This window comes from Helianthus annuus, chromosome 15 (genome assembly GCF_002127325.2).
Source record: "Helianthus annuus cultivar XRQ/B chromosome 15, HanXRQr2.0-SUNRISE, whole genome shotgun sequence".
NCBI lineage: Eukaryota > Viridiplantae > Streptophyta > Magnoliopsida > Asterales > Asteraceae > Helianthus > Helianthus annuus.
This window is the reverse complement of record NC_035447.2, coordinates 28,291,830-28,363,918: the sequence shown is the minus strand read 5'-3', so window position 1 is coordinate 28,363,918 and position 72,089 is coordinate 28,291,830. Positions and strand designations below refer to the sequence as shown.

At 36.1% G+C, this 72,089-nt stretch overlaps 1 protein-coding gene across 1 annotated transcript; it reads right to left on the bottom strand.

Moving 5' to 3' along the window:
* Nucleotides 1-26,933: 26,933 nt before the first annotated feature.
* Nucleotides 26,934-28,005, bottom strand: LOC110909524 (transcription factor PRE6). The gene is made up of 2 exons (XM_022154433.2): nt 27,762-28,005; nt 26,934-27,173 (listed from the first exon to the last, which is right to left on the bottom strand). Exons 1-2 carry the CDS (start codon nt 27,885-27,887, stop codon nt 27,021-27,023), a joined length of 279 nt encoding a protein of 92 aa, XP_022010125.1. The 5' UTR covers nt 27,888-28,005; the 3' UTR covers nt 26,934-27,020.
* Between the last annotated feature and the right edge of the window lie 44,084 nt (nt 28,006-72,089).

The window sequence follows — 72,089 nt, the reverse complement described above, 5'->3', positions numbered from 1 at the left end:
TAATTTTAACGTTATTTTACTAATTTCGTGAAAATAACGAAAAAAAGCGGGGAAGGTTAATCATGCATCATGTGGTGGCGTTGATAGCCGAAATACTAGGGGGTACATGCACTAATCGGCCTTTGTTCCAATTGTAGAGTGTTATGTGCCTTATGTCCAAGGCTTGATGCAAAACTATTATCGAGCCGGAGGTCTCACGAGAAGCACCCTCTCTATTCCTAGCTACGAGGTAGAGGTAAGGCTGTTTACATCTTACTCTTCTCAAACCCTACCTTAGCCTTGCTATTTGTGAGATTTATTGAGTATGGATAAGGATCATTACAGAACATTAATTATTGCGAGAACAAAAAGAACAACTTTAAATCACTAAATTTTGGGATTTAAGGTTCATATTTCTTAAATTTTATGTTTCTTACATTCATATATGTATTATATATACATAAAAAATCATATATTTTTCCTTACACATAGTCTACATACATATAGGTAATTTAGCCTATACATAACCTACATGTGTGTAGGTTATTTAAAAACTGTAGATTTTTCATATTTTTTTTTAAATTCTAGTGTGAGAAATAATAAATCTTTCATTTATAACATTTTCATTTATTTTTTATGTTTTTAGGATTGAAAAAAATGAGTGATTCATTTTATTCTGCGTATTCTCACAATATTTAGTGTTCTGCATAGAACCTTCCCCTATCGAGTATAATGATGATGATGATAAAATAATGTCTAGCATCAAATTTTGGTTGTTTTGATCGGCTATAAGCTAATCTCTTTGAGAATTCAGGAATTTACTTACATATACAAATAACATGGCGGCAATAGTTATGCCACCCTATTGGTGAAAAATGGGCGGCTGCCCTATCTTTTTTTTTTTCATTTTTAATATGATTTTGACTCGGTTCAAAGTACACTTATGCTTTTACCCTCAATTTAAAATTACGAATTTGCCCTCGGTTTAAAATTATGAGTTTGCTCTCATTTAAAAAATGACAATTTTGCCTCAGTTAAAATTTGTAGTCTTTCCATCGTTTTAGTTTTTTCCCTAGCTCAAAATTACGATTTCGCTCTCAGTTGAAAAATATGATTTTGCCCCCTTTTCAAAAATTACGATTTAGCCATGAGTTTAAAATTACGCTTTTGCCCTTAGTTCAAAATAAAATTATGCTTTTGTCCCCAGCAAAAAATTACGATTTTGCCCTTCGTTCAAAACTATGATTTTGCCCTACTTCAAAACAAAATTTTGGTTTTGTCCTTTTTTAAAAACTTCTGATTTTGCCCTTAGTTAAAATCTGTATTCTTGCCATAGTTTTAGGTTTCTTTTTTTCTTTTTTTTTTTGCAAAATTATAGTAGTTTTTATTTTACTTGGTTGACTCAATCTAACTTTTTTGTCAACCAGGTGTCAAACACTCGCTCATTGTTTCGAACAATTTACTATTTTGCCCCCAGCTCAGGCTTGCCATCTTTTTTTTAGCAAAACTATGGCAGTGTTTTGGTTTAATTGGTTGACTCGATATAATTTTTTTGAGATCGTGTTATGAGTAATATGCACAAATAACTAAAATACATGCGTACATGTTATGAAACTAAGAAATATTCGGCTTAACGCCCCGCAACGCGGGCGGGGCATCTAACTAGTTTATAGTACAAAACTAAAGACATTTCCATTAAAAATACCACCCTTATTTTTTTATATATGGCATATACCCGTTAAATATGTGATATTCTTTTATTACTAAATATACCTATTATCCATCCATATGTAAATGAATCAACATACCCCAACATTACACAAGAACAAGATCATGTTTCAACTTTCTAGCACTTTGACCATAGCAATAAACAATACATGTGTGTTCTAAAGCTAGTGATAAATATTGAACATATCCGTTGTACTGACTCTACGATTATAGTAACTTCTTGTGATCGCAAACGGGTCCAACGCGATAAGATAAATTGCTAGAAAACACATTAATAACATAATACAATCATTGTGTGCCAAAATATGTGGGAGCCTCATTTATGTACCTGCTCTCACTTGGCATCAAGTGTATCGTATGTATTCATGATGTTATGACTTATGACACCTAAGCATTATGAATGATAGTAGGTTGGTTATACAAGAAAACTAGCCAAAGTTACTTTCTAAAAATAATATTGCTAATGAGACTACTTCTTTTGTTTGTGATATGTTGTGGAATAAACTTTATAACCCACCCGTGCATACTTCGGATTTTCAAAAGAACGTTTCAAGACAGATTTTTGTAAAAAGATTAAAGAGGTCATAATAAAACATGGATTCAAAACACCGCACTTCGTATTTTCAAAAGAACGTTTCAAGACAAAACCTTGTATAATGATTAATAAAAGATTAAAGAAAAGAAGTCGTAATAAAACATGGATTCCAAAAACACTGCAAAAATTTATAATCAAGTTAGTAGAATATCCAAATACCCTTATAATCTCATAATATTACACCTTATAAAAATTCGTTGTTGTTATTAATATTGTTGTTGCTGCTGCTATTGTTAAATAGTAACTATAATTTTTTTATTACAACTTTTATTATAAGATAAGTTTAATATATTTTTATGAATGTCTTAGAGTTTGAGATGTCACGGCCCAATGTTAATCGAGATTAGTAGGACAACTTGATGGGTCTTGTATCAAGCATCTTTCTTTAATTGGGCCTAATCAAACTATACGTTTTCGTTTGGCCCACCCAACTATAGCTACATATAGAAAAATTTTGAAAAAAAAAAATTACATATAATTATAATAAAAAATTTATTAGCCATGATAAAGATGTTTCTTAAAATCGACTATATGACATGTTTTAATTGTTGACTGAGCTGTTTGAGTATGTATAGATCGATCAAGTAATATTCTATTTATTTCGAAGGTATTCGTGACTTTTATAAACATGTTGTTAAGGATATGTGAATACTGAGGAAAAATAATAAAGAAAGAAAAATGTCATTACTATATATAAAAAAACAATGTCACGGTTTTCTTTTGTTTTTTTTTTTTTTTTTACAAATGTAATTTTAATATAATTAATGTACAAGTTAACAAATCACAAGCGTACATATTGTGAAATCTAGCTCCATAATTATCCCATAATTAACGAAGGACCTATGATATTCTATCACTCCCCCTCAAGTTGTGTAGTGGGATCCCCAATATCCAACTTGCACAATACATCCTCAAACGCTTTTACTGCAATGGCCTTTGTAAGAATATCTGTCAATTGGTCTTCAGATTTTATACACGAAAGTTTTACTGTGCCATCTTCAATTTTTTCTTTTATAAAATGCTTGTCGATCTCAACATGTTTTGTTCTATCATGTTGAATTGGATTTTCTGAAATTTTAATTGCAGCATCATTGTCACACATCAACTGAGTCGGACGCTTTAGTGGAAAACCAATTTCCTGCCATTAGTTTCTTCAGCTAGAGAATCTCTGTGATACCTTTCACAATGCCTCTGAATTCTGATTCAGCACTTGACAAAGATACAACCTTGTGTTTCTTGCTGCTCCAGGTGACCAAGTTTCCTCCAACTAAGGTAAAAAATCCCACAGTAGACCGTCTATCATTTGGATTCCCACCCCAATCTGCATCAGTAAAAATTTTAACATCCAAGTGCCCATTTTTTTGAACACTATACCTCTTCCCGAAGTACCCTTAAGGTATCTTATAATTCTCATGGCTGTTTACATATGTTCTTCCTGAGGTCGGTGCATAAATTGACATACAATTCCAACAGCATAGGCAATGTCAGGTCTAGTATGTGCCAAGTAGATTAACTTTCCTACCAGCCTTTGGTACTGTCACACCCCCAAAATACCACATGCGGAAACTCCGCGGGACGTGTGACGTACCAGGATCTAGCCACCAATCACATTGAACCCATAACAATATTTTAAATAAAAACTTTCATTCAATAACATAAAGTATTACAAAACGTTAAACTTAATTCATTGTATACAGCAGAAGCATAAATCACTTGTTAAGCGTTTCATAAACCACGTGTTCAAAAACCATTAGACTTGTGTTGCAATTCCATGTATCTCGACCCATGACCACTCCAGCCTTCCAGACAGCAAGTTCCCAATGTTATAACCCCATAGACCTGCAAGCATGCAGACAAGTGTGTCAGACAACGCTGGTAAGTTCACAGTTTTTCGAAAACGTTAGTTACCAAGTGTTTAATCCAGTTTGTTAACAAATCCGAAAGTAATGTTGATAATATCTCGTTACTGAACAAGACGGCTCCTGATGTATGTTTTGCCCGTTCCCCAGTGCTCCTATCAAAGCACTGGGCATGACTGGGTCATTAGTTCACACCCGTCCTCTCCGGTATGGGGTGAGGGTGCCAAACCTAAGTAGCGCTACCAACTAATACCCCGCTACCTCTCCGGTAACAAAAAGATGGGACTTAAGAGTGATAGAGTGAGAATATTATCCAACATCCCAGTTTTACCCAAAAGACTTATCCCTCCCCCGGATACCCACTGACTGTCCCAACCACCGGGACGCATGCTCAAGAGTAGTGAACTCACCTTAGATTTGCTCGGTATTTAACAAGATACTTTACCCGTTCCAAGTCGGTCAACCAACCCTACCGTGGTTACCAAAGGCAATCAGTATTGTGTTCACACATATCACGTATCTAACATACACGTTGCACAAGTAGCAGACAGGTAAGATACATGTTCTCATACAAGTCATAACCGTTAAACATGCAACCCATTGTTCTATAACGTTTATCGTAAAATCACATAACGAGTGTTTTGTTCCTAAACCAGTCCACGCCCCATGTTTATGACACATATCAACATTCACAGATATATTGTTTGTTCATACAGGTTAAGTCCAGATTAATACTATTACCATGTAACAGATAGGTTTTTCTAATCCAACTACCCTATTCAACACAGTTTCATTCTACCTTTCACAGTTTCATTTAACATAATACACATTATATGGTTTCATTAACTAATCTGACCAAGCATCCTTGACAGAAAATCACAAGTGACGAGACAGAAAATCATACACATCCTATATGTTTCGTCGGGGCCAGGTTATGACGAAACTCATATGTTTCGTTGGCATGTTTCGTCGAGCTCACTTATGACGAAACACTACTAGTTTCGTCGAGGTCTCCTGCGGCGAAACACCACTAAGTTTTGTCGCCCTCATCAGTTGCTGAAACAGTTACAATTTTACCATGAATTAAGGGAATCCATTTACTTACTCAAACAGTTTCCGTTTATGCATTTATTCGATCAAATCATGAGGTTATTCAATGATTCTTATGAACCCTAATCAACTTCCAACCATAAACAACAACCTATTCTATCATCGAATCATCTATTAAGTTGCACCAGATCATTCAGCCCCCTATTAACATGCAATCATCATGTACCGGAGAGGTTAGGTTTTTATAGGCCATGTGTCTAAATTAGGTTAGGTTTTATGGACCATGTGTCTAAATTAGGTTAGGTTTTATGGACCATTTTTTGCACATCAGTAACAGCTCAATTCCTGTTGCTCTAGTATTGACAATCGGTATAGCAATAAAAAGAGAAAATCAAAAATGAAAAAGTCTTAATATACCCAAAGATTTAAAAAAATACCATAAGTATTTAAAATAATAAATTTAGTGTTACAAAATCTATCTACTATAATAAAAGAAACCAACTTTTGGACACGTGTCATTTATTGAAGGTATTCTCAAATTTATACTTATTTTATATTAACTAAATAAATAATAAATTAATATTAAATCTTATCATACTTTAATAAAATATTATCCTGGAATCTAAATTGTTAATTTAATATATTTTTAAAACAAATACCTCTCTTTCCTATTTATCTTATATTGAATATATAAATAATAAATTAATATTAAATGTTACCATAATTTATTAAAAATATAACTTTTTTTTATTATTTGGTATGCAAAATTATATTTATTCAACTCGTGTAAAACGCGAGGTTTTAAAAATATAACTTTTTTTATTATTTACTATACAAAGTTACATTTATATTACCCGTGTAATACACGAAGTTTTTAAAAATATAACTTTTTATTATAAAATTAGATTTATTCAACACGTGTAATATACGGGGTTTTTAAGGATATAATTTTTTATTATTTGGTAGATTTTTCAACCCCACTATACACGGGTTTTTTTTAAGATACCAAGTTTTTAGTATTTAATATACAAAATTACATTTATTTAATTTGTGTAAAACACATGGTTTTTAAAGATATAACTTCTTTTTAGATCTATTCAACACGTGTAATGTACAGGGTTTTTAAGGATGTAATTTTTTTTTTATTATTTGGTAGATTTATTCAACCCAATTATACACGAGTTTTTTAAAGATACGACATTTTTATTATTTAGTATACAAAATTACATTTATTTAATCTGTGTAATACACATGGTTCTTAAAGATATAATTTTTTTATTATTTGGTATAGGGTTTTTTAAGGATGTAATTTTTTGATTATTTGGTAGATTTATTCAACCCGATTATACACGGGTTTTTTTAAAGATACGGCGTTTTTAGTATTTAGTATACAAAATTACATTTATTTAATTTATTTAATCTGTGTAATAGACAAATATATAACTTTTTTATTATTTGATATATAAAATTACATTTATTTAGCAGGTACAATATACGGAGTTCATAAAGATATAACTTTTTATTATTTAACATATAAAATTACTTTTATTAAACTCGTGTAATACACGGGGTTTTAACCTAGTTCTTTAATAAAAAAACAAAAGGGGGAAAAATATATTGGTTCGCTACAATACCTACACGTTCGAAACATAGATTAAAAAGGCTTTTGTTAAATAATAAAATATTTAAAATTGTAAAATTAATTTATCATATTTAACATTTCAAAAATACGATATAATTAATTAAAACTAGAAATCGTTTTTTTTTACCTTTATTATTTAATTATTATAAAATATAAATTAGCAACAAAATGTTGCTTTATAGAGCTCTACCCCATGCATGGGGAGATTTTAGAAAAAAAAAAGTTGATTTTTCATTTCTAACCCAATTTTTTTTCTTCTTTTGCAATTTTTAACCCTAATACCTTTTTATTTTCATCTTTGGCCCCTTATAAATTACATCTTTCACAAATTATTCGTTTTACGTTTCATTCTAAATTTTACAAGTTAACACGCCGCAACATGTGTGTGGGTTTCACCGTTTTATGGTATTTTTTTTTCCATTTGACAGGTTCGTCGCAACACGTTTATTTTCCCCGTTCGGCTTAGTTATTCTTTTCTACGTTTTACGTTTCGGTCTAATTTGTTCGCATTAACACACAACAACGGGCGTGCGTGGTTCAACGACTTTACTTCTATTTTTCGTTCGCTGATATTTTTTTCCTTTTTATTTATTTTATTTTACGAAATTTTCCAATGTTGGGGTCGCCGACAATTGTGTTGCATTGGTGCTACTTGGTACAGTTTTACGAACCTTTTTAACCTATTGTCACGGCCCCCGGCCCGGTTTGACCCGTTCCAGGAGCCGCGGGACAGAAATCCTGCGGTACTTTGTTTATTGTGAGTTTAGCAGCGGAAATTTTATTTACAGGATCGTTTAAGCTAAAAACTTTTCCCGATTATTTTATTTCACAATTCGGGATAAAACCCTGATAATTTACAATAGTAAGATTTTCTAGATAAAACACATTTCTTTATTTTATACTGAGCCACTATCTTAAGCTTGAAATGCTTCCCCTGCATTTTTCCTGAATTACAGCAGATTACCTGAAACATGTTTGGAAAAGATTTTGTCAGCGGGGAAATACTGAGTGAATTATTCTAGTTGCTGAAAATGACACATCTGTTATAATTCACAGTGTTAAGATCTTTTACAATGTTTCTGATATCAACCAACTACCCACAGTACTTTACCACTCGACCCATTGGCCCACCTGTCCAATGGTGTCTGTGATTATGGTCATATCACCCAATGGCTGCCCCAATGGTGACGATTATCAAGTAAAGTGCACAATACCCCATATACCGGCTGTATCTTGGTGGTTACATAAACTTAATCACTGTAATTTATAATTCTGGAAATAATTTGGAGTATTGTAAAAGAGTTGATAAAAAGAGAATAACTCACATTGCAGATTTAGTACTGACAGAATATGATTTTAGCCCTGTTAACCTAATTTCAATAATAATGCACACAAAACAGGGTTAGTGATCAATACAACAGTCACGATATCTTACGAGATCAAATTCTCACAATGAACGACAAAGTGCGATACTTAAACTCATTTATCGAATTAACGACAAACGACAAAGTATAATACTTAAACTCATTCATCGAACTAACGATAAACGACAAAGTATGACCCAATGTGGGCGGCACTTAAACATTCTTTGGATATATTGATCTCGGAAACTGAATCGTAATAGCGATCGAGTAATTACCCTGTTCCGCGGCAGCACTTCGTGATCGTGTGTGTTTAATTTGTGATATAACAGCCTAACATCGATGTACAGAACGAATTCGATCGACGTTTTAACACCAATAGTCGAATGCCAAGGTCGGCTATTTATAGCCCAAATTTCATGTTGCTTACGGACCGTATGACCTAACCCTTACGGTCCGTAAGGCAAGCTGGTAGGCTTACGGTCCGTAAGGACTAACCCTTACGGTCCGTAAAGGTGCGGCCTAGCTTGTAGATTAGCCTAGTCAGTGGCATAGACTTCGTGAATCAACAACATTCGAAATTCAGTATATACAACGCATAATTTAAGATAATTATCGAATAGGGTTTAACCCCCCTGAGTTTTAGGGGCCCTGATCCTGATTTCGATTTTTCTGGAAATTTCAGGGTTAGTGCGGAATTACTTGGGTGTCTCAATTAAGGTTTCCTTATTGACTAATTATTATTCTAATTACTAATTTTAATGATAGTTGTTACATCCTCCCCACCTTAGGAAAAATCTCGTCCTCGAGATTCATTGAAACAGATGAGGGTACTTGCGCTTCATTTCTGATTCCAGTTCCCAAGTATATTCCGGTCCTCTCTTTGAATTCCATCTGACTTTCACCAGTACTAGTCGCTTGTGTTTGAGAAACTTGATCTTTCGGTCTTCTATTTGTAAAGGTTTTTCTATGAATTTCAGTTTTTCATTTACCTCTATGTCTTGAAGAGGTACTACTAGAGATTCGTCTGATAGACATTTCTTAAGATTGGATACATGAAATACATCATGTACTCCAGCTAGTGCCTCTGGTAATTGTAAACGATAAGCGACTGGTCCGATTCGTTGAATCACTGGAAATGGTCCAACATATCTGGGACTCAGTTTTCCTTTCTTACCGAATCTTACAACTCCTTTCCAAGGAGATACTTCAGCAGTACTTTGTCTCCTATTTGGAATTCAAGTGGTTTGCGACGATTGTCTGCATAGCTCTTTTGGCGATCTCTAGCTGTTTTCAATCGTTCCTTGATTCGAGTTATCTTGTCTGTGGTTTCTTGCACAATTTCCGGACCTGATAATTGACTTTCTCCTATTTCTGCCCAATATACAGGTGTTCTGCACTTGCGTCCATATAGTGCCTCGAATGGAGCGGCTTCAATACTTGAATGATAACTATTGTTATAGGAGAATTCAATTAATGGTAAATGGTTATCCCAATTACCCCCAAAATCAATTACACATGCTCGGAGCATGTCCTCTAAAGTTTGGATCGTCCTTTCACTTTGTCCATCGGTCTGTGGATGATATGCAGTACTTAGATTAAGTCGGGTTCCCATTGATTCTTGGAAACTTGTCCAGAAACGGGAAGTGAAACGACTATCTCTATCCGATACAATGGAGAGCGGGACTCCATGTAAGGATACTATCTCATCTACATACAATTTGGCTAACCTTTCCATACTAAAGGTTTCCTTTATTGGTAGAAAATGAGCTGATTTGGTCAATCGATCCACGATTACCCAAATGGCATCATTACCTTTTCGAGTCTTGGGTAACTTAATAACAAAATCCATTGTTATAAGTTCCCATTTCCATACAGGCATTTCTAACTGTTGTAGTAAACCTGAGGGTTTCTGGTGTTCGGCTTTAACTTGTGAACAGGTTAAACACTTAGATACATATTCGGCTATATCCTTTTTCATTCCTATCCACCAGAAATTCTTTCTTAAATCTTGATACATCTTATTGTTTCCTGGGTGTATGGTATACCTAGATTTATGAGCTTCCTCTAAAATCTTTGATCTTAAATTTCCTTGTTCCAATTCTTTTAGGTAACCTTTCATTCCTTCGGCATCGTCCTTGATTGCTGTTTTCTGGATTTCCTTCACTTGTTCCATTAAATCTATTTGTAGATTTATTCTAAGGGCACGAACTCGCCTTTGCTTTTCATGATACTTACGACTTAAAGCATCTGCTACTACGTTTGCCTTTCCTTTGTGATATTGAATATCACAGTCGTAATCACTTAAAATCTCCATCCATCTTCTTTGCCTCATGTTTAACTCTTTTTGCCCAAATATATATCTTAAACTTTTATGATCTGTATAAATAGTAAATTTACTTCCATACAGATAATGTCTCCAAATTTTAAGGGTAAAAACTATGGCTCCTAGTTCTAAATCATGAGTTGTATATTTTTCTTCGTGCTTTTTCAATTGTCTGGAGGCATACGCAATTACCTTCTTGCGTTGCATTAACACACATCCGTATCCTAGTTTTGAAGCATCGCAATATACTTCAAAATCTTCTGTTCCTTCTGGTAAAGCTAAGATTGGCGCATTGGTTAATTTCTGTTTTAAAATTCTAAAGGCTTCTTCTTGTTTTGGTCCCCATTCAAACTTAGTAGCTTTACAGGTTAGCTTAGTTAATGGTACAGCTATCTTGGAAAAATCCTTAATAAACCGTCTATAATAACCAGCTAAACCTATAAAACTTCTAATTTCCATTGCAGTTTGCGGAACCTTCCAGTTGGTAATTGCTTCTATCTTAGCAGGATCTACGTGAATACCTTCGTGATTCACCATGTGTCCTAAGAATTGCACTTCTTGTAGCCAAAATTCACACTTCGAGAATTTAGCGTACAACTTTTCTTTTCTTAACAAAGTTAAGAGTGCATACAAGTGCTGACAATGCTCGACTTGACTTTTGGAATAAATGAGTATATCGTCAATGAACACGATCACAAATTTATCCAAATATGGTTTACAATCCTGTTCATCATATCCATGAATGCAGCTGGGGCATTTGTTAGTCTAAAGGGCATGACTGTAAATTCGTAATGACCATACCTAGTTCTAAAAGCAGTTTTAGGTATGTCTTCCTCTTGAACCTTTAATTGATGATATCCGGAGCGCAAGTCTATCTTAGAAAAATATTTAGCGCCTTGTAATTGATCAAAGAGATCATCAATCCTAGGTAATGGGTATCCATTCTTAATTGTAACCTTATTCAATTCTCTATAATCAATACACATTCTCATTGATCCATCTTTCTTTTTCACAAACAATACTGGTGCACCCCAAGGGGATGAACTAGGTTGTATAAATCCTTTGCTTAGTAATTCATCTAATTGCTTCTTTAATTCTAGCATTTCGGTAGGAGCTAATCGATAAGGTGCCTTGGCTATCGGTATAGTTCCTGGAATTAGATGAATCCTAAATTCTACCTCTCTATCTGGTGGTAACCCAGGCAAATCTTCTGGAAAAACATCTGGGTATTCTGAGACTACAGGAATTTTCTTAAGTTCTTTTCCTTTAGTACAAATGATTACTGAAATCATATATACTATTCCTTGTTTCCGTTCATAATTAGCAACTTTCATTATTGATATGAACTTCAGTGGCCTCCGAGGTTTATCTCCTGCAATCTTAATTACCTCTCCCGTAGGTGCTTGAATTTCTATAGAGTTCTTATCACAAATGATTTGAGCATGGTTGGCTATTAACCAATCCATTCCTAAGACAACATCAAACTCGGCTAGTTTCATAGGTAATAAGTTTGCAACAAATTTATGACCTGAGAGTTCTATTTCTACTTTTTGCAAAACCTGATTAATTTCTACTGAATTCCCATCTGCAGTTTCGACTGTAAAAATCTGCCTAACGGTAGTCAACGGTAACTTAAGAGCTTGACAAAATGAAGTATTTATAAAACTTTGGTTTGCACCAGAGTCAAATAATACTTTTGCATAAACGTTGTGAACTAAAAACGTACCGGCTATCACATCCGGAATGAGCTCTGCTTCTTGAGTGGTTAGCTGGAAAGCTCTGGCATTTTTCTTAACAGTTCCTTCAACTGGTTTGCCCTTGTTATCGGTGATTTTGTTCAGTTTGGGGCATTCGGTTTTGTAATGTCCTGTTTCCCCACAGTGAAAACAGATTACAGTTTTCTTCTTACAGTTTTCTTCACTATGGCCTACAGATTTGCAGAAATTACAAATTGCATTGCATTTTCCAAAATGTTTCCTTCTGCAATTTCTGCAAAATGGCGGGGTTGAAGATTGTCTTGCTCCTTTCTTCTTGAAATTACTACTATTACCCACCCTAAATCCCTGGGTAATCTTTTGAGCCAATTCTTTCTTCCTATCTTCATCTCTTGTGCGTATTAGTTCGTCGGTTAGGGTGTTAGCTAATTCTACTGCATCGTCAATAGTATGAGGTCTCGCAGCCTTAACGATATTGCGAATTTCGCTAATTAATCCCCAAATATATCGGGAAATGAGTACCGGTCCTGGCGAAGCCAGATTGGGTACCACTCTCGCATATTCGAAGAATGTCGAAGTATAACCACGACAATCTACCCCTGTCATTCGATGATTTAGGAACTTATTTGCCATCTGTTCCTTCTCATACTCAGGACAGAATTTTCTTTCGACAAGATTCATAAATTCTTCCCAAGTCATAGCATAAGCCACCCGTCTTCCTTTTGCTTGTAGTACTGTGTTCCACCATTCTAGTGCTTCTTCTTTAAACAAATTTGAGGCATACATGACTTGATCTTCTTCAGCACATTTACTTATTGCAATCACTGCTTCGGTTTTCTCTAACCATCGCAGTGTTGCAGTGGCTCCTTCGTTGCCTGCAAATTCAGCGGGTTTACAAGCAAGGAATTCTTTGAAAGTGCAACCAGGTGTTGCAGCCTTTCGTTTCTTAGGGCGCGGCGTGTGCTGAGATTCATTATCATGATTAATATGATCATTGCCCCCGTTTATACTATTACTGAAATTATCCTCAATAGTATGTTTACTAGGAATGATATGTTGCGGCTCGTTTGGACTTTTTATAGTAGCAACGAATATTGGAATTGCGTTGGCTATTCCTTGAGCAACAATATTTTCAATATCTTGTTTGGTCATATATTGATCTTCTGGGTGATGCTCTGACTGATTAACTTCATTTACTGGTTCGTTATCATTATTTGCCATCTGATAATAATTTATTATGAGTAATTAGTAATTAGCAATTTATACAAATAATCAGACAATTCATAACACATAAAGTCAAAACTTATCGATTTCTCGATTCTATTTTATATCAGTATAGTATGCATCAATACACACCGATATTTTACAACGTTTTATTCGTTATGTTACAACTGGTTTCACTATTTACTTTTACTATTACACAACGATCGTTTTATCATCTTCTTATCTCTCGTTACTTGATATCCTAAAAACGAAGTTCCCTTTCATCATACTTCCAGGCAATCTGTCCCCCTATCTCCCTAATTTTATTCCCTGCATCCATCAATTCTTCACCGAAATGGCGAAGTTCAGCCACATTCTCATTGCTCATTGGTGGATTAGGTAGGGGTTCTGGATCGAATTGTGGAAGAAAGGAATAAGGGTCGTTGACAATATTTTGGAATTGCCAATCATTTGTCCACCATTCCTCCATTTCTACAGGTTGGAAGTGTACTATTGGATCTGGGATTGCTGGTCCATAGTTCATAGGAAGTGGATTTTCAATAGGATAGGTAAAAATATTTGTATTGACAGGCTGAAAAGTATCACAGTTTGCCAATAGAATATCTATCTGCTCCTGAAAAGTTAGCCTTTGGTTTTGGTTAGAACTCTCCCCAATTTCTACCTGAGTTGGTCTAGAATCTTGCCCTATTTCTGTTTCTATTTCTTGAGAATATTCCTCAAACTGTTTCTCCATTTGCCTAAACTCTTTATTGGCTTCAGTTTCCCTTTCTTGCTGATTAGGGTTTTCATGGATTATAATTGCCTTTCCTTTTCCTAAAGGGTCGTTAATTCTAGGAGGTTTTGTAACTGGCTTTTTCCTACGTATACGACTTCCCCACACATAATTTTTCTTTTTCTTTCTTTTTGGTTTGGTCAATGATGGAGTAGGAAATTTTACAGGTTGGTCCACATCAGCAAAATATCCAGTAAATTCATGAGAAACTTCTATATTCACCGGGTAAAGATTGAGGTTCTGAAAAGCTTCAGATATCTCGTTCATGCTGTGTAGCATATATGCAAAATACATAAGCATATTAATTTAAAACTTTGGAACAAAGTTTAACAAATAAACATGGAAGTTTTATTGCACACTATTTGTACAAAATACAGGAAAACACATTCAGATTTATTTTACTAAATTTTATTTATTTACTTATTGGGAAGTGCTGTTTGCTAGATGTAGGGCATCTAAAGATTTGCATGTTCTGCCACACTGGCTAACATATACAAATTTGCCCATTTTTCATCGAGTTTATCTTCCCAAGGTGATTTCTTAATTAACTCCTGGGTTTCCTTTTTAATCTTCTTTTCTCTGATTTGCTCCTTACTTTTCTTAATAATCATATTCCTTTTTCTAGGAGAAAGCGGATATTCATAATTCGCTTTTTGCACAAATATTCCTTCTTCAGGAATTGTAGGGAGCTTTGAAAATTTAGTTTTAGACGAACTTCCTTCTTCGTAGACTGACCTATCTAGTTTAAGATAGATATCTTGTAACTTTTTCTTACCTATACTGTAATTAACAAATAATCAGTTTAAAAGCACATAAACACATAATCACGTAATAGTAATCAGGAAAAATTAAGTATCTTTTAAATACTTAATTAGCTTAACTTAGTGGCTCTGATACCACCTTGTTTCTGTCACGGCCCCCGGCCCGGTTTGACTCGTTCCAGGAGCCGCGAGACAGAAATCCTGCGGTACTTTGTTTATTGTGAGTTTAGCAGCGGAAATTTTATTTACAGGATCGTTTAAGCTAAAAACTTTTCCCGATTATTTTATTTCACAATTCGGGATAAAACCCTGTTAATTTACAATAGTAAGATTTTCTAGATAAAACACATTTCTTTATTTTATACTGAGCCACTATCTTAAGCTTGAAATGCTTCCCCTGCATTTTTCCTGAATTACAGCAGATTACCTGAAACATGTTTGGAAAAGATTTTGTCAGCGGGGAAATACTGAGTGAATTATTCTAGTTGCTGAAAATGACACATCTGTTATAATTCACAGTGTTAAGATCTTTTACAATGTTTCTGATATCAACCAACTACCCACAGTACTTTACCACTCGACCCATTGGCCCACCTGTCAAATGGTGTCTGTGATTATGGTCATATCACCCAATGGCCGCCCCAATGGTGACGATTATCAAGTAAAGTGCACAATACCCCATATACCGTCTGTATCTTGGTGATTACATAAACTTAATCACTGTAATTTATAATTCTGGAAATAATTTGGAGTATTGTAAAACAGTTGATAAAAAGAGAATAACTCACATTGCAGATTTAGTACTGACAGAATATGATTTTAGCCCTGTTAACCTAATTTCAATAATAATGCACACAAAACAGGGTTAGTGATCAATACAACAGTCACGATATCTTACGAGATCAAATTCTCACAATTAACGACAAAGTGCGATACTTAAACTCATTTATCGAATTAACGACAAACGACAAAGTATAATACTTAAACTCATTCATCGAACTAACGATAAACGACAAAGTATGACCCAATGTGGGCGGCACTTAAACATTCTTTGGATATATTGATCTCGGAAACTGAATCGTAATAGCGATCGAGTAATTACCCTGTTCCGCGGCAGCACTTCGTGATCGTGTGTGTTTAATTTGTGATATAACAGCCTAACATCGATGTACAGAACGAATTCGATCGACGTTTTAACACCAATAGTCGAATGCCAAGGTCGGCTATTTATAGCCCAAATTTCATGTTGCTTACGGACCGTATGACCTAACCCTTACGGTCCGTAAGGCAAGCTGGTAGGCTTACGGTCCGTAAGGACTAACCCTTACGGTCCGTAAAGGTGCGGCCTAGCTTGTAGATTAGCCTAGTCAGTGGCATAGACTTCGTGAATCAACAACATTCGAAATTCAGTATATACAACGCATAATTTAAGATAATTATCGAATAGGGTTTAACCCCCCTGAGTTTTAGGGGCCCTGATCCTGATTTCGATTATTCCGGAAATTTTAGGGTTAGTGCGGAATTACTTGGGTGTCTCAATTAAGGTTTCCTTATTGACTAATTATTATTCTAATTACTAATTTTAATGATAGTTGTTACACCTATTAAGTTTTTTTTACCGATAATTTGTTTCGAGTTTACCTCTTTACTTCCTTTATTTAAAAAAAACTAATTTTACGTGCATATATGATTTGCTCTATGTTTCGACGTAAACTTTTTCTAGAAAACGATTTAGGTCAAATATAATACTTTTTCATTAAAAAAATTACGTGCATATTTTTATGTACTATAAATTTGAGATGGTCTACGTTTCAATTTGGAAGATGAGTCAGGACAAATATAATACGTATCCGTGCGTATTTTATATATGTTTCGTAAATTTTGTTCCGAACGTGTGGAGTCAAATTGTAGTTCTTTTCTATGTATGAGTCGGGTCACATATAAATTTGATTTACTTTACGTTTTGATTCAATCGCAACTCTTATATAGGTTACCTCGGGTTCAATTCGATACGTCAAAATGCGTGTTTCCATACAGTTAACGCATCACACGACGTTTGAACTAATCCATTCGATGTTTGTGATGTTCTCACGCCGCAACGCGCACGGATGTTATTACTAGTTATTATTTATTCACATTATATTCAGGCCAGCCACTACAACAAAGGCCGAAAGTAAGCCCCATTAAAGGATGGGCCTGGATTTTGATGAGAGTGTGTGCTTATACAACTTTCAAGAACAAAATTCTTGAAACTTTTTGAATGCGATTTCATTTTAGTAATTTTTCTCAGCAAAATTAAGTTATACTAGTATTAAGCACTCTCACGTTGTAGCCCAGGCATAAAACTGTGCCAAACAACATCAATGCCACATTATCACAGGGATCACCAATACTGAAGTTGAGGCGTGTTTATGTGAAGAAATTAGACCGAAACGCTAAACATGGAAATTAATAACTAAATCGACCTAGGACCCGCACGTCACGTTATGTCGAACCTGTCAAACGGGGAAAAAATAGACAATGTAAAAACATTGAACCACACAAGCACGTTGTGTTGTGTTAACTCGCAAAATTTAGAACGAAACGTAAAAACGTTAAACCATACACGCACGTTGCGATGTGTTAACCCACAAAATTTAGAAAATAAGCATAAAACAAAAACGTTGCGAAAAGTGAAAACTATAAAGAACCAAAGTTGAAAGTAAAAAAAGGTTGTGAGAATATATTGCAAAAGATAAAAGTTTTGGGTAAAAGTAAAAAAAAAAAAGTTTTGGGTTAAAAGTAATTTATCAAATACTTTTGGGTGAAAAGTAAAAAAATGATTTTTTTTGAAAATCTCCCAAAGCATTGCGTACAAGACATATATGCATAAATAAGTTGCTTATTTATAATGTTTTAATTTAATTTTAATTTAATTTTAACTAGAATTACGACCCGCCGCAATGCGGCGGGAATTCTTTAGTTATAACTAAGTCAATTTAGGACCTGCACGTTATGTTGAACATGTCAAACGGGAAAAAATAGACGATGAAAAAACGTTCACCCACACACGCACGTTGCGTGTTAACTAGCAAAATTTAGAACGAAACGTAAAAACTTTAAACCAAAGACGCACGTTGCGATGTGTTAAGTCACAAAATTTAGAACGAAGCAAAAAGCGAAAAAGTTGCGGAAAATGAAAAATATAAAGGACCAAAGTTGAAAGTAAAAAAAATTGTGAGGATAAATTGCAAGTTTTATGTTAAAAGTAGTTTATGAAATACTTTTGGGTGAAAAGTAAAAAAATCAATATTTTTTTTTTTGAAAAACCCCTAAAGCCAAGGTTACAACAACTATATGTATACCCATTTTTTCTTTGAAAAACCCTCAAAGTCAAGATTACAATACATATATGCATAAACATGTTGCTTCTTTATAGTATTTTAATTTTAATTTTAATTTAATAGTGTTTTAATAAATTGCTTATTTATAATGTTTTAATATTAAATTTATTGTTTCAAAATATATGTAGTAAAAGAAGTAGGAAGGGGAAAAAAGGAAAATCAAATAGAAAAAAAAAAAAAAAAGAAGTTATGGAACAATCCAGGAAGCAACTGGCATAAGGGGAGTGGAGGTGGTCACTAGTGATAGAATTCTATTACTCCCAATATCCAATCAACTCATGCTATGTCATCATTCACTATTCTATCACTAGTGATAGAAATGTAGTGGGGGTGGTCACTAGTGAGAGAATTCCATCACTTACAAATTTTTTTAATTTTTTATTTTAAATTAGAAATTAACAATAAAACACTAAAATTATAAATTTCATTAAAATTAAAACATACTACTTCGATTTATCATACTAGAAATATTTTAGACTACAATTTAACAAAAAAAACCTACTCCTCGTCCGACTCATGAAACTCCAAACCTAGAGAACCTACTAGTTCTATTAAATCGTATCTCAACCGAAAGTGAGTTTCTTCATTACGCAATTCTTGTTGGATATTTTGTGGAACTTGAACTTGTGTAGGAGGATCCGGCACCGAATCCGGGGATATTTCACGTCCGTCTTCTTTGATCATCATATTGTGCAATATGATACATGCATACACTATGCTATGTATTGTTTTCTCGTTCATCGCACGAACCGGTCGGTGTAGTATACCCTATCTACCCTTTAAAACACCAAATGCCCTCTTAACATCTTTTCTTGCCGATTCTTGCAATTTTTTGAACACGACTTCTTTAGCCTCGACAGGAAATGAGGGAGCTTTCACAAAAACAGACCATGACGGGTAGATACTGATCGGAGTGTCGCGCTCCGGTCAAAGATAATATTTATATACCCTAATTACCTTAACAATAGCTAGTGGTAGTGAGGGGTCGAACCACGAAGAGTATGTGGTTTGTGTACGGATTTGATTGAATTATGAAGTTGTCACAATTATGAAGATTGCTAAGATATATTTTTGTGATTTTTGTTTGATTGGAAGATGTGAAATAGAATTACTAAAATGATTAATTAGATTAACTACTAGAGATTACTAAATGCAAGAATTTAAATGATTGTTTGAACAATAATGAAAAAACAAGGTTCACACCCGGTTTCAACAATTGCAAGACTTAGGGTTACTATGTATTTTAATTAGTTTTACTTGAAATAGTTCATTAACGGGTCGCAATCACAAAGCTTAGGTGTCAATCGCTATCAACGACGTAAACAACGGACCATGATACACTTCGTTACTTTGGACTAGAAAATCCTATCGAAGACAAGGCATAAATACGTGTATTCATTTCACAAAGTCAAATTTAATCATTCACTAGACAGTTTGCAAATTTAATACCAACGTAGGACAATTGTCTAAGATTCAAATGCAATTCAAGTTGTCACAAAACAATTAACAAACATAATAGACCCTAAACCTTACAAAAGTCTACACCGGGGTGAAACCTCCAAGGAATTAGCCGAGCATGATCGAAGAAACTTGATCACCGGATGTTGAAAGCTTGACTTGGATCATCGTGAAGCGTGAAGATGGATTGATGGATGAAGGTTAGGGTTTTAATTGAATGATGACGGTGAATGGATGCGTGGATTGGTGAATTGGGGGATTGGTGAAGCTAGGGTTTTGAAAATCAAGAAGATGATGATGAATTGTTCTTGATTCGGGATTGTAGGAAGGATGGTTGGTGGAATGGTGGGTGATAGCTGGATGAATATGGCTCCCAGATTCGTTTTCAAACTCCAACCCAAGTGTAACCCCCAAATTGAATGGTCAAAATCCCCTTTAATTCGTCAAAATCACCCAAGATCAACAAAATTCGCGTCTGCAACATAGGAGGACCGTCGCCGACGGCCTGATGCCCCGTCGGCGACGGTGCGTGGATTTTCACTTGATGCCGACGTGCTATCTCGCTGCTTACGAACTATTTGGGCGACGGAGAATTGTACCAACCGTCGGCGACGGCCCATATGGGCGTCGGCGACGGTGCCTAAATGTCTGATTTTCCGTTTCGTCCATTTCTTGAGTCCGGTTGACCCGTTTCGTATCCCGGTGGTTCCGTTTTCGCTCCGGTAACTCGCAAAGCTCCCGAAAAGCTCCTTAAACTCTGCTAGACCTGCAAAACAAGTATCTACTCAAAAGTAGGCTATTTGAAATTAAAACTTGTGTAAAAACATCAAATTAAACAATTACAAGCACCGGTTTTCGACCACGTATCAGATACCATCCACAAGAAAAAAGCCTCGTTTGTAATGTCGACCGTTAACATAGAAAGGAGTGGAAGATGCGGTACCATCCGTTATGGTTTGAAACAACGGCGACGTGTGCAACACATTGATGTCATTGTTTGAACCTGGAACATCGAAATACGGATGCCAAATCCATAAATCATTCGACGCCACCGCTTCTAGTATGATGGTTGGTCTTTTGATGTCTCCCCTAACATACGCCCCTCGCAACTCTCTTGGACAATTTTTCCACTCGATATGTGTACAATCGACGCTACCGAGCATCCCAGGAAATGCCATCTAGCCTCATGTGCGGCGTAAATACGTGAGATGTCGTGGCTCGTCGGTTCACGTAAAAACTCTTTACCATACAACTTAATGACCGCGTTGCAAAAAAATTGCAAACATTCACGTGAAGTTCTGGCCGACATAGCTAGGTATTCATCATATTGATCGGGAGGGTTACCTGTCGCTAGTTGGCGAATTGCGGACGTGCATTTTTGTATCGGCGTGAAACTTGGTTTGCCCCTCGCATCGTAACGTTCTTGAAACCATTCCTCGCTTGCTTCGATGTCTCCAACAATCTTTAAAAATAATTCTTTTGGTAAACGAATCCGATCTCTAAATGTTTCGGCATTGTAGAGCGGATTTTTCACAAAATAATCGTTCATTAACACTTCGTTGGCACGTATACGATCATGGTCTACCATCTTCTTCTTTGGGCGGGACGACTCGGCATCAAGTTCGTTATACACCGACACAAAATATTTTAGCGTCTCATTGTCGGAAGACGACTCGGTATCGCTATCGCTAGACATCGGAAACGTCGAATCCGTAGGGAACTCCATTTGAGAAAGATGTTGATTGTGTGTAATGGGTTTAAAATGGTTTAAAGATGTAGATTGTTGTGTGTAAAATGGTTTAAATGGAGATATAAATAGATAAAGGGTTTAAAGGTTTTTTTTATTCAACTTTACCGTTATTCAACAGTCTTAACCAAGCCAACGTTCGAATTTTTCAAACTTTCAACACGTGATATTCTCCACTCATTGAAAACTTCACGCGTGATAACACATGTGGCGGCGGTGTGTGTGATAAAATAACGTGTGACAGGGGTTCCATCACGGACCGCCCTGCCTCCCCTAAGCAAAAAAATTGCCTAACCTATTTGATTACACCTTTTGTTTAAAATAAGAAGATGGTTCGATTCTCACAGTGACTAGGTTTTTGTTTTGCGAAAAGAAAAAAAAAACATAAGGATCGGGATTTGAACCGACATGAGGCAAGTTGAAGTAGGGATGAGTATTTGGTATCGGGTACCGCTATCAAACCGATACCGTACTATACCGGTTATATTCGGTACCGGTATTTTTGTTTGTTTGCCAATAAATTCTGGTATCGTACCAGTACTGGTACCCATTTTCCCCGTTTTTTGATACCAGTACTTTCGGTACCGATCCGGTATCAGTCTCATCCCTAAGTTGAGAGCCTAAGCACTATCCACCAGATCACTTTGCTATGTTGGTTTATTATCCGCATGCACCCCTCATTGTTGTTACCATCCTTCTCAACTAATGAAAGGAAAGTAACCTAGACAAGGAATGAGCAAATGAAATCGGGTATCAGTACAGAATTTTGAGATTTCTGCTACCGGTTTGTTACGGTATTGGTTTTTACCTTTAAATACCGATACCGAGTCGTACCGTATCGGTACTCATTTTTTAGGATTTTCGCTATCGGTATTTTTGGTATCGACACCGATTCTGTACCGGTTGGTACCGAACTCGTGCCTACTGTAGACTAAGATAGTGTTGTATGTTTATTAAAAGGAAAGTACTATAGACTAGGATTGTGTTGCATGTTTATTAATCTGTTATGAAACAATGTTTTGAGGCCGAGCATTTCTCGAGTAATCGTTACACGGTAGGTTGCCAAGGCCCGAATACTCTCTGTCTATGCCAAATACTAAGATGGTGTTGTATGTTTATTAAAAGGAAAGTACTATAGACTAGGATTGTGTTGCATGTTTATTAATCTGTTATGAAACACTGTTTTGAGGCCGAGTATTCCTCGAGTAATCATTACACGGTAAGCTGCCAAGGCCCAAATACTCTCTGCCTATGCCAAGTACTCTCCGGCTAAACCGAGTACTCTATACTCCGACTAAGAAGCACCTAACGAATTTTACAACCATGGCTTATATAAGATAACTTTAAAGTATCTAAGGTTGTGTACAGTCAAACCTTAATGAAATAGCTAAAATAAAATAAAATAAACATATATTTTTGGATTTTTACCTTATGACGAGTAAATTATATTCAACTAGAATTACGACCCGCCGCAATGCGGCGGGGATTCTTTAGTTATAACTAAGTCGATTTAGGACGCGCACGTTATGTTGAACCTTTCAAACGGGAAAAAAATAGACGATGTAAAAACGTTCACCCACACGCGTACGTTGCGTCGTGTTAACTCGCAAAATTTAGAACGAAACGTAAAAACGTTAAACCAAAGACGCACGTTTCGATGTGTTTAGTCACAAAATTTAGAACGAAGCATGAAGCGAAAATTTGCGGAAAATGAAAATTATAAAGGGCCAATGTTGAAAGTAAAAAAAGTTGTGAGCATAGATTGCAAAAGATAAAAAGTTTTATGTTAAAAGTAACAAAACAAATAGTTTTGCGTTAAAGGTAATTTATGAAATACATTTGAGTGAAAAGTAAAAAAAAACAAATTTTTTTTTTTAAAAACCCTCAAAGCCAAGGTTACAACAACCATATGCACAACCATTTTTTCTTTGAAAAACTCCCAAAGCCAAGATTACAACATGTATAAGATGAAAACTTTTGAATTAGAAGTGAAAAATCAAATTAATCAAAGGGGTTAAATTGTATAAGATGAAAACTTTTGAATTTGAAGTGAAAAATCAAATTAATGAAAGGGGTTAAATTAACAAAGATTAAAACTAGAAATTTAAATTGTCAAAGATTAAAACTTTAAGGTTAAAAATGAAACAAAGATTAAAACTTTAAACTTAAATTATCAAAGTTTAAAACTTTAGGGTCAAAAAGGAAAATTCCATTTTTTTAAAGCTCCCAAAGCCAATTGTACAACTCTCATATGCATAATTAGTTGCTTTTTAATAAGGTTATAATATCAACAAAACCCATATGCGGCAATAGTGTTTGCCTTCCATTGGGTTAAATGAGCGGCAGGGGGAACAGTGCTAGGCAGCTGCATGACACTTCCATATTGGCCCAACAAATTTATAATTTTATCCTATTTAAATTTACGATTTTGCCATCAGTTCAAAATGTTTTTGCCTCTACTTAAAAATAAATTTACGCTTTACTCCAGCTAAAAATTTCAATTCCCCCCCCCCCACCCGGTTAAAAATTACGACTTTGCCTCGTTTCAATTTACAGTTTTGCCATTAGTTTTTTTCTCTTATAATTACGATTTTGCCATCAGTTCAAAGTTATGTTTTTACCCCCACTTAAAAATAAATTAACGCTTTTGCTCCCAGCTAAAAATTTCTATTTTGCCCTCGGTTCAAAATTACGATTTTGCCCCGTGTAAATTTATAGTTTTACCATTAGTTTTTTTCTCAAAGCCAAGTTACGATTTTGCCCTTAACTTATATTTACATTATCTCCATCATTTTTGTTTGTTTTCCTGGCGAAACTACAATTTTGCCCCCAATGTAAAATTAGAGTTATGCCGGCAGATTCTCTGGCACTCCCCCATTGGTCCATTTAATTTACGATTTTATCCCTGAATAAAAATTATGATTTCACCCTCAGTTAAAAATTACGTTTTCCCAATCGTTTTAGTTTTTTAGCAAACGTAGAAAACATTTTTTTAATTGGTTTACTTGATTTAATTTTTTCCCGTGTTAAGGAGCCGCCTAACACTCGCTCATTAGTTCTGAAAAATTACAGTTTTGCCCTGATCCGAAAAATATCGTTTTAGTTTTTTATTCCTAGCAAAATTATAGTAGTGTTCTTTTAATTGAATGAGAATTATTCGGTTATCGCCCCGCAACGCGAGCGGGGCATCAACTAGTTATACCTACTATAACAAGATTTGTCAATAAGAGTCTCAATAGATTGGTTGATATGGCCTGTGGAACAAGTAAGTGGGTGTCACATGGCATCCACTCACTTGTTTTTTTATTTTTTTTTTAATTTTGTCCGTGCGTTTTTTATATATAAATTACCTCTATAACATTTATGATTTATGAAGTATAACATTTATGAAGTATGGTGAACAGTAGTTCACTTGCTTCGGGCCCAATTAATTTACGATTTTGTCCCCGTTTTAAAATTACTATTTTACCATTAGTTTAAAATTATGTTTTTACCCCCAGTTCAAAATAAAATTATGTTTTTGCACCCAGTTAAAAATTACAATTTTGTTCTCGCTTCAAAATTACGCTTTTGCCCCGTTTACATTTACAGTTTCGCCATTAGTTTTGTTTTGTTCCTCCTAACTAAATTACGATTTTGCCCTCAATTTAAATTTGCACTTTTGTCATCGTTTTTGTTTGCTTTCTTAGTAAAATTACGATTTTGCCTCCAATGTATAATTACAGACACTAGATGGGGGAATAGTGTCAGGAAGCTGCCTGACACTCCCCCCAACCAATTTACGATTTTATCCCCGCTTTAAAATTACGATTTTGCAATCATTTCAAAATTACGTTATTACTTCCAGTTCAAAATAAAATTATGCTTTTGCTCCCATCTAAAAATTACGTTATTACGATTTTGACCCCTTTAAATTTACAGTTTTGCCATTAGTTTTGTTTTTTCCCCACCCAGCCAAATTATGATTTTGCCCTCAATTTAAATTTACATTTTTTTTTGCATCGTTTTCCTTTGCTTTCCCAGTTAAATTACGATTTTGCCCCAATGTAAAATTACAGTCATGCCGTCGTTTTAGTTTTTTTTTTACAAAATTATAGAAGTGCTTTGTTTTAATTGTTTGACTCGGTGTAATTTTTATTCGTGCCAGGCGGCTGCCTGGAACACGCTCATTTATCGTGAAAAATTACAATTTTGCCCCCTGTTTAAAATTATTGTTTTTCTATCGTTTTTGTTTTCCTTAAGCAAACGTATGATAGTGTTTTAATTTAGTTGGTTGACTTAATGTAATTTTTTTTGAGAACGTGTTATGAGTAGTATATACGAGTAACCGAAACACACACAAACATGTTATGAGAGAAATATTCGGTTTAGAGACCAGCAACGTAGGCGGGCAAAATCTAGTTGTAAACCAAAGGAGAAGCAAGTTGGCTATAGCGCATGACACATGTCTGGACAAATTGGGTTCGAGTCTCGTTTCTATTTTTATGAAACCGTTCTCTTTTAATTTATTCATTGTTTCATTTTATTAGTTCAAAAAATTTAGTTAAATTACTTATTAAAACAACTATTATTACTTTTTTAAACTGTATCTTTTTAATTACTTTTCCTCTTATAAAAATTATAATTTTTTTTTTCTAATTAGTATTTTGAATATGACTTTTTAGTTAGTTTTTTTGTCTAAATTATAAACTATTTTTTATTAATTGAAGATCGGTTTGATAGTGTGATAGTTGTTGTATTGCTCTCTAAACCAAAGCACTAGAAATAGCCACATCTCGTCGGATTGGTGTAAGTTGTAACTTTATTTTTATGTAGTTCTCTGTTTGGGTTGGTTTCCTCTTCTCGGTTTTCGAGTTAGGGGGTGTGTTAATGAAGTTTACATTTCAAAAAAAAACCATAGCACTGTTTTTTTCCTTTCTTTAAATGGTTTAATTATATGAGGTTTATTTTACTTAAAGCCGATTTGTGCTTAATGTTGTACAGGTGATGCAGGTACAATCACATTATTTTATTAATACATTCACTTATTTTTATTTTGTTTATTTTAGTACATGACGTAAATTCCTGATTTTTTTTTTGTTTTGTTTTTAAACTATCTTTATTTAAGCTTTTAATTTCGTTAGAGTAGATCGCTAAATTTATTTTAAATTTTCGTTTTGGTTCCAAACATATCCTTGCAACATGCTATTATTATTATTATTATTATTATTATTATTATTATTATTATTATTATTATTATTATTATTATTATTATTATTATTATTATTATTACAGAAAACTAAACTATTTATAAGTATAAACTAATATTAGTATTATTATTTAATAATAATACATGTAACAACGGGTTTTTTTTATTATTAAACTACACCTTGGAGAGACGATTAACAAATGTTAATATGTAGAGATGGATGGGGTTGCATTTATATAATTAAGCTTCGAACAATGGAAGCTTCAGGGCTATTGGCATCAATGGTGGATAATAACTGTGAAAGTCGATCACTAAGGTCATCAACCTCCTGATGCAAGCTTCGAACATAGCTGCAAGTCTCTTGCAGAACCTTTGAAGCAGATGACTACACACATTTATCAAAACTAATTACAATAAAATTTAACTAAACAATATAATTAACAAAATTAATAACGATTAAGAAACCTAGAATTATTATTACCTCTCTCCTTTATCTCTCTCTATACATACATAGATATAGAGTTAACTGCCATTTTCGTCTCTGTGGTTCGTTCAATTATACTAGTTCAGACCAAATTTCAAATTTGTATCATTTCTGTCCCTGACATTCTTGAAACATGTCAGTTCCGTCCAAAAAAGCATAAGTTAACTGTCATTTTCGTCCCTGCGCATGCGGTTTATCCAATTATTCGATTCAACCTTAGTTTTTTGGTTGGAACTGAAATATTTCAAGAATGTCAGGGACGAAAATGGTATAAATTTGAAATTTGGCCTGAACTTGTATAATTGGACAAACCACGGGGACGAAAATGGTACAAATTTGAAATTTGGCCTGAACTTGTATAATTGGAAAGACCACGGGGACGAAAATCGCAGTTAACTCATAGATATAGAGAGAGAGTTTTAGAGTGAAAAGTGATGTGAAAATAAGATTTAGGGGTATGAGAATAGTGGAAACCTTATTAAAACTAACCTTGTTAGATCGCTGAATACGAGTCCCGGGAAGAAGCTGTTGCAATTTGGAGATGAGTTGTATGATCTGGTCATCTGTAATTCTGGAAGCCCCAGATGATAATTGTCTTGATCTTCTGCTTGACATTATATATATATATATATGATCGCCCAATATGATCTTTATGATAGATTATGTTTGTGCTCGTCAATGAGTGGTCAATGGTTTGTGATATGTATACATATATAATATATAATCTAAACCAAATGGTTCAAAGAAAAAGTGATTATATATAGAGAAAGAATAAAGTGATATATAGAGAGAAAAAGAAAGAGATTTTATGTGTATTTTTTTATTTTTATTTTCCTTGAATTAAATTGAAACTATTCTTGTTTGCATTTGTTGGCTTCCAAGTCTTTTCTAGGCTATTTTATTACTAGTTTTTTGACTTTGATTTCTTTTATATAACAAAAGTTACGTGTGGTGAATTATTAACAATTTCTTCAATTTGATATCATAACATGGGTGTTACAAAACAATTATTTCAAAAGTTTGATCGAAACAAGGATAGAAACACATGAGTCAAAGAATTCTTTTTATTATATACTTTTTAATATCATTATATACTAAAGAGATTTACACCAAAGGCTCACTTTTTGCCATAAGATATTAGTTAAATCAGTGTTTTAAAAACCGGTTTTTAAGTCATACCGGGTTGGGCTCTGAAATGATTCAACCGGTTGAACCGGGTTGTACCGGGTGGTTGAACCGGGTTACTAATTAACCCTATAATTCCATAAAATACAAATTCATCTAAAAAAAACACTCCAATCTCATTTAGGATTTATGTAACTGGTTATAATTTTATTTAAAAACAACTATTTTATTGTATAATATTAAGCATTTTAAAAGTATTTTTATTAGTTATAAACAATATTGCATTGTAGTGTAGTTTGTTTCGTTTGCTTTGGATTTGGCTTACATTCATGGGGCATGTCTCATGTTTGAACTAGTGTGGGATTCTCCACTCTACTTGTTTTATTTGGTTGTGAATATATAGAATAATCGGGGTAACCCTTTACCCAAAAAAACAATATTGCATTGTACGAGGTAGTTAACAGTTTTAACAACAATGAAATATTGGAATAGAATGCACTATGTTAATTACCGAAAATATGGAAGGTCATAATACCTTAATATCGAAATTTTAAATAAAATAAAATAATCAAATCTTAAGATAATGCAAACCGGTTCAAGAGTTGAACCGGTTCTACCGGATTTACCGCCGATACATAAAACATATCGTAATCGGGTTTTAACGGCCTTTATCAAACCGGGCTCGTGTCTAATATCCGACTTAACCGGTATAACCGGCCGGTTCATACCGGTATTTAAAACATTGAGTTAAATAGCAACTAGTAAACAAATGGTTTGCATCTTCTTCGGCATCACCATAGAAGTGTTGATCCCCGGTGGATGTTTATCTTGTATAGCCCTTTTAATGTTGGAAGCCAATCTTGCTACGACTGCCGTCCGAGAATACTAATTTTTTAGGAACCCACTTAGCCCAAGTGAAAGGGTAATATGGGATTGCATGAGAAACTAGAATATCTCGGCAAGACGCTACAGAAAACCAACTATCCAATTCAAACACAATTCCCACACCCATGAATCCGCCACCCTAACTAACCTGAATTGCAATCCCGCCACGAACCTGCTAACATCATCTCAAGTGATCTCGTTACTCGGTGCTGAGAATAGTTCTTTTCCAGTCCCATCCTTATGTTCTAGTGGCCTCTTTATCATTCTCTAAAGCAAATAAGGCTTGGAAGCACTCTTTTAAAGTGCAGTCCCAACCCCATTTATCCAACCAAAATCGCCTAACTTCCCCATTGCCAATATTGCCTTTAATCAAAGAACTGGTTGTTATATTTTGTTCCGCAAGGTCTTTTCCAACTCCCACACACCCGAGATTCCCGCCTTTATTGGTAGATATGCCGATGAGTTTTCTTGGCAATGAATATAAGATATAACGTTTTTCCATAAATAATTTTCTTCAACTTTAAAACGCCACCACCATTTTAATAATAAATTTATATTCATATCGCAAAGTGCTCCTAACCAAGGCCTCCTTTGCAACCAGCTGTATTACCCGGTCCCAACATACCAACTTTTTTTAGATTTCTCTTCATCCCCACCCCAAATAAATCTTCGTCTAAGTGCTTCAAGTTCATCTATTACGTCTTTTGGACCCTTATATAATGAAAAATGGTACAAAGGTAGACTATTGAGAACCGCCTTTAGGAAGAATATTACCCTACTCCCAATAGATAAAGAATTCGATTTCCATCTTGATAACCGAGATTTAAACACATCCACTATGCCCTTCCAATGTCTAACTTGTTCATATTTTCACCTACTAAAAGCCCGAGATATCGACATGGGAGTTTTCCCATCTTGTAATTTATGAGACTTGCTACATTATCCACTGTATTCTCTCCCACACCAAGGCCAACTATATTAAACTTCTTGTGACTTTATTTCAACCCCGAAATGAGGTAAAAACACTTCATTAATCGTACAATATTCTGTATGTAACTTTCCCCCCAATCCCCCATGAAAACAACATCGTCCGCGTACATTAGATGGGCAATTGTTGGCCCATTATTTGGTAAGCTAATCCCCCGGATTATGCCCACCGTTGTTGCTTTGCCAATAAATCGGTAAGAGCTTCCATGGTAGCATTGAAATTCCAACATTGGGGAACCATTTATAAGAACCGAAGCTCTAGATGAGTTAAGGATCTCCCTCACCCACATTCTCCACATACCCGGAAATGCTATTTGTTGCGATACAGATCGATAAAATCCCAACTTATGGAGTCATAAACCTTTTCGATATCAATTTTGAAAATAAAAGGTTCTTTTTTTGCCTTCTTGACCCACAATATTATTTCATTTAAAATTAAAGGCCCATCTAAATTATTCCGATTGGCATGGAAACCGGATTGACTTTTGGAGATTACCGAGTCAACCACTTTTTTTATTCGATTCGCCAAGACTTTTGAAATTACTTTTGAGATGCACCCAATTAAACTAATCGGACATAAATCTTAAAAAAAATAGAATCCGTACCTTTTGGTATTAATGACAAAAAAGGGGATCCACAACCGCGACTTATCTCCCCATCATGATAGAACTTTGCCATAACATTGACAAAATCATTGTATAATGACTCCCAAAAGTGTTTGATAAAGGCAATGTTAAAACCATACGTTCCCGATGCCCTGTCGCTTCGACACTCCCATACCGCTTCTTTACTTTCTCATAAGGTGAATGGGACAATCAAATAGTTTGCATCAGTTTGTGAGAGACGCTTTAAATTTGGGCAAGTGAAACTTAGCCTTCTCATCTGTGGTTCCCTAAAATTGAAAGCAAAGAAACTCCTTGCTTCCAATTTTATTCGTTGGATGCGTGACCCACACCCCATTAGTCAAAGTTCCACTAATTCTTTTACTAATATTGTTTTGGTTTATTAAACCATTAAAAAACGAAGTGTTTTCGTCCCTTTCTATTACCTACTTCACCCTCGATTTCTATTTTAGGTCACTTGCCAAATCAAAATTTAGTTCCTCCGTAAGTTTCTTATTTTCCTTCCAGGTTAGCAGTTCCGACTCAGTGAGAGGTCGTTCTTCCATAATCAGATCTAAGGAATTAATCCAAGCCGCCACAAAAAAAAGTCGCCCCCTATCCCTTTCCACTCCCAGCAATGATTTTATTTCTTCCTTAATAACTTTTAATTTACTGGCCAATTTTAAATCAGGAGGACCCGTAACTTTGTAACAACCCGACTTTCCGGGTCATTACTTGTATCTGTCATTTCTTGCTTAATTGCTTGTACTCTCGAGATTTCGATTAACGCTAAAGGGTTTAAACTATGTTTTCAACACACATTTAAACGCATGATTACAACGCTTATTCAAAACGCAGTTATCGCATTTAACGCAATTTATAACGCTTACTATTTAACGCATTTTATCGCATGTTACATCGCTTGTTTAGACTCAACGCAAACTCGAAACGCGGATTTACTTTATGCATCTTAGTTATTATGTGCGTTAATTGTGTGATTACTTGCTTAAATGTTATGTGGTTATCTCAACGCAACGCTTATACGCTCAACGCATACTCGCAACTCGATAAACGCAACGCAACACTTAACACACAAAACAAAATTTGAAAAACTAACTCGCACAATTCGGCCAATCGAATGGACAACCGATCGAATGGACATCCGCTCGGATGACCATCCGACCGGATGGCCATCACACCGAAAGGCCATCCGACCGCTGCACATCGCGCACCGCCTTAACCCTTCTCTCACCCTCTATAAATACTGCCATACATTTCCTTTCACTGATTTGACACCTCCATCCGACCACTCGCTCTCAAGTCACTCTCAGTCGCTTTTCATCACGATTCAAGGTTATTTCGTATGTATTTCTCTTCAAATCTTGTACAATCATCATCATTAATCACTTCTACATCATCTTCTCCATCGCAATCACACACAAACACTCACTTTTTCTCTGAAATCGCTGATTTAGACCTCTTGAAGGTGGTTTCCACTGTTTTGCTCCGGCAAACGGTTAAGGAACACCATTTGATCGAGAATGGTTCTAGATCTGAAAGATTTAACATGTTTTAACACGAATCTCAACAAGATCTCAACACTTTTCAACTGTTTCAAACTTTTCTTCAACTTTCACACGAAAACCGATGGGATCTGGGTTCATTCAGACTCTCTACTCAATCCTTAGTTGAGAGCCGGCTTGAAAACGGATTTCCACTGGAGAGATGACCGATTAACGGGTTGAACATGAAATTCCATCAAAGGTCAGTGAGTTTGATCGAATGGGCTAAGACCATTCGATCGAAGGGGCTGAATCTTGATGTGTTTCCGATGTTTGACACATCGTCACGCCGTCTCTGTTAAAACTCAAAAACTTTTACTTAGAAATTTTACAAATTTTCAAACAACAGATTGCCCACTCGAGTGGCCATCCGATCGGATGACCATCTGAGCGAATGACCATTCGACCAGGTGACCTTTCCCTCATACTAATCCTTGTTCAAAACGATTTGATTAAACTTCGAAGTTAAACAATTTCACAAACAAACACATCTCATTCTAATGGCCATCCGTTCGAATGGTCATTCGCTCGGATGACCATCCGCTCGGATGACCATCCGCTCGGATGACCATCCGCTCGGATGACCATCCGATCGAATGGGAACTCATCCATTCGGATCACCGTCCGAACTCCCTACCATTCGACACTCTGTTTACACGCTGTTCAACGCTTACGCTACTTTTCTATGCTCAGGCTAACTCCAACGCGCTCCCTTCAATCCAATCAAGTCTGTGTTTACTAGCTAAACACGAACTGTGAGTATACTCGAACCCATTTTCTTTTAACGCACTTTGGGTGTTACATACGTTCTATATCAAGACACAACAACACACAATACACACAACGCAAACAATTTTAACGCTAACCGCTCCCGCATGCTATACGTGATCTATGAATGCCTGTACTATGCTTATACAGCGTTACACTATACCGCCTCTAGCAACGATAGTACTATAGTTTGGACTCAGCACCTGTCGTGGACAGGGGTTGCTAGGGATCACATCTCTTTACTTCACTTGTTCGTTGAACATGTGTCATGCATACTCTACAACGCAGTCTTGTGGTTAAGTTGTGAACATTGTTTGGTAGTTACTTGCTTTGCCAGTTACGTGATACATGCTGGTTATGCGTAAAACGTTTTCTCATACTATATGCTATGCAAACTTGTGTACTCACCTTTACGTTTCATGTATTGACTTTATTTTAACGTATGTGACAGGTTGATAGGATGCTATGCTGTGACGAATCGAGATAGGCAGTCTAGAAACTACACCAATAGAAATCCAGGTTGTTGGACTTGTTTTGTTCGAGAGAAACTCGTTATCTGTAATAATTACTTGTTGAATATTTGTTGATTGGTATGGGACAATTAACCTTTAAAATATTGGTAACAAATAGTTGTTATAGATCTCTTGAGCAATCTGGTTCGCCTAGTGCTGCGCTCCGATGTTTCCGCCATTAGTCGCGGAGGTGGTAAGTCAAGCATAGATGGCCCGTTCGGCTACACATCCATGCCCGCGCACATCCGGACCCAACAAATAGAGGTGGACAAAGCCAAGTTTAAAGTGATAATTTGAGAGTAGAATGCTTAAACCTTTGGACAAGTGTGCTATTTATATCTGGGAGATTGGAGAAGAATGGAGAATGATTAGACGAGGTGTCATTGTCAAGGAATATCAATTTGGTCCCCTTTTTCGTGATGATTAGTGTTCACAAAGGTGGGAGTACCCCCACGTGCCCTGATTGGCCATATTTCGCTTTCTGGATGTACTTTTTGTCTCGTCTGTCGTAAGCCGTTAGTGGAGGTTAAGGATAGGTGAACTAGCGTCTCGTGATTGGCCACCCATCGCTCTCGTTTGTACCTCATGTCCCGTGCATGGTGGCGCATCGTGGGGATCTTCTGATATAATGACTGACGAGCGGTGATTGGAAACAAGTCACTTTCACCTTGTACTATATGTTTCCTCCGTGCTAGCATGGTGCACTGCCTGCATGAGTCGCCCACGGATGGTTTATCATGACCAGTTTGTTGTTTTTTAGATTAGCTATGATTATGGTCTTGGCCCGTTAGGGCTTAGTCCGGGCCCACAAAAAGTCTAGGACGATATCTCTTCATGTTCACTAGTTTAGTTTGTTTACGTTGAATTCTGACTAGATGTCTTAGTCCCTACTTAGATAACTACAAAACAAGATAAAACATGAAAGCTAATTCATGAAAACATGAACTGAACAAGAATTAGCAATGGGAACCAAGAAAATGTTGGAAAATTTCGAAATTGCTTGGATAAATCTGAAGTCGTGTAATCACTTTCAGATCAAACAATTGGAGTGGCTACCAATCTTTGATCGGATAAAATCAGATTTGATTCTAGATTTCTGTATGAGAATTTGATTGAGAGAATTTTGAGGGATTTTGACGAACTGCTAATTCGTCTAGGGTTTGGAAAAACGTTTGAGAGAGCGTATTTACAGTTTTCTATAACTGCCTGCAGTTTTTGTTTTGAACAAAAAACACCTTTGGTCCCTCATGTTTCAAAAGTGCATATTTAGCCCGAAATTTAATTTCTGATGCATTTTCGATAAAGCACTTTTGTCCAAGCAATTTCGACCCCAGCCAGGGGCTCTGCCCCTTGGACCCCGCCAGGGGCTGCCGCCCCTTGGACCCCGCTTCTCTCGGGGGCGCTGCCCCCAAACCCCCGCCAAGGGGGCGCTGCCCCCTTGGATCCCCCGTTAGTCCCGATGACATTCAAATAAGCGTGCACTCTTATTTGTATGTCACGCGCAATCTCAATTTACACTAAAATATCCAACAGAAAACTATAATCGAGCACAAAGACGAAATGTTAACGAAAGATGATCACCTCCTCGTCCTACAAACATAAATCGTGTCGTTTCGTATGATCTGAAAGCACGTCCCCCTCCTCATATTTCACCCCAAGATGTTGAATTGTAATACCAAAAGTGGGGCTAGCAAATGTCTTAATAAAATTTGGTTATGTGGTAAATTGGTAATTATAAAAACTATGCAACGTTATACAATTTCAATATTAGTTTTTCTGACTTTTTCCGTATCTTAGAACATTTATAGTTTCAAATTACTAGTTTCTTTAAAAGAGGATTTATCTATTAAAAACGATTAGTTAACTTAATAACCGAATCAAAAACTTGATTAACGGTTAGTCAATGCTTTTAATATAGGTTTAGATTGAAGTAAGCATACAATGATTAACCAATTACTGATTAACAAATAACAATCATTAACAATAAGTTAGGGGATTATAAATCTTTTCATTAGATTTCTTGGTATCAAACATGGGCATTGTCACATGGTGATTAATCATAGGTCACTTCTCCATGTGTTTTCTTGTGGCAAGTTTCATAGACTCGCCATAGGCATTATGATAATTTGTCATTCTAATAATCAATGTCGTGTCCAAACACGTTCTTTGTTTGGTTCTTGTTATGTCCATTGGGTATTCATCAATACATGTTGGTTTATATTGTGCTTGTGATAGATAGATAGATAGGTTCTTAATTCATTGGTTCCATTTTCAACATTAGGGTTTTGTATCTAAGGTTGCAACACTAGAGTATCAATACCAATTTTATTTTATTTTATTTTATATATATATTAATAGAAAGAGCTGATGAACAGTGATTTAATTTTTTATAATATTGATTATTTTCGAAGGTTTCATATTATATTGGTTTATTACATAATTTGATTTTAAATATATTTTTATATAACTTTTAATATATGATTAAAGTATTTATTATCAAACAAGAAACCATAAAAATTAATGTATACTGGTATTGGTGTTGTTCGGTTCAATTTGGTACAATATGGTAGCAATACAGTGTCAGTTTATCGAAAGCAAAAACAATAAAAATAAAACCGGTATCGATACATAAAATTTTCAATCGGTTTCGATTTGGTTTGGTAGCGGCACGAAGGACCATGAATAGTAAATAATTTTTTAAGTATTTGTTTTAGTATTGTTAATAGTATTTTACTTTTTATTTAATATGATATTTTTGCTAATAACTTGCGTATGTTAAAATTTTAAAATGATCCAAAGACGCAACTATGTTTGATTTTTTTTCCAATACCCCGATATAAATCTTATTGAAAATGGATGTTGCGCCGCTACCATGCCGAACAGAAAATCTACTGAATAACATCAGTACCGATATTCATTGTTATGGTTTTTGGTCAATCTTATTGAAAACGGATACCGTGTGCTACCGTACTGAACATAAAATTGACCAAACAGCATCACTATTGGTACCGATATTTACTTTTATGATTTTTAGTTTCGATAAACTGACACCATATCACTACTGTACTGCATTGTACCAAGCTGAACCAAACAACATTGGTAGCCGTACCCGTATTCTTTTTTATGGTTTTCTGTTTCGATAATACTTCATTTATAGAACTCCGTCAACGAAACAATACCGATACTATGACCAACTAGGGATGGCAATGGGTCGGGTATTGGTAATCCCATACCCATACCCAGTTATAAAATCGTGTCCCATACCCGACCCAATACCCGTCGGGTATTTGTCGGGTAATTACCCGCCGGGTATCGGGTATACCCGCAGGTGTGTATACCCATTAGTTTGCTAAAAGATATACGTTGAGATTTCTAAATACATTTTTTACTATTATAATTATTATATAATTCTATTTATACAACAACTATTATAAATTAAAAATGTACATTGCCTACATATAAGTTTTTTCATAAATTAATAATAATTTTATTATACTTATACACTTACATGTATATACTTCACAACATACAAAATAAAAATACTATTATCAAATGCATATACTAAAAGAAAACTTATTTTTTCATATTATGAACATACTAAAATAAATGAACAATAGACAAGTGTTAATGAAAAAAAAAATATAAATTAAAAAAAAATCGGGTATATGATCGGGTATATTGTTCGGGTAAACGGGTATGTGGTTTCGGGTAATCGGGTCAGGTATCACCTAATCCCATACCCGACCCATACCCGCGAAAATTCTGAAAACTAATCCCATACCCGGCCCAATACCCGTCGGGTATCGGGTATACCCATCCCATTTGTTTCGGGTTTCGGGTATCCCATCGGGCTCGGGTATTTTTGCCATCCCTATGACCAACTGAACCTATATCATCCAAACAACATCGATACCGGTACCATGTTCATTTTTTTTTGTTTTCAATCGATGTAAAACATGTGGTGATTGCTATATCGAATGTCTGTATCATACCGATACGAAAACAAACCAAATTGATATCGGCTGAAATGACGTCGTGAAGCGCGGGGCAAATCAACTAGTGATAATAAATTTGACCAGATTGTCTTCTTTATCAGTAAATGACAAGAAACAATGTTACAGCCGACACTAGTCTAGTCAAGGAAGATTAGTTAGACCCGTGCGCGTTGCGGCATGGGTACTTTACAAGCATCAAACGGATTAGTCAAAGCGTTAATTATGTTATGGGTTACACATATGAAAACGCATGTTTTGACGTATCCAATTTAACTCAATAGCAGTGCGGTTAGATAAAAATGTAAAGTATATTGTATTTATATGTGACCCGACTCATTAATAGGAAACATACAAATATACATAAAATGTGTATCAAGGGAAAATTGAAACGTCTAATCCAAAGACATATTCACAACAAGGGTTGAGATTTTAATTAGTCCTAGCACGCTACGGCGGGATTGAAACATAGATCTGGAAACATATACATATAATAAGCAAAAAAATATAATATATTTAACCTGACTTATTTCAAAAAAAAAAAAAATACGTCGAAAAGTAGATAAACTAGAATTTATATGGACACATAAATAAAAACATGTAAGTAAAAAATATTTTTTAGGAATAGGAACGAAAGGAGTAAACTCTAGTTAAATGAACGTGTATCAAGGGAAAACTGACACATGTAACCAAAAGACATATTCATATCAAGGGCACAAATTTTATCCCTAGGGCGTTGATGTGTGTAAAATGCAACATATAAAACACATCAATTAAGGCATAAAACTAACCCTTTTTAAGTACTAATGTTGGAAAAAGAGTGTTTTTGTCTTCCTTTTGTATTTTCAGGATGAAATGAGCTCAAAATCACAAAAGAAGCAAAAAGACCACTAATTCTACCATAAATACAAGAAAAGGAACAAAAGTGGACTGCCCGGACCCTCAACGGCACCTCCCAAGGCAAAAAGAAGGAAACAGAGTCTGAACACGCCCCGTGTCCAGCGAACACGGGGGCGTGCCCAGGAAGCAGCAGAAAAGACAAACCAGTAGAAGCTTCCATTGCCCACCACGGGGCCGTGTCCAGCGAGCACGGGGGCGTGGTGAAAGTACAGCAGACGCATTAATTGTAATTCGCAATTACAATTAATGAAAAGAGAGAGTGTCAGGCGGGCACGGGGCCGTGTCCAGCGGACACGGGGCCGTGTCCAGCCTTCTGTTCAGCCTATAAATAGAGGGGCTTGGCTTCATTCTCTCTCATCCCTTGGCACACCATCTCTCTCACACTTCATCCACCACCCACCACCACCATAACACCATCATCCACCACCATCATCCATTGTCCATCGTAGAGTGTGTGAGTCGTCTCGGGATCCAAAATTGATCGTAAGAGTTCTTGACAATCAAGGCCATGTTTGCCTAAGTCTCTTACATCACTTGGTGAAGACAAGTGTTTAGTATAATACTTTTTATTTTTAATCTTTTGCATTTTTTATTTGGTTTTGTATTAATGACTTTAATAACTAGTTACTTATGTTGAAGGTGATCTTTCCTTATCGTTTGTCCGTGGTGTCTTGGCGTTATTTTACTGTCTATATAAAATAAAAGATTTTCACCATTCATATCTCCACGGTCTATATGGAGGTATGTTGGCTACCTGGTCGGGGGTTAAGGGAACGGTTTGGTAAGGGTCTTGCCCTTGTTCAGCGTTTAGAGGTCCTGCTTGGGACCTGGGTCAAATTTAGTAGGATCTCCTTCAATGCCCATAGGTATTGGATGGCGGGGATCCAAACTCTTTGACCCCCTCATAAGTTAACTACTATTAATACTATAACCCGGCTATTTAGGACTGTATCCCTGCTGACTCAGACTACTTAGCCGAGGGTAACGTCACCGCCAAAAGCGGGGCCTACCATAATTTGCATTAATAACTTAATTCATTATCTTTCAATAATCCGACCCTTTAGGATTGTATCCTTGCTGACTCAAACTACTGGGTTGAGGGTAACGTCGCCTTCAAAAGAGGGGCCTACTACAATAACTAAGATAATCTCTTAAACAAGTGCAAAAGTGCGAAAATAATCAAAGGTTATACTAATACACGTGTCGGAACCAAGTGATTCATCTTGTCTATCTGTTTTTATTTTTATTTTCAGCATTTAGTTAGTTTTTATTTTTCTTAGTTTAAAACATTTTTCTAACCTTTTTGATTTGATTAGACGTTGAGGATAAACCGGTATTAAAAGCTCTTGTGTCCTTGGACGACCTCGGTATCTTACCAACACTATACTACGTCCACGATGGGTGCACTTGCCCATATGTGTGCTTAGTGTTAGTAAATATCGTGTTTTATAAATTTAAAACTTGGCTAAAAGTGTAAAAAAGGGCTTAAATATATATCTAAAAACATATATACACTAACACGCATCAGGCGTTGCGGTGGGGTCGAAACGTAGAACTGAAAACGTACATAAAATAAGCAAAAAAACATATTGTACTTTACCTGACTTGTTTCCCCAAAAAATATTACATCGAAACGTAGACCAACTTAACTTTGCACCGACACATAAATTGCAATTTTCATAATACGACCCGCAGACGATGCGTCGTGGACACGATGCATAAATCGAATTGAAACGAATGGATTAGTCCAAGCATTATGTCATACGCAAACCATATGAAAGCGCATGTCTCGACGTACTCAGTTCAACTCAATGTACGGTTGAATCAAAACGTGAAGTAATCGAATTTGAGTAAATCGCAATTTTACCCCCTGTGGTTTGGGGGCGCTTACACTCTTATCCCCTATTTCAAAATTTGCTGCCTTACCTCCTGTCTAGTCCTTACTACATCAGTCTTGGACCTTGGACCTAAACTCTGTTAAAATCAATCGTTACCCACTAACTGTCAAAAGATAAAATGGTGATTGCGCCTTTTTTAGTCTATTATTTTTACACCATCATCGTCTCTTCTTCTTTACTTAAAGATTCCGGCCAACGTTTCCGTCAACGGAATTCCCAACATCTCCTCCACCATCTGTCACACCCCAACCGATGGCGGAATCATCGGGGTGCGACACTAGACGAATCAGATTGCTCAAGAGGATCCATAACAACTATATTGCGATAATATTTATTACATTCGTTATCCCATACTAATAAATAATACAATCACATAAGTCATCACAGATTTCTTGTCCTTTCGAACAATTCCAATCCAACAACCTAGATTTTAGGTGAGTTTCTAGACTTCTTAGCTTGATTTGATGAAGACTTCAACTAACCTGCAACATACGTTAAAATATTGTCAATACAAAAGTATTGGCGAGTATACAGGTTTGATATGTAGTAGTATAATAGTTTAAAAGTGCTGCGAATTTCCACATGCATAGACGTAACACATGACATATATACTCACAAAACTGATACTACCAGCTAAGTCCTCGATGCTCGATTCTTCGATGGCATAACTAGACCCCGTCGGGCGCGATAGTACTATACTAGTCCTGGTGGGACGTCACGAGTATAAGTCCTAGCACACATGTAACTAGCATCACGTATATCTATGCAAACAGTTATTCGCAAGTGATAAATTTACTGATTAAATGATTCGTTGATGAGTTCGAATTATAAGGAACGTATGTTACACCTAAAATTCGATAAAAAGGGGTCAAGTATACTCACAGTGCTTAATTGATGAGTAAACACAGCTTGATTTGGATCGATTGAGATTGCGTTTGATTTAACCTGGTTACAGACTGATTACATGAGCGTTTGATGGCGCGTTAAACGATAACGAAGTTCCCAAAGTTTGGTCGGATGGATGGTTTGATCGAATGGGCTATTTGATCGAATGGCCTGTTCGATCGAATGGTCTGCTCGATCGAATGGCCTGTTCGATCGAATGGCCTGTTCAATCGAATGGGCTGTTCGATCGACCAGCCTGTTCGATCGACTGGCCCGTACCACTGTTTTCGACAATTTTTGCATGCTTTGACGGTTTTGAACGTGGCGGTGTTTCTTCATGCTAAACAACTGGAATCCCATCAAGTCCGACCCGTTCTACGACCGGGAACCACCCCGTTCCATCAGATCTGGCCGTTCTTGACTGCTTTTCCCACGTTTAACCCGAAAACACACACACACTTTGGCTAGGTAACATAGATTTAGGTGAGATTCGTTATTAAACAGGTGGAAATACTTAGATTCGAGTCGTTTATTGGTGAAAATGAGGTCACTCTTTGAAGTTCTTGTGAACTTATGATGACATCATCTTTAAAACTCCTCAAATCCTTGGATTCACACAACTTCTTGATTAGAAAACATAGATTTAGACTAGATCCGAGTAAAAACGTATGGAAATCTCCCAGATCCAGGTCGTTCTTTCATGGGATGACATTATCCTTGGAGTTCATAAGAACTCCAAGGTGACATCACCCTAGAATGCCCAAAATCCAGAGATTTCATGGTTAAAAGTGGAGATTTGAGAGGTAGAAAGGTGTAGAATTGAGCTTAGATCAAAGAAGTACGAGATTTGTGTTAGAAACTTACAAGAATCACGAGGAATCGAGAGAAAATAGCCCAAGAGCGTGCTGGTCGAGTGGGAGCTTCTCATCACGGTGAAAGGTAAGTGAAATGGGGTATTTATAGGCAAGAGAGGGAAGAAGAGGTGGAAGGGGCATTTGGGTCGGTTGGCCCGTTCGATCGGGCGGCCTGTTCGATCGGATGGCCCACCCGATCGGCTGGCCTATCCTTTCGGACGACCCATTCGATCGGCTAGGCCATCCGTTCGGACAGCCTATCCGTTCGGAGGTGCCTTGGCCAATTTCGTTTGGCGTTTTGCGTTGCGATAGCTTCGGTCATTTATTTCGTTCATATTTACTTATTTTTTATTTATCTATTATAATAAATCACAAGAGGGTCGTACATACGTATCTATATGTCCAATATTCAGTGCGATGGTCGAGTTACGCGTGCCTTCGAGTGCGTTCTTCGATGTGATGTGCCACAATGATTATCGGGGTACTACTTGCTCGTATTGCCATCATCGTCACGATGGTTGGAGGCATGGTACTCACCCGAAAGTCCTTGTTAGCGTTAATTGTTTAAGAAAATAGTTTTGTGATATTGATAGAATATGCGTAAATATTCGATTATACTTCGATGTAGCGATGTATCTGATATAGTTGCATTATGATCCGAATCTCTGGTACTAGGCGTAACGAGTGTATCGAGTAGTAACAACGCACGAAGGTGCGGGTTGTTACAGTCTCCCCTGCTATAGGAAATTTCGTCCCGAAATTAATCCATTAGTAGGGTCGTAAGAGTTGATGCGAATGAGAGTAGCGATTAAAAGCGTCTAGATAAGCGAGCGATCGATTAAGATTCCACGAGCGAGAGTGATGAGAGGATACGATTTGAACAACGAAAAACGATAACACACACAAAAGCGATTCCATAGCGTTTTAAATTTTACAAACAGTCGGTTAATCTTCGAGGATGCTTTAAGAAAAACTCCCCATGGCGCGGCGTTAACTGCATCGATGTCCACACCAGCGCTATGGAAAGGGTCTTTGTTAGTTTAATAAAAGATTTACACCTTTTAAAAGGATTTGGTGGTAAAAATAGTTTTGAAGAAAAACTCTCCTATAACGGGGGTTCGAGCAGAAACTCGATTGTCGAACCATCGTTTTCGGGAAGATTTCTTTTTGTCATTGCAAAAGTTTTAAGGAAAACTGGACTTATAAATTTCCATTGGGCACAGAGCTAAACTAATTCGATGTTTCCTCCATGTTGTAAGGAAATTTCACTCGTCCAATGGTTTTAATAAAATTTTATAAAAATTGGTTTTCTTTAACAGTACGGAAAAATAATTTACATCGAGCCCCACGTGGCACTTTCCCACGAAAGTTTGTTAATATGATTAAAACACTTATATATATGAAGTACCAGCGGCGTATCCACCATGTTTTGACCATATTACCTCTGTTTCGTGAGGCGGTGTCACGCGTGCCGATAAGATACAAATAGAATTTCGTTCCATCGGTCCAAGCGATAGGATGCTAAACTGAGTCGTGAATAGGAGCGAATTGGATGCAGACAAGTGTTGGTAGCGAGTGCGAGTAGTTCGATGACACGAAAACATCGATACGATGATCGTTAAACGATGGTGAATGACGCGATTTCAATTGCGAATAACGCGATTTTCAGTTCGATTCCACATAAAACCCACATGGCATGTTTCCATGAGAGTTGCTAATACGGCAAACGCGACATTCCCCATATTAGTTTCGTCTCGTGAAGCGATGTCATGTGCCCTAATACTACACACTGTGGTGTTTCCCAAGCGATAATCGATGATCTGAAGAAGCAATAGACTCTAATAAATGGTAAGTGACAATTGTTGCGTTGCGAGCGATATGCGATTCGATTGAGTCGAATATACCGCAAACAGTAACTAATGCTAGCCCACATGGCCTTTTTTCCACGAAAGTCGGCTAATATGGTTAAAACACCACCATGTTTCGACACTATTAGTTTTGTCTCGTGAAGCGAGGTCGTGCGTGCTAACTTAACACAGATAACACGAATATTGATGAGTGATAGCGACACACGATAAGAGTATCGAGTTGGTGAAATAGGCGCGAAATGCGTTAAAGCGAAAAACGGCGAGTGATTTTCGATACTCGTCTAGCGATCCACAATAAGCGATCCACACCAGGCGGTAGAAGTTCACACACTGGTTGATAATCCAACGGTAGGGATTGCGAGATAAACACAAGATGCGATTGCGATTCTGAGCCATATATAGAGTGATTTAGATTGTGAGATAGATCTAGCAAAACTGCGATTAAGTTGCGCTATAGACTTACGACCAGTCTTGCGTCGCTCCAATTGCTCTTCGGGGTGAACTTACCCAAGTCCATCGATGTGGCAATTGCGTTGCGTTCGCAGACTTACGAGAAGTCTCGCAGTGATGCGATTTAGTTTTGTCACGCCTTCCGATCGATTTGTAGCGTGTCGAAAATAACCATAATTACATAATAGGTCTAATAACGTCCAACTCTACATGGCACTTTCTTCACGAAGCTTTGGTAGCATGGTAAGGCATACCTTGCGTTACCCCTACTACTTATGTCCCGTGATCCGGTGTCATGCTTTGTTGACATGGCCAAGACGCTTATATATAGGAAGTACCAGCGACGTATCCACCACGCTTGACCATGCTTTTAAACATTATGGCACCATTAGAATTTCACTACGATCTGTCGATCTCCGTGCACTGACCAAAAAATCCCGTGTGCACCCGCGATTAGTTGTTCCTTGCACGTCTATCGTACCTCATTCTAAGAGTGTTGTAAGGGTAAAATACATTATATAGTACATAGTGCTAGCGTTTAGATGGTGCGTGAGTATAAGAGAAATAGAATCCACATGCGATGGTAGATAAAATAAGTTCCACACATAAAAGAAATGACGGCGATAAGTCGTATTATTACAACAACATTAGAAGCAAAATAACGTTGCTGTGGAAGCCTTCTGGGGGACTGCGGTCATTGCTGAAATTCCTCAAGGCTGCGGCCCTGCGCGACAGTTCTGCGTATGATGACCATACAAGTGGCAATTTGTGCAATAGCGACAATTTGCTTATGGTGGGTGATGATATGTGCACATGAAACACAGAGGATGGGGCCCATTGTAAGCACGCTTCAGTTGAACTGGGACTGTTCGGAGAGGTTCTGGTTGCAGCAGTCCAGTTGTTGAAGAGTCTGGGCTCACTGTCTTTAGTTTGCGGCTAGGTTGTGCTTCCTGAGATGATGTAGTGTCGTCGTCGGATTCGCCTGATGATTTGACGGAGACATTGTCGGAGTGATCCTCAGAAGAACCCTCAGAGGAGTCGTCAGATGAACCATCGGCCGACTTGCTAGAGGAATCGTCGGAAGAGTTGATGATGATTGCTTGATGAGCTTGTTTGACAGGCTTCTTGGAGAAAAATCCGTCCAGGACTCGTTTGCTGTTGATCTCTGCGGCTAAACGGTAGGCTTCTTCGATGGTAGCAGGCCTTGCAGCTTCGACAAAATCACCCACACATTTAGGCAAGCCGCGGATGTACTTTGGAATGGCTTTTTCTGAAGTGTTGACTTGACTTGGGCAGATCGTACTAAGCTGTTTGAACCTTGCGGTATAGCCCGCATTGTCACCTTCGATTTGCTTGATTTCCCAAAATCCGTTTTCTAGCTTCTGGACTTCGTATCGAGGACAATATTCTTTCTTCATGAGTTCCTTCAGCTCATCCCAAGGGATGGCGTAAGCTGCGCAGATCCCACGTTTGTTGCGTTCGGCTGTCCACCAGTCGAGTGCTCGTGATTGAAATACTCCGGTAGCGCAAGTAGTACGGAAACTATCGGGACACCCACTTTGACGAAGGGTAACTTCGATAGAATCAAACCACTGGAGTAGTTGTGTCACTCCTCATTCACCTATGAATTCCATCGGGTTACAGGCTTTAAAGTGTTTGTAGAGAAAAGTAGATTGCGGCGCTTCCGTCTTAGAGTCCTTCGAGGCTCGAGAGTTGCTGAGAGAGTGCACTTAAGCGACAATTTGAGGAATGAGTTTGACCACTTCCTTGGTCACAAGCGAGGCAATCCTCTTATCGGCACTTCGTTTGGCTCTTCTCCTAGCTGTTCATCTCGAGGTAGAGTTGTTGGAAGGCATCTAGACAGAGAGGAATTTGGAATGAGGTTCGATCATAATGATTTTGAGTTTACGATGCGATTGAGCGTGATCGAAACTTGTAATGTGTAATATAAATAGACTTCACGTAGGAGCCACATAGGAGATACGAAACTTCCTAGACTCTCACACAATAATTTGGTTGTACGTAGATATAGCTAGTTGTAGTTTATACTTGCACACATATATTATGGCTTAGAATGCGCGAGGACGCGTTGAGAGGGATAATGCGAGAGAAAAGCAGGCAATTAGACATTAGTTTTATTGCGAACATTCGGTCTTTGTTTTGGATTGCGATGGTTGTGCGAGTTGTGCGTTTTGTAAAACAGGGAGCGAAAAATCGTAATTATACACTCAAAATGTGGCTAAGTTCATCAAAACGTAAAATCCGGCGAGTCGTAGGCTTGATAAAATACTTGGAGTGCCTCGGGTGTTTAGGCGTCGACTACCCAAGGTAACCCAATCACACCCAACAAGTTTGCGCACGCGCGTTGACTTTGGAGACTTATGCTTCCACTGGGATGCAGCTCATGGCATTCGTCCTCTTAGTCATCGCGTGGCTCGAGTCATTGTGGTGATCGAGTCCTTGGTGACAGCTTTTTGAAAACTATTTCCTTTAGGGGGTGGAACGGTTCATTAAGGTACGGGTTTTCACCCCTGACTTAACAGTTTCGTTCCCAATTGTGGTTGTGCTCGTCGAATGAATCCGAGAGCTCCACTAGAATTTCGAAATGGAGGCTTTCGTCGAGGTTTGGATGTCACTCCTAACTCAACGGAAGATACTCGTGCTGGAAAAATGCGTTGGGTGGGCAATCCTATCGAGAGTTATTGGTTTTCACACCTGGTCTCGACTTGATTACTCGGTTGTAAGATGCGAGTATTTTCGAAAACATGTGTATTGTGTCAGCCTTAGGAAAGGCTAGGTAGTATTCCAGCCTTAGGGAAGGCTTCTTCGTGTGAAGTTGTAGTATGCGGGGTTCACACAAAGTCGTAGTTTTTGCAATTTCGATTGAAAGCATCAAGTAGGCGCAATACAAACCCTAATGGGTTCATACGAGTCAGCCTGTGGGTGCTTAGACTATAGACTAGGTCGATTTCTAAGACGTCGACCCGGACTAGGTCGAGTCTTGCCTAATTCCCTATAGTTATGGCTCTGATACCAATCTGTCACACCCCAACCGATGGCGGAATCATCGGGGTGCGGCACTAGGCGAATCAGATTGCTCAAGAGGATCCATAACAACTATATTGCGATAATATTTATTGCATTCGTTATCCCATACTAACAAATAATACAATCACATAAGTCATCACAGATTTCTTGTCCTTTCGAACAATTCCAATCCGACAACCTAGATTTTAGGTGAGTTTCTAGACTTCCTAGCTTGATTTGATGAAGACTTCAACTAACCTGCAACATACGTTAAAATATTGTCAATACAAAAGTATTGGCGAGTATACGGGTTTGATATGTAGTAGTATAATAGATTAAAAGTGCTGCGAATTTCCACATGCATAGACGTAACACACGACATATATACTCACAAAACCAATACTACCAGCTAAGTCCTTGATGCTCGATTCTTCGATGGCATAACTAGACCTCGTCGGGCACAATAGTACTATACTAGTCGTGGTGGGACGTCACGAGTATAAGTCCTAGCACACATGTAACTAGCATCACGTATATCTATGCAAACAGTTATTCGCAAGTGATAAATTTACTGATTAAATGATTCGTTGATGAGTTAGATTTATAAGGAACGTATGTTACACCCAAAATTCGATAAAAAGGGGTCAAGTATACTCACAGTGCTTAATTGACGAGTAAACACAGCTTGATTTGGATCGATTGAGATTGCGTTTGATTTAACCTGGTTACATATTGATTACATGAGCGTTTGATGGCGCGTTAAACGATAACGAAGTTCCCAAAGTTTGGTCGGATGGATGGTTTAATCGAATGGGCTATTTAATCGAATGGCCTGTTCGATTGAATGGTCTGCTCGATCGAATGGTCTGCTCGATCGAATGGACTGTTCGATCGAATGGGCTGTTCGATCGAATGGCCTGTTCGATCGACCAGCCTGTTCGATCGAACGGACTGTTCGATCGACTGGCCCGTACCACTGTTTTCGACAATTTTTGCATGCTTTGACGGTTTTGATCGTGGCGGTGTTTCTTCATGCTAAACAACTAGAATCCCATCAAGTCCGACCCGTTCTACGACCGGGAACCACCCCGTTCCATCAGATCTGGCCGTTCTTGACTACTTTTCCCACGTTTAACCCGAAAACACACACACACTTTGGCTAGGTAACATAGATTTAGGTGAGATTCGTTATTAAACAGGTGGAAATACTTAGATTCGAGTCGTTTATTGGTGAAAATGAGGTCACTCTTTGAAGTTCTTGTGAACTTATGATGACATCATCTTTAAAACTCCTCAAATCATTGGATTCACACAACTTCTTGATTAGAAAACATAGATTTAGACTAGATCCGAGTAAAAACATATGGAAATCTCCCAGATCCAGGTCGTTCTTTCATGGGATGACGTTATCCTTGGAGTTCATAAGAACTCCAAGGTGACATCACCCTAGAATGCCCAAAATCCAGAGATTTCATGGTTAAAAGTGGAGATTTGAGAGGTAGAAAGGTGTAGAATTGAGCTTAGATCAAAGAAGTACGAGATTTGTGTTAGAAACTTACAAGAATCATGAGGAATCGAGAGAAAATAGCCCAAGAGCGTGCTGGTCGAGTGGGAGCTTCTCATCAGGGTGAAAGGTAAGTGAAATGGGGTATTTATAGGCAAGAGAGGGAAGAAGAGGTGGAAGGGGCATTTGGGTCGGTTGGCCCGTTCGATCGGGCGGCCTGTTCGATCGGATGGCCCACCCGATTGGCTGGCCTGTCCGTTCGGACGGCCCATTCGATCGGCTAGGCCATCCGTTCGGACAGCCTGTCCGTTCGGAGGTGCCTTGGCCAGTTTCGTTAGGCGTTTTGCGTTGCGATAGCTTCGGGCATTTATTTCGTTCATATTTATTTATTATTTATTTATCTATTATAATAAATCACAAGAGGGTCGTATATACGTATCTATATGTCCAATATTCGGTGCGATGGTCGAGTTACGCGTGCCTTCGAGTGCGTTCTTCGATGTGATGTGCCACAATGATTATCGGGGTACTACTTGCTCGTATTGCCATCATCGTCACGATGGTTGGAGGCATGGTACTCACCCGAAAGTCCTTGTTAGCGTTAATTGTTTAAGAAAATAGTTTTGTAATAGTGATAGAATATGCGTAAATATTCGATTATACTTCGATGCAACGATGTATCTGATATAGTTGCATTATGATCCGAATCTCTGGTGCTAGGCGTATCGAGTAGTAACAACACACGAAGGTGCGGGTTGTTACACCATCCATCACCCGTAGCCACCACCTTGCACAATCATCTCCACCTGCCAACTCCAAACTACGAACATTACTTTCAAAATTTTCTACCCGACATCATCCATCTCCACCAAAACCCACCCTTACACTCACACCACCGTCTACTTTTCACCATTATAGAACCTTCTAAAGCTAGTACACCGATGTCTCATCCACCATTACAAAGAGTTAAAAATGATACTCTCTTTCTTTCTCTAAAATCTTCAACTTCAACTGTGATAATAATCTTTTACACACATTCGCGAAGAAATTAAGGAAATTTCTGCTACCCATTTTGGGTTTTAGCTAAGGCTGCAAACGAACCGAACGTTCAGCGAACTGATCGTGAACTGTTTGGCGGGAAATTCGTTTATGTTTGTTCGATTAGTTTAACGAACGAACACAAATAAAAAATTTCGTTCGGTTAGCTTAGCGAACGAACACGAACAAAGGTCTTGTTCGTTCGGCTGCGTTCGTGAACATTCAGTTACGTTCGTTCGTGTTCGTTTGATTATATTAAAAATAATAATAATAATAATAAACCTTTAATCTAAACATACTGAAAACTTAAAACCCTGTATTTTCTAAATTAGCTAAAATTTGGACATTCAAGACATGTTTTGAATTAATTATGTCTTAGTTAGGTAAACTTAATTCATAGTTTGATGGTTGTTAATAGACTTCTTATGGTTTGATTTATAATTTGATGGTTGTATTTAAACTACTTATGTCCAATGTTTAAGGTTAACAATATTTTTATTTTTCATTTTCAAATTAAATGTTCTTTACGTTCATTTTTATTTGTATGCGTTCCTTTGTGTCCGAGACCAGTGTTAATGAACGAACACGACATAAACTTATATTCGGTAGATGTTCGTGAAGAGTTCGCGGACATGTTAATTCCCTTAACGAACAATCACGAACATGACCTTGTTCATGCTCGTTCGGTTTGATTACATGCCTAATTAGCACGATAACTTTCAAGTTGATTAATAACCTTACCCGAAGCCAAGAAAAGCGAAAATAGAATACCCTTAGGGGGTGTTTGTTTTTTGTAAAAAGCACTTCATAACCTCTTATGTCTGCACCATGCAGACCTCGCGCAGACGTTTGAGTCTGTAACTTGTTTGTTTTTTTGGAAGTGATTTCATTAAAAAACCTCTTCTAAGGTGGTGTTTGTTTTTTGGCCAGAAGCACTTCTGGCCACTTATATCTGCGCCGCGCAGACGCGGGCAGACGTTTGGATGTTGCAGCTTGTTTGTTTTCTCGCAGACCTTTCATTAAAAAAGGTCTGCGAGACCCTTCACCACGCAGACAATGACCCATGTCTTCTTGGAACCTCTTCTTGGCACATACCTCTTCTTCCCTGCCACCACCTCCACCACCACATCCCTGCCACCACCGCCACCACCTCCACCACCACATCCCTGCCACCACCGCCACCACCACATCCCTGCCACAACCACCGTCACCAACACCCACCTGCCATCACACCCCACCTGCAACCACCATCCACCTGCCACAACCCCCACCTACTCCCGTCGGCCACCACCACAACTACCGTCACCACTATCCACCTGCCACCACAACCACCATGAAAACCCCTCAAATCCAAAAACCCACTCAAAATCCCCAACTTACCGGTTTTAAGAAGAAACAACCACCAACCAACAACTTACCGTCTTTCACGCCGCCGTGCGCCGGAGAAGAAGGAGATGGGCGTGCCGGAGAAACGGCTGGCCGGAGAAGGAGATGGCGGTGGTGGTGACAGATTGTAGAGAGAGAGAGAGTTTGTAGAGAGAGAGAGAGAATTCAAGGCTAGGGTTTGCGGTGGTGGTGATGAAGGCAGAGAGAGAGATCGAGGGAGGAGAGAGAGATCTGTGAGAGGAGAGAGAGAGACGGTGAAGGGCGGTGGTGTAGTGGTGACGACGGTGGTTATGTAAGGCGGTGGTGCTTGGTGGTGATGAGGAAGGCAGAGAGCGCAGAGGTGTCTGTGTGTGCGTTTGTGTGTGTTATGTGTGTGTTATGTGTGTGAAGATCTTTTTATATATAAAAAAAACAAACCCTCTTCTCCTTGCAGACTGCAGACATTTGGTCCACCTCTTCTCCTGCAGATGCCTGCAGATGTGGTCCGTAGACTGCAGACCTTTTCCCGCAGAAAAAACAAACAACACCTAAGGCTCTTCCTCGCACAGACATGGCCTCACCTCTTCAAGCCTCTTCTATCCTCTTCCTCTTCCTCTTCAGGTACGTGACGAAAACTCATCGACCCTGCAAATTTATGTTTCTCAACACATGTTTCCTGTGGGGTTGCTTGGGATCTGTATTCAACACCCTGTTGGAATCTGTATTCAACACCCTTTTAATCCCTATAGAAGGTGAGGGCTTGAGAGTATTTGAGAGATCCAATGGCATTATCTTCAAAACAACAATTTGTTTCATTCAACATCATTCTTGTAGTTAACCATGTATATGGCAGCAACAGTTACCACGCAATCCCACAGGAAACATAAATTAGGTTAATTTCAAATTGCTATGAATCTGTATTTATGAATTAGGTTAATTTAAAATTGCTTCTTATTATTATAATGATGAATCTGTATTGCTTCTTATTATTCAAATTGCTTCTTATTATTATAATAATGAATCTGTATTGCTTCTTATTATTCAATTTGCTACTGCTGATCTGATTAGTTTAGACTGAAATAAGCGTTTTAGCATAATCAGATTGTGATTAGATACTTGTCAAATTTTTGCAGAAGTTAAAAAACAAACAGTCTTCTTCTTATAGACTGCAGAGGTTTGGTCCACCTCTTCAGCTACAGATGTCTGCAGATGTGGTCCGCAGACTGCAGACGTTTTACCTCTGTTAGCATCAAACTGGAAGCCCCAAATATATAAAAGGTAATTTACCCGGCAAACATTCTGTCAAAAAAAGCATGTAACAACTTCATTATAATCGATACCAACACCATACAACTTAGATTTATGAAGATTGAGTTGCAATCCTGAACCAAGATGGAACCAATTAAGAATGTTGACCACATATTTAACATTATCATTTACCATGTAATTTTAATAATAAAGTATTTAAGTTATACTAATGCCAAAAAGATTAAACATTTTTTTTTAATTTTGATAATCAATCTTAAAGAATATACACAATTATAATTTTTTTGCTTATTTTTCTTCCAACCTTAAAGATTGCATGATAGGAAAACACATATTCAAGGATGGAAGGGTAGAGTCGTCCAAAAAGAGAAAAAAGAAAGATACATTTGTCACTCGTATGGCAAGAAAGATATATATGCAAGTAATATGCAAACTGTACCATTATTTTTAAATACACATAACTTTTTATACTTATTTAAATACATATACACACATATATACCATAAAACCAAATGTTTTTTTTTATTTTCAATATGAGCATGGTATTGCTATACTTTTGACAAAAAAATCAAAAACCCAGGACAACAGACTAAAAAACAATAGATAACAGATTAAAAACACATTGGACAGCTGATTAAAACCATACATGCAGACTAAAAACACAATGGACAACAGACTAAAAACATTATGGATAACGGACTAAAAACACTATGGAGAACAGACAAAAACACAATAGACATCAGACTAAAAAACACAATGGACTGTAGACTAAAAACACAAATGGACAGCGGACAAAAACACAATGGAACTAGAAACACTATGGACAAAGTTAAAACATGTGTATCCTAATACACAATGGACAATAGACTAAAACACTATGGACAACAAACAAAAACACAACAAACAATATACTAAAAAACACGATGGACTACAGACTAAAAACCCAAATTGCCAGCGGACTAAAAACACACATGAGCAAACTAAAGACACAATGGAACTAAAAACACCATGGATAAAGTTAAAACATCCGCAATCTGCAGGCTATATAAACACATGGACAGTCTTATAACACATATGTGTTGTTATACAAACTAAAAACACAATCAATAGGACCAAATAACATCATGTTCAGACTAAAAAAATTATGTAGAGGCCTATTACACAATTGACGAACCAAAAACATAATAAACTAAAAAATCCAATTTACACGTATTTCTTTTATATTGTATTCGTATTAAAGATAAAAAAAATGTTTGTTATTACGGTGTAAGTTTTTTTGCAAAAATAATAACGAATAAAAAATTTATGAACATTTAAAAATGATGAGGGGACTACTATGTTACTTGCATGCGTATGTAAAAATGTCAACCCATGGTTATTCCTTTTAGAGCACACGGGGTGGTTCCGTTATACCACCCCATCACTCGTTGAACCATCACGGAACACCGCCGCCGGTGCCCCCATAACACGTGAACAATAAAACGCGTTGAACATATAACGCGTTGATGTTTGAAAAATTCGACCGTTTGAACGTATAATTTGACCGTTTAAAAACGGTTATATTGATTAAAAAAAAACCTTTCAAACCATTTATCTATTTATATCTCCATTTTAAACCATTTTACACACACCAATCTATATCTTTTAAACCATTTTAAACCCATTTCACACAATTCTTTCTCAAATGGAATTCCCTACGGATTCGACGTTTCCGATGTCTAGCGATAGCGAAACCGAGTCGTCTTCCGACAACGAAACGCTAAAATATTTTGTGTCGGTGTATAACGAGCTTGATGCCGAGTCGTCCCGACCAAAGAAGAAGATGGTCGACCGTGATCGTATACGTGCCAACGAAGTTTTGATGAACGATTATTTTGTGGAAAATCCGCTATACAATGCCGAAACGTTTAGAGATCAGTTTCGTTTACCTAAAGAATTATTTTTAAAGATTGCTGGGGACATTGAAGCAAGCGAGGAATGGTTTCAAGAAGGTTACGATGCGAGAGGCAAACCAAGTTTCACGCCGATACAAAAATGCACGTCCGCCATTCGCCAACTAGCGACAGGTAACCCTCCCGATCAATATGATGAATACCTAGCTATGTCGGCCAGAACTTCACGTGAATATTTGCAATTTTTTTGCAACGCGGTCATTAAGTTGTATGCTAAAGAGTTTTTATGTAAACCGACGAGCCACGACATCTCACGTATTTACGCCGCACACGAGGCTAGATGGCATTTTTCCGGGATGCTCGGTAGCATCGATTGTACACATATCGAGTGGAAAAATTGTCCAAGAGAGTTGCGAGGGGCGTATGTTAGGGGAGACATCAAAAGACCAACCATCATACTAGAAGTGGTGGCGTCGAATTATTTATGGATTTGGCATTCGTATTTCGGTGTTCCAGGTTCAAACAACGACATCAATGTGTTGCACACGTCAACGTTGTTCCAAAGCGTAACGGATGGTACCGCACCTTCCTCTCCTTTCTATGTTTTAAATTTAATGAAATTTTTAATTTTAGTGTTTTATTGTTAATTTCTAATTTAAAATAAAAAATTAAAAAAATTAGTGAAATTTATAATTTTGTTTTAAAATAAAATTAAAAATTTCTAATTTTAAAATGAAAATTAAAAAAAATTGGGAGTGATAGAATTCCATCACTAGTGATACCACCCCCCCTACATTTCTATCACTAGTGATAGAAATTTGGTTGATGACATGGCATGATTTGATTGGATAGTTGGAGTGATAGAAACTATCACTAGTGAACCACCCCTCCTCCCCTTATACCTCCCTCTCCCTTCATTCTTACAATTCTTACATGAGAGTTGTGTTGATCATGCACTCGAAAGTAACCTCAATCATCCAATTCTAGAATCAATTCAAATTTCTTCTTATTATTCCTAGGATTTTTTGTCTTTTTATTTTAACCCGACTCTATTACTATTATATATATATATATATATATATATATATATATATATATATATATATATAGGGTAGGAGTTGGATACAAAGTCCATTATTCTTACAAAGTGTAAAAAGTCATAAAACACCATAACATCAACCATAAAACACACTCAAAACCCACAAATAACAAAGTGAAGATTACCAAAACGCATTTTTGGGTTTTGTGTAGTGTTTTTGATGATAAGGCTTTGATTATCGAATGACTAACATTAGTGTGTTTTATGTTGATTATCATGTTGTGTTTTATATTCATAGTTCTACGATGGTGTGTTTGAAGTTTTTATGGACTTTTAGAGTTTGGATATTGTGTTTTAGTGATCCTTATTCTGTTATTTATGTGTTCTGAGTGTGTTTTATGACTTTGTAAACTTTGTAGGAAAAATAGACTTTGTAGCTAAACCTCACCCTACATATACATATACATATATATATATATATAGGGAGAAGATCACGCGAGAACCACCTCTTATTGCGAGAACCGCGAGAACCAATGTGAACACATGGCAAATTTGTAATTAAGTGGCATTTAATCAAAAAACACGCTCTCCTCTTATTTCAGCCCCTGCTCTCCTCTTATTTCATCCCCTGTTCACCATCGTCATTCACAATCTAGGGTTTCGCTGGAGATTTTGCTTAATCAGCGACGGAGAACTACGGCGGTGAGTTTCACGGCGGCGATCTTACAGGGGATTCGATTGGGATACTGATTACGGCGTTGGGATACTGATTTCGGCTACACATGGCTTCGTCTGATTCATCTCGTGTTGGATTTGAACCTACGGCATCTGAAGGTTTTAGTTTTCGAATCCAATTCAGATGTTTATGCTATGATTTCAATTTATGATTTGCCCTTGATTCGAATCTCGTTTTGAAAGATTATTTGGTTGTTCTGGAATCGAAACAAGTTGCAAAGACAGGACAATGGCTGCTGTAAGTAATTCAATTTTACATATAGCATACTCCAGTAGGTTTTATTCTATTCGAATCCCAAATAAATTAGGCATTCTTGTTTGGTGTTTGGTGGTAGTTGCAGGTCAGAAGTGATGGTGAATTTTTAGCCAAGTGGTATCTTCTCAGGTAAAAGGTTTATATATAAATCTTTAATTTGTCAATAGATGGTATTTTATATCCATTTTATGTAAATTGTGACTCGTTCAATGATATACTCCTTTGCAGCATGTTCACAATTGTTTTATGATGTAAAATATGATTACTCAATATTATATGCACATGTGCATTGTGTCAATTGCATCATGTTTTATGTTGTACATTATGGTTACTCAATATTATATGCACATAAATTATATGCACATGTGCATTGTGTCAATTGCATCATGTTTTATGTTGTACATTATGTTTACTCAATATTATATGCACATATATTATCTCCACTTTGGGGTTTCGTTAGTTCACCAACACCAGTTCATGGTCTTCTCACTCGGCCGAGAGGCATTCACGGCGGTTCACGGTAGCTGAGAGCCGTGCACGGTGGTTTTCATGGCATATAGATATTCGTGTTCATGTACTTCATGGCGGTTGCATTCGGCACGATGTTTACAGTTGCATATGGCGTCTTCATGTCGATCCTCTTATATCCGATGAACCTCCTCATATATTGTTTGAATATTATCATCATACAACATCTGATGCCGACTTTGGTGGTACATCTGTTGTCAATCCCGTTGATAGTCACAGAATTATGTCTAAAACTGTTGAAAGTCAACATACCCTTCATAGGTTTGAAATTCAGACTCTTGACTCTATGTCTACATCACTTTGAGAGCACCTACAAATACAAAACTCTTGACTCTATGTCTACATCACTTTGACTGTAAATGATATTGTATTAAATGATGTGCACATGTGCATTATATTGACTGTACTTGATGTTGTATTCAATTATATACACATGTGCATCATGTTGATTGTAAATGGTATTGTATTAACTTATATGCACATGTGCATTATGCTGAAAATTATACCATGTCGTTGATGTATGGATTCTGTTTATATATGGATTCTGAACAGGTGCCTTACGGATGACTATCCAATTATGTACATAATGGCATTAAACAAAGGGTCTTGGGTGGCGGACAACTACAAAAAAATGGAAGAACAAGCCGACAACCGGGGAGGCATGGTGGAGTTTATGCATCTTATGGCGTGCTGAGAAATACCAGAGTGAAAACGGGTCAAGATGGGTGGGGTTGGCACTGATGTTGATGCTGAATTTCCCTACTCTAAATAGAATGTTTAATCACTAGGAGGACATTGTGATGATGTACAACACTTATGATACAACAACTGGATTTTCCACACGCAACTACTTATATATTGATTATCACTTGTTTTTTGTTTACATTCATTGTTTATACTTATTGTTTATCTACTTAACGGTGTAATATTCATTGTTTTATTCATATCCATTTAACATAAATTACCAATATGTCCACTGTTTCAACACATGCACATGTGCATTACCCAACGCGTGCATTTTCAACACTGAAACCATAGCATCTAAACTTGTTGATTCACTGCTTCTAATTTCATTATGTTTTAATTACATGTACTCCATTTTCAATCTACCTATTATACATTGCAACGCATACATTATTCACATGTGCATTGCCACCATATACTATGTCAAACAACATTAAACATTACTACCTTTACGTTATGCACATGTGCATTGCCAACATAATTTTTGCCACACATTATATCACATCAATATGTGTCTGGGCATTTCCAACATATATTATACCATACACCATACAACATTGTAAACTACATATCCTATACCAAACACCATCATGAAAATTAAAGATAAGCGAAAGAAAGCCGCACGTTTATGCAACAAATGTAACAAATATGTTTTCGGCCATGATTCACGCAACTGTGAAAAAAATCAAGGCTGCCAAACTTGTTGCACGAGCAGATAAACGTGCTGTTGCTATTGCTGTTGGACTACCTGCTCCGTTTGAATCCGCTTGAATCCGGTTCTGATGATGTTGATCTTGATGACACCGATGAGTATTCTGATGAGAATTCTTATTCTTCTGATGATAACGCTGATGAGAATTCTTCTTCTTCTGATGATAACGCTGATGATACCCCTGAAGTCCCTACATATGTGCAAGAACCCGAGCAAACTCTTAGACGTTCGACCAGACTTCGTAAATCAACCAACCCGACTCGTGATTCTTGATTGATCTATTACCCATTACAACTTATGATTATCGAACTTAACTACTTATGATTATCAATATTTGTTTTGATTATGTTTCTTAATGGACTATTTATGCGTTTTTTAATATATTCATCATTGACATCATCCTAATTTGTTATCAATTATGTATTACATGTAATTATTTGTGATTTTATTATTACCCACTTAACATAATGTAATTTTATTACTACCCATTTAACTTACAATATTAATATTAATGCCTCTTACAATATGCACATGTGCATACATATCGACCAGTTGTATCTAACAGTTGAATCATCGACCAGTTGTATCTAACAGTTGAATCATCTTGTTTATTGATATACCATTGTTTATTATACATGTTACTAATATTAATATAAAACCGTTTGTTATGCCTTATATATAACTATACCCATTTGTAATACATTACATACTACACTGTACGTTATATAACTTTATGCACATGTGCATACCCATCATTTAATTTATTAACCAACATAATATAACATATTTTAACAATCGTGCACATCTATAACACATTATATATTACTAACACACATTTAATCATTACTAACATTTATTACCAACCATCTTGTTAGTTTAACCATTTTAATGCACATGTGCATAAACGACAACAACCAATACGAACTCCAAACATCGATTACTATATCAGCTAAAATACCAACTAATTACGATATCAACTACTATACCAGCTGTTGTCAACCAAAAGTATTAGTGTCATAATAGACCACTTCCAACCATATTTAACCAAAACTATAAACGACATCATAACAAAGTACCATCTGACGTGTTAAAACAAACAAAACAAAACAAAAAGTACTAGTTTCATTAATATAAATCACCAACAAAACAGAAATACTATATGTTCCTAAAGTTAATAACCTGTTGTGTTAACTCATACCCTCAAACTTATCCTCATTCTTCCATTTATCAAGCATATTCCAACATTTTTCTTGTTTCATCGCCTCTTTGTCTATCGTTTTCTGCATTTTTTCATCTCTCAAACCACGTGTTTTCTCTTTTGCAAGTTCCATAACAGTTTCCTTGTACATGTTTGCCTCTGATAATAACAGTTTTGTTGATATCTTCATCCTCAAGTTTTTCAGCTGCATGTCTTGAATATCTTTCTGCGTACTAAAACCGCTTTCAAACTTGACATCGCTCCATTTGTACATCTCCATGTGTCGCATAGTGAACACACCGCAATCGTTGAAATTATCACTCGTTGCCCATTCCAGTTTTTTATGTTTAACCTATTTGCAAACACATTAATACATGTATGAAATGTTTGTACACACTAATGCACATGTGCATTTTGAATATTGATTAAAAATTCTAAATAACACATACCATCAACAACATTGTCATCTTTATCACCAACTTTAGATGTTGATAACCTTCTGTTCTTTACCATGTGCACCTCACCAACACCTTTGTTTGGTGTTTCCACCTGTTTCCGTTTATTATTACTCACCTTCATGTCCTTTTTTACAACTTTTTTCACATCTGCATTCATAAACTCAATATGTTTATACAAATTATATTAATACAAAACAACATTAATGTAATGATGCACATGTGCATGAAATAACTTTTAATTAATGAACATCCAAAATATTAATTATAAATAATAAAATATTCTAACCTTTTTGTTTACCATGCATATACTTTTCCGTTGTGACTGCGTCTTACAATGATGACCCTTCGTCTCTCGACTTTAATACCAATATAACTTTTTTCATTTTCTTTTCCAACTTTCTTTCCATTGCAATTATGCAATGAACATGTGCATATACGTTAAATACCTTAATAATCTAGTATGACAAATTATGCGCATGCGCATAGTAACATGTTTTGTCAGATTATGAACATGTGCATATATGTATATATCACACCACAATATCTTGTTACCCTAACCTTTTTGTTTACCATGCATATACTTTTCCGTTGTGACTGCGTCTTACAATGATGACCCTTCGTCCCTCGACTTTAGTACAGATATAACTTTTTTCATTTTCTTTTCCAACTTTCTTTCCATTGCAATTCTGCAATGAACATGTGCATATACGTTAAGTACCTTAATAATCTAGTATGACAAATTATGCGCATGCGCATAGTAACATGTTTTGTCAGTTTATGCACATGTGCATATATGTATATATCACACCACAATATCTTGTTACCACATTCTAATATAAAATACATTTGTACATAACTATTCACATGTTACTACAAAATATGCACACGTGCATATTAAATTAGTATGACAATCTTTGCACATGTTCATAACTATATATCACACAAACTTACCTTAGTAACATATTCTGTTAAACATCTTATGTAAACATATGCACATGTGCATGAAAATATTTCTCATAATACACGCCAAAGTTTGAATTAGCAAATTATATGTAATATAAAGTAGTACGAACGAATTGTGTAAACTTGCAAATTGTCACGCGAACTATGCACATGTGCATATTGAACTATTATGAATATATGCACATGTGCATAACTATATATCACACAAACTTACCTTAATAACATATTCTATTAAACCTAGTTAACTCTATGATGTAAACATATGCACATGTGCATAACAAAATATATCACAATAGAGAATGAAGTTTAAATCGCCAAATTATATATCATATAATGAAGTACGAACGAATTGTATAAACTTGCAAATTGACTCGAGATATATGACAGAGTTCTATGACAATATCTATGTTACATTGCACAATATCTATGTTAAACCGCATACGTAACAGTGATTATGATGGCGATTTCCGACTATACTGACATATTGACTATTATTATAATCACGTTGCCCAAATTACAAACGAAATAGAGATCCACAATGTTTTTAATCATGTTGCCGTAATTACGAATTGATGAAGAATATACGATCGATGATTATGTTCCTAATATAAATTATCGACTCATTATGGACGAATTTTAGGAACTAACCTCAATTATATGACGAAATCTGAAATATATGCTTGTAAAATATCAAATCTCCGAGAAAAATGTCACTCCAAATGCTTCAAAACGGTGAACTGATGATCGTGAATGTGATTATGTATTTGAGTCGATGATGTAATTGTTTGTAACAGAAGATCTGATTCAATATGATGGTGAAATGTTGAGATAATCCTGAAAGAGATTCATAGTGAGAGATAATCAGATTCAAATTGGGGATATAGATTGGGGATATTTCTTGGATGTGAATGATATTATTGGATACAGTTAATTTTCTAATTGAAGTCCGATCATATGCGCGTGTTTTAAAAGTTGCTTGGGTATTTACAAAATTGCCCCCTATTCACATTGGTTCCCGCGGTTCTCGCAATAAATGGAGTTCTCGCATGAGCCCCTCCCTATATATATACATATATATACATACATATATATATATATATATATATATATATATATATATATATATATATATATATATATATATATATATATATATATATATATATAGGGGATGGTTCAAATGAAAACCACTTTTATTGTGAAAACTCGAAAACTAACTAAAAAAAGCCTAAAAAACACACCAAATTTTTTTTTCAATTTTTTTTTATAAAAATCGCAGGTTTTAATATATAAAAAAATTCAAAAAAATAAAAAAATTTGTAGTACACATGTGTAGTACACATACACATGTTTAGTATTACACATGTGCACTACAAAAAAAAATTGAAATTTTTTTTATATACATAAACCTGCGAAAATTGGTATGCAAAAAAAAATTGGTATGTTTTTTTTTGACTTTTTTAATTAGTTTTCGAGTTTTCACAATAACTAGTGGTTTTCATTTGAACCTTCCCCTATATATATGTGTGTGTATATATATATATATATATATATAGGATTAGGTTCGTTCGTGAACAACTTCTTGAGAGTGAACTGAGTGAACTAATCTTGGCCCTTTATTATTTTTTAGATTAAAAGGGTAAGATTGGCATTAACCAAGTACTTTTAATTAAAATCCCTTAATTTTCTCATCTCTTAACTCTCTGTATCTCTCTCTCTCATTTTTAATTATTTCTCCATTATTTTAATTATAAGAGATTGAAGGACTAATATTTTTTTAAATAAACTCTTATGTTCTTTTTAAAATTAAATATTAAACCTAATTAAATTATGTTTTTGAACATATGTGCATATAGGTCAGTATATACAAGACATATACACTTGTGTATTATTCAAGTACATATGTGTATACATGTTGCTATATACTAGACGTATACACATGTGTAGTATTAAAGTACATAGTGTATACAGGTCGATATATACCAGACTTATACACTTTTTGTGTATTATTACATATTGTTTCTGCTATGCATCTTTTCATCAAATATTGATCTAATATATATATGTATAGAGAATGTAATTAAATATTTTTAATCATGTTCTAGATTGAACAATATTTGATAATGTTTGTATTTTTTTTAAATTATGAAATATTAAGTTAGGTAATTTGTGAGAGAAAAAAGTATAGAGAATATAATTAAATATTATTTAATTGGAAAGAGAAATCAGGAGAGAAAACAAAAATCAATTAATTAAATGAAGAGATAAAAATACAATTATACCCTTATGTCTATAAAAATACATGTAAGTTACAAAAGATAATTACAATCTTGCCATTAAAGAAAAAATTTAGATCTACAAAATCAATGGTCAAGATAAGTTCATTTTATTCATAAATACATCATTGTTCACTCATGAACCCTACTATATATATATATATATATATATATATATATATATATATATATATAGGGTGGGGTTCGGCTACAAAGTCCATTTTCCCTACAAAGTGTACAAAGTCATAAAACAACACAATTTCAACCATAAAATACACTCAAAACCCACAAATAACAGAGTGAAGATCACTAAAACACAATATCCGAATCCTAACAGTTCATAAAAACTTCAAACACACCATCGTAGAACTATAAATATAAAACACAACATGATAATCAACATAAAACACAGTAATGTTAGTCATTCGAAAATCAAAGCCTTATCGTCCAAAACATAACACAAAACCCACGAATATGACGTTTTAGTAATCTTCACTTTGTTATTTATGGGTTTTGAGTGAGTTTTATGGCTGAAATTGTGGTGTTTTGTGACTTTGTACACTTTGTAGGAAAAATAGACTTTGTAACCAACTCCCACCACATATATATATATATATATACATATATATATATATATATATATATATATATAGGGTCCGGATTTAGAAAGAACGGTGAAAAGTGTGAGAATGGTGAGAACGATTTTGGTGGTGACACGTGGCATTGATGCTAAATTACACTAAGGGGTAATATTGTCAAAAAACCCACTCACATGAACTGGGTGTTCAAATAAAACGCCATAAAAACACCCAATTCAGAAAAACGCCTTGAAAATACACAGTTAAAAACGTCATAAAACACCCAGTTCAGAAAAACGCCATGAAAAAACTCAATTAAAAACGCCATAAAACACTCAGTTCAGAAAAATGCCATGAAAATACCTAGTTAAAATGCCATAAAAACACCTAGTTCAGAAAAACGCCATGAAAATACCTAGTCTAAAACGCAATAAAACCCAGTTAAGTTTTTTCGAAAAGTATATCGATAGTATACTCGTTGAAAAGATTAAAAAAGTTGAGTTTTATGGTGTAATTTTTTTCGAAAAATAATTACGTATAAAAAAGTTATTGTCATTTAAATATGATGGGGGGGGGGGGGGAATGGCATGTGATTAGCATGTGCACCTTTGTTTGGATCTTTTTATTTTACCCCTCCTGATAGTTTCAAGACCCCTATTATTTACAAAAATGTCACCGCTTCAATATAAGCCACAAACCACTAAGATCTTGTGGCTGAGAATCATTCTCACCGTTCTCACACTTGGAGACGTTCTCTCCTGATCCTGTTCATATATATATATATATATATATATATATATATATATATATATATATATATATATATATATATATAGGGAGAAGATCATGCAAGAACCACCTCTTATTGCGAGAACCGCGAGAACCAATGTGAACACAACCAAAAATGCCTAAAAATAGCTAAAAATCACACAATTTTTTTTTAATATTTTTTATATAAAAATCGCTACTTTTCGAAGCAAAGAAAATTAAAAAAAAATTTTTGGGCCACTAAAAGTAGCGATTTGAGCATAAAAAATATTAAAAAAAAAATTAGATTTTTTTTCTTTGATTCTCTTTGATTTTTTTTTAGATTTTTTAGGTTTTTTGGGGGTTTAGTTTTTAGCATTTTAGCTTGGGGGGGGGGGGAGGAGGGTTAGGTTTTTTTGGGGTTTTAGTTTTTAGCATTTAGCTTGGGGGGGGGGGTTAGGTTTTTTTGATTTTTTTAGGTTTTTTTTAGCTATTTTATGTTTTGTTCACATTGGTTCTTGTGGTTCTCGCAATAAATGGAGTTCTCGCATGAGCCCCTCCCTACATATATATATATATATATATATATATATATATATATATATATATATATATATATATATATATAGGGGAAGGATGTATAGAAAACCCACTTTAATTTAGAAAACCCGGGAAACTCAAAGCTCCCGATATTTTTTTTTTTGAAAAAATTTATACATGTTATATACATGTTTTTAAGGGTTTTGGACAAAAAAAATCAAAAAAGCGCCGAGTAGATATTTAAAAAAAAATAAACAAGTTTTGATGTAACACATGTTAACATGTGTTACACCAAAACTTGTTTATTTTTTTAAAAAAATATCTATTCGGCGCTTTTTTGATTTTTTTGCCCAAAATCCTTAAAAACATGTATATAACATGTGTAAATTTTTTCAAAAAAAAAAACATCGGGAGCTTTGAGTTTCCCGGGTTTTCTAAATTAAAGTGGGTTTTCTATAGATACTTACATTATATATATATATATATATATATATATATATATATATATAAGAAACTAAAAAAAACTAACTAAATAGCCTAAAAACATACTAATTACACTAAGGGGTAATATTGTCAAAAAACCTACTCACATGAACTGGGTGTTCAAATAAAACGCCATAAAAACACCCGATTCCGAAAAACGCCATGAAAATACCCAGTTAAAAAAGTCATAAAACACCCAGTTCCAAAAACCGCCATGAAAAAACTCAATTGAAAACGCCATAAAACACTCAGTTCAGAAAAATGCCTTGAAAATACATAGTTAAAATGTCATAAAAACAACTAGTTCAGAAAAACGCCATGAAAATACCTAGTCTAAAACGCCATAAAACCCATTTAATTTTTTTTCGAAAAGTATATCAATAGTATACTCGTTGGAAAGATTGAAAAAAAGCTGAGTTTTATGGTGTAATTTTTTTCGAAAAATAATCACGTATAAAAAAGTTATTGTCGTTTAAATATGATTGGGGGGGGGGGATCGCATGTGATTAGCATGTGCACCTTTGTTTGGATCTTCCTATTTTACCCCTCCTGATAGTTTTAAGACCCTTATTATTTACAAAAATGCCACCGCATCAATATAAGCCACAAACCACTAAGATCTTGTGGCTGAGAATCGTTCTCACCGTTCTCACACTTTGAGACGTTCTCTCCTGATCCTGTTCCTATATATATATATATATATATATATATATATATATATATATATATAGGTAAAGAGTATGGTACAAATAGGGTTATCGTACATTATATACGCTATATTTTGAGCCATACACGTGTCCTATTCATTTCGGTCTAATAAGGTTAAATCAGACAATTAACCTAATTATCAGAGGGCAAATTCGTCTCTTCCTTCATTCAGCGAGAAGTTCGTTACACTGATATCCCGGTAATTAGTATTCAAATCAGTTTCAAATTTTCCATAATTCACAATTTGCAGTTTTCGTTCTTCTGTGTTAGGGTTTCATTCAATTTGTCTATTTCGATGGATCCACAGAGTAGCACTGGGCGAACAGAAGTTGATTTTGAAGAAAATCGACCGATCGGTGATCATGCTCAATTATCTGCTTATCAGAGAGTTTCGATTGAGGATGTTTTAAATCTGCGACCTGCAAATCCAATTCCAATTCCAATTCCAATTTCAAGTTCAAGTGCTGCAAACGAGTTTTCTATTGGTAATTATGTTAATTCAGATATCTAAATTGTTCGTATAATTGTTTTTTGTTTAATCGTAGCATTTGTTGTAGCTGTTTTTGTAGTTTGATTGTTTGATTACACTTTTGTATTTTTGAAAAGCAACATGTATAAATTCGCATGTTATTACTCTTACAATTCGTATTTGATTTTTTTTTTTTTTTTTGCAATTTCGCATGTTATTATGTAATAAATCGCATATGTAATTCAGATTTATCAATATCATCATTTCGCATGTTTTGATCAGACAATTCGCATGTGTTTTATATGACGTTTTATGTTTTTTATTTTGATTCATGTAGATGAAAGGGTTTACACTCCGGAGGTTCAGGCATCAGCTACACCTGTTGTTAGAATGCAATTTATCTCTATTGAACAAGCATATGCGTTTTATCAATCATATGCTAAGTTAGCTGGTTTTTCTATTCAGAAATGTGGTGAAGTATACAGTGGTGCTATAATCAAAACTAAGTATTTTGTTTGTTCTAAAGAGGGACATAAGCCTCTGTGTATTGATGATCATTCGAAGTCAAAAAAGCAATTCAAAACAAGGAACAGGGGGACTATTAGGACCGGATGCAAAGCTCAACTTATGATTTGCACTTTGGATGGTAGATTATATACAGTAAAGAAATTTGTTGATGGCCATAATCATAAGTTTGTATGTCAAAATGACATTCACATGCTCCTAGCTTACAGACAATTGTCAGATGTCCAGGAGGAGATGGTATGGGAACTTGGCACTTTAAACCTTGGTCCTGTCAAAGCTTTCCATATAATGAGGAAACGTTATGGTGGTTTTGAGAACGTTGGTGCCACAGTTGATGATTGCAAAAATTTTAGGAAGCGAATAAACAGCTGTATAGGAGAATATGACGCTGACATGGTAATAAATAGGATGACTGACAAAAAAAAGTATTTAGCTGATTATTCGTTTGAATACTCTGTTGATGATGGCAAACAGTTAACTGGTTTGTTCTGGGCTGATGGTTTATGCAAGCTTAACTATATTGAATTTGGGGATGTGATATCGTTCGATGCAACTTTCAAGACAAACAGGTAAGTGTTTTAAGACAAACATGTTTGTTACATATTTTCGCATGTTTGTTTGTTAATGCATTTTTAATATCGCATGTGTAAACAAACAGAATGTGATGAATATATCGCATGCCATACTTCTGGTTTCGCATGTGATTTTTGATAATTTGCACATACTAAAATGTTGTTTCGCATGTGTTGTTCAGGTACAAGATGGTGTTTGTTCCGTTCACTGGCATTGACAACCATTGTCGAAATGTAACAGTTTCAGCTGCGTTGCTGGCATCGGAGAGTATTGAATCATATAAATGGCTTCTGAATTCATTTTTAAAGTCATTTGGTCGGCAACCAAATGTTGTAGTGACGGATCAAAGACCCTGCTATGAAACAGGCTATTGAGGAGGTTTTTCCTAATAGCAGACACAGATTGTGCATGTGGCACATAATGAAAAAAGTGGCAGATAAGGTATTGAGTAAATTACAAGTTTCGTCCTTTATGTTTACATCAAATTGCAGGCGCTGTCCTTTTGGCCAAAAGTTTACAGGGGGTGTCCTTAACCTTTCAAAATCTTGCACGTTTTGTCCTTTAGGCCAAACCTGATTGGAAAACTCAGTTAAAAATTGTCATGTGCATTGCACATGAGGGTAAAATGGTAATTTCCCTCTCAACCCTTTCTATTTCCCCATTTATAACCAAAGCCCCTCTTTCTTCAACATTGATGATCTGTAAATTGGGACAACAATAAGAGCCACCATGAAATTCAAAGCTACGAAAACAACAAGGAATTTATTCTTAATGCTTTTAAACCATGAAATGAGATACATAAAAGAATATGAGAAAAACTTGTTCTACTGTGTAAATAGTACAACCATATGCCATATCCCATCCGTTCTGAAGTACTATGAGCGGGAATGCCGACAGCACTTTTTCCGGACATATTTCCATCACCTCAGCAAGATAGAAATTAATCAATTAAAATAAGTCATAACCCATTCAATTTACCAACCAGATAATTGTAGCAACAATGAAAAAAAAACAGTTCACAAGTTCTTTGAGCTGTTCACATCCGCTGGTATCACCAAAGCCTTGCCACCTAACCAGCTGGTTCAGCCTATAATCCTAGCACCCACATCCGCCAGTCAAAGGAGCGGGTCTCGAGATTAGTCACCCAGACGTCCACTAGCGGATCCCTGCCCTTTTGGACACCTCACCATTGCCACCTGGAAGCTTGTCAGATCACCACCACATCCGCTAGTCTGACTAGCAGATCATCTAATCTAAAAACAACCTTCAAAAACTACCTACATGGCATGCATTTTCACGCAGACCACCTAAACCGGTGATGTGACGGCAGTTTCAGGGGATGCAGGTGGTGGTTTTGGCGGCAGTTTCAGGGGATGCAGGTGGTGGTTCCTAGCCGGAGATATGATGATGATTGATGATGATTGATGATAATGTTGTTGTTGTTGCTCTTATTGTTGTCCCTGATCATCAATGTCAATGTTGAAGAAAGAGGGGTGAGGGTTATAAATGGTGGAATAGAAAGGGTTGAAGGGGAAATTATCATTTTACCCTCATGTGCATTGCACATGACAATTTTTAACTGAGATTTCTAACCAGGTTTGGTCTAAAGGACAAAACGTGCAAGATTTTGAAAGGTTAAGGACACCGCCTGTAAACTTTTGGCCAAAAGGACAGCGCCTGCAATTTGCTGTAAACATAAAGGACAAAACTTGTAATTTACTCTAAGGTATTTCATGCAATATTTTTGTCTTTTGCTAGGGTTATTTTTATTTTAATTTTTTTTGTTATAGGCTGATATAAAAAGCATTTATTGTTATAGGTTGGACACGAGTTGTGTAATAATGATGAGTTTAAAAGGAGGATGTGCGACATTGTTTGGACTGATTCGATTGAGCCCGAAGAATTTGAGAGGCAGTGGAAATTGGTGATGATTGAGTTCGGTCTCACTGAAAACAAATGGATTGATGATATGTTTGGGATGAGATCCATGTGGATTCTGGCTTTTTACCGGCATGAGCCAATGTCGGGTCTTATGAGAACAACTTCAAGATCAGAGAGTGAGAACCATTTTTTTTGCCAGGTTGCTAATTCACAACTCACACTCGTAGAGTTTATGAATCATTTTGATGGTGCGATGGATGTACAAAGGTTCAATCATAGAAAAAATGATCATATTTCAAGATATACTGAGCCAGCTGATTGGAGTCAAACTACCTTGGAAAAAGATGCTGCTAAGATCTACACCAGGTCTATATTTTTTTATCAGCAAGTAGAGATACATGGAACAATTTCCGAATGTTTGCCGATGGACACCAAAGTTGAAGGTCCACGTATCAGAAAATTGTTGAAGGACTTTAAAGCACATGGCAATGGTTTATTGGAGGTATTTTACACGTTTTTTCGACATGTGAATTTGTTACATTAGATATGCGATTTTAGTTTATCTATTAACATAATTTTTTAGACATGCAAAATTGTTATGATTCACATGCGATTTTAAATTTTATTCACTTACATGATGGTTTAGACATGCGAAATTGTTATTTTTATATATGTGATTTTAAATTTTATTATTATTATTTTTTTTGGTTATGTCTAGGTGTGGTTCAAGAATCTTGAAAATGATGTAACTGCAGAGTGTAGCTGTTTGCGTTTTGAGCAGTATGGGCTGCTATGCAAACACATATATTTTCTTTTCAAGATGTTTGGTGTTAAAGAAATTCCAAACAAATATGTTATGAAGAGATGGACGAAGGATGTGGTGCCCAATGAGTTAAATGTGAAGTACAATCTAAATATCGGTGGTAAGGATGTGCAAAACAAGGCTAAACGGATTGCTCGTGAAATCATTCACACAGGGGAGTATTTGGTTAGTAATTTGATTTCCGACCTTGATCAACTTGTCTTAGTGAGGGATCAAATGATGCAGCTTAAAGAGAGAGTTTATCAGAGTTGCATAACCAAGCAACTTGATCCAAAATTTGACCGATTTTCAAAGTTGATTGGTTATCAACAACCAGTAACTAATGCTCCACCTACTGTCCGTGTGCCGGCTGGTATAAGAAACAAAGGCCGCGGCTCGCATAGAAGGATTAAATCTAAGAAGGAACAAATGATCAGCCGCAAAGGGAAAAGGTCAAGGACATGTAGCGTATGTAATGAAAAAGGTCATGACATTCGGACTTGCGGCGAGCTTAAAGCCAAACAACAAGGTAAACAGGGAAAAAAGAAGATGAAGGGTGTCTTGATTGAAGATGGTGTGAGAGACAAAGATAATGAGGGTGAAGACGACGAAGAGGAAGATGAATTTGAAGATTACAGTAGTGATGATGGATCTGAAGACGAAGATCAGTGGGAAGAGGTGTCTGTAGATGACGAGGATGAGTAATTTTTTTAAGATGTAAATGCGAATTTTATACGAAACACATGCGATTTTTTATTCATTTGTGTATATCATTTTTCACATGCGATTTTAGTAGTATAAACATGTGATTTTATATGCATCAGTTTATATTTAGTTTATATCATTTTTCACATGCGATTTCACTTTTAATACATGCGATTTTGTGGCAAAGATCTTTAATTCATTCATGCGATTTTAAATTATAATAAAGCATAAGATTTGTTCAAAACATATATCCAAAATACAAAATAGTTGTTATTATCAAACACAGTTACAACCATAAAACGATTAAACAGAAATTTAGTTACTTGAAGCAAAGATTTTGTCAGGTTCAGTAGAGCTGAACTCCATCTTCTCCTTCACAGTGTTTAGAGCATCTGTCAGGAAAGAGAAGGCTAAGTCATCAGCTCGAGATTGCTCTTTTATGTGATCCTCAAGATTGCTCTTTTATGTGATCCAAAGCTTTATCTCTGAAGCTTGATGGTGGTTCTTGATTTGTTCA

What these genes read in the sequence shown, in the direction of transcription:
- LOC110909524 (XM_022154433.2), bottom strand. Translation starts at nt 27,887, where the DNA reads ATGTCAAGCAGAAGATCAAGACAATTATCATCTGGGGCTTCCAGAATT. An exon ending in GTATTCAGCGATCTAACAAG is followed by an intron (nt 27,174 to 27,761) that starts GTTAGTTTTAAT and finishes AAATGTGTGTAG; the next exon opens with TCATCTGCTTCAAAGGTTCT.